General features: G+C 39.9%; 4 protein-coding genes across 6 annotated transcripts; 2 read left to right on the plus strand and 2 right to left on the minus strand.

Annotated features, from left to right (window-relative positions):
* The first annotated feature begins 2,222 nt into the window (after positions 1-2,222).
* On the plus strand, positions 2,223-13,881 carry LOC106935440 (hormonally up-regulated neu tumor-associated kinase homolog). The gene is made up of 11 exons (XM_015015903.1): positions 2,223-2,815; positions 4,444-4,566; positions 4,654-4,823; positions 7,859-7,914; positions 8,002-8,140; positions 8,262-8,389; positions 9,018-9,153; positions 9,650-9,827; positions 10,900-10,983; positions 11,840-12,128; positions 12,445-13,881. The coding sequence occupies exons 1-11, from the start codon at positions 2,579-2,581 to the stop codon at positions 13,200-13,202; spliced, it is 2,298 nt and encodes a 765-aa protein (XP_014871389.1). The 5' UTR covers positions 2,223-2,578; the 3' UTR covers positions 13,203-13,881.
* A 7,613-nt stretch (positions 13,882-21,494) lies between these two features.
* Positions 21,495-34,714, minus strand: selenoi (selenoprotein I). The gene is made up of 10 exons (XM_015015909.1): positions 34,496-34,714; positions 32,054-32,122; positions 30,738-30,846; positions 30,231-30,305; positions 27,885-28,147; positions 27,664-27,772; positions 27,531-27,579; positions 26,397-26,577; positions 26,129-26,308; positions 21,495-25,276 (listed from the first exon to the last, which is right to left on the minus strand). Exons 1-10 carry the CDS (start codon positions 34,550-34,552, stop codon positions 25,211-25,213), a joined length of 1,158 nt encoding a protein of 385 aa, XP_014871395.1. The 5' UTR covers positions 34,553-34,714; the 3' UTR covers positions 21,495-25,210.
* Positions 34,715-34,957: 243 nt separating this feature from the next.
* On the plus strand, positions 34,958-36,063 carry ost4 (oligosaccharyltransferase complex subunit 4 (non-catalytic)). The gene is made up of 3 exons (XM_015015908.1): positions 34,958-35,069; positions 35,659-35,796; positions 35,972-36,063. The coding sequence occupies exon 2, from the start codon at positions 35,660-35,662 to the stop codon at positions 35,771-35,773; it is 114 nt and encodes a 37-aa protein (XP_014871394.1). The 5' UTR covers positions 34,958-35,069; position 35,659; the 3' UTR covers positions 35,774-35,796; positions 35,972-36,063.
* A 1,232-nt stretch (positions 36,064-37,295) lies between these two features.
* Positions 37,296-50,574, minus strand: agbl5 (AGBL carboxypeptidase 5). Of its 3 annotated transcripts, none has more exons than XM_015015905.1 (17): positions 50,466-50,574; positions 48,807-49,094; positions 48,559-48,730; positions 48,276-48,442; positions 47,467-47,644; positions 47,189-47,367; positions 45,736-46,270; positions 45,455-45,624; positions 45,143-45,278; positions 44,751-44,962; positions 44,454-44,659; positions 43,051-43,230; positions 39,134-39,276; positions 38,971-39,023; positions 38,663-38,841; positions 37,550-37,686; positions 37,296-37,448 (listed from the first exon to the last, which is right to left on the minus strand). In XM_015015905.1, exons 2-17 carry the CDS (start codon positions 49,019-49,021, stop codon positions 37,413-37,415), a joined length of 2,898 nt encoding a protein of 965 aa, XP_014871391.1. In that variant the 5' UTR covers positions 49,022-49,094; positions 50,466-50,574; the 3' UTR covers positions 37,296-37,412. The 3 variants fall into 3 exon arrangements, with proteins under 3 accessions (XP_014871391.1, XP_014871390.1, XP_014871392.1); XM_015015904.1 differs by having other exon boundaries at positions 44,454-44,662; positions 50,466-50,573; XM_015015906.1 differs by lacking the exons at positions 37,296-37,448; positions 37,550-37,686; positions 38,663-38,841; positions 38,971-39,023 and having other exon boundaries at positions 39,213-39,276; positions 42,883-43,230; positions 44,454-44,662.
* Positions 50,575-71,325: the final 20,751 nt, after the last annotated feature.

A 71,325-nucleotide genomic window follows, 5' to 3' on the forward strand; every position in this document is an offset into this window, starting at 1 on the left:
TTTGCACGTTTTTTTTTTTATGCTCCCATTTCCGTCTCAACTGCTTCTAAAAACGACACAAGCGCTTCAAAGAACACCCAGACATTTTATTTGGCAATAAATAAATGTTTTTTCGTATCTGGAAAATGACCCTTTTCAAAAGCTTCCCGGTTGTTAAGTCCCAAATCCGCAGACACTGCCACTCACCTGGCAACACCAGTGAAGCCCCGCCCGTCACCTAGCAACCCAAGCGGAGCTCTAGCACATTTAGCCAGCTGATTTTACCACAGTATGTTCTGTACAATGGCTGCTGGAAAAGTTGTTGTGCAGAAACTCCTTGTTGCTTTCTTGTCGGTTGTGCAGGAGGCTCTATTTCTGCCTGTCAAAGATTAACCGTTGTAAAATTCCGAAACTGACCGGACCAAAATGTCATTATCCAAAGAATGATTTTGTGCAAATGTAGCGAACAAGTTTTGCATAGCCCATTCTGACCTGCTCAACGAAGAATAATAGGTCACCTTTAAAGGTTGTGTAAGAGTGTATGTGTGTTTGTGTGTGCGTGTGTGTGTCTGCGTGTGTGTGTGTTCATGTGTGTGTGTTCATGTGTGTGTGTGATTGTATTGGGTTACATGCAGGATACAGGGCTCTGTCCTTCCTTTCATCAGCTGAGCGAGGGAAAAGCGCCCTCCAGCGTGGTGCAATCTGAGCCTCAGGTCCACACAGACATGGGAGCAAAACAGACAACACACTTCAGTACTGAGAGGTTCGGGGTATTATTGGCTCTGGCAAGGGAAGTGTTATTTAGAGAATCAGTGGAGGAGCTGCACAGATCCATAACTCTGGTGGGTTGAGGGGACAACTATTAGCTTGCACTCCACAAATCCTCTAGAAACCTTAACCCTAACTCTACCTTTATGAATGAGTGGCAGTAATAGAGTGTCTGCTGAAAGAAAGCCTGAAGACGAGTAGAGCTGCAGTTTGATTCGCCACTTGGGGTCACAAACACAAACTACTTATTCTTATTACTTATTACTTGTGAAGTACTTTGTCATTTTGTTTTTCTTCTGTTTTTTGTTTTGTTTGTATTTACTCCAGTTCATGTAAAGCACTTTTAAAGGCCTTGTTGCTGAAAATATGCTATATAAATTAAATTACCTTACCTTACAAAACAAAAGGGTGAGGTCCTGACATCATCCTCAGAAATCAAACTAATTAAATTGATAACAGAAATGCATGTTAGAAACCACAAATGACAATACTTACAAATACGTGAGTTAAAATGAATGTTTGCTGTTGTTGCTGCCTGTGTTAAGCAGAAATGTTAACTATTGTAGGGGACACAGCATGCATGTGGTCAGAAAACCACCAGGAGACTGGTGGCCAGGTTAAGCTTATTAAATAAAGATAAAAATGTGACCTGAACCTCTAGAGCCACATAAAGACTGTTACAAAGTCGGCCTTCTATCACCTGAAGAACGTTTCCAGGATCAACGGACTAATGTCTCAGCAAGATCTAGAGAAACTCATTCATGCATTTATCTTTAGTTGCATTGTTAACTGCAACAGTGTCGTCACAGATTCACTGATCCAGAATGCTGCCGTCGGCGTCCTCACTAAAACCAGGAGGACAGGGCACATCACAGCAGTTCTAAAGTCCTTCCACTGGCTCCCAGCAGCTCAAAGAATAGACTTTAAAATGCTGTTTTCAGTTTGTGAATCATAAACCAACAACGATGTGGATACGGACAATAAGTGACGCCTCAGGGCGCCATGCTACAGAGGGCGCCAAAATGATGGCAGAATACTTATTCCTAGTTGGCTTTTATTTTTTATTTTATTTATTTATTTTTTTTACTTTTTGTGCATTAAAATTCCTCAGAGGGTTTTCAGTTAAAAAGTGTCACCAAAAGACACTTTTGAAAGTTTTATTTGTAAAAAAAAAAAAGAAAAGAAAAAAACTTAAAACTGAGGCACCATCTTGCTTCCTCTTCACACTTAAGAAGATCTGCAGTGTATTACGCAAAACCATAACGTTTTTGGTTGCAACATGACAAAAGTATGAAACTGTTTAAGCTAATAATACATTTTAAATCCATCCTTGTGTAAAAAAAAAAAAAAAAAAAAAAGTGGCTTCAGGAAGTAAATGAAGCCGTTACAAATGGTTACTGAGTAACTGTGCGTACCTGTGTGTGTGTGTGTGGGTGTGCGTGTGTGTACTGTGGCAGGGGCAGGGAGGAGGGTGATTAGGGTGTAGAATGTCCATCTCATCACCAGAGCTGACCTGAGAACACACCGGTTAATCATCCACTAACCGGTAGAGAGACACAGGACGGATCCGCCACCTGAAGAAACCAGCAGTTGAGTCAAAGCTGAATAATGTGAGGAAGGATCCACTGGGCAGTTCGGATTTGGGGACCTACACCTGAGCGTGGAACACACACAGATCTGTGTCCGAGGCCTGAAACTCCTGAAACTCCTCCTGTCCTTCGGGGTTTGTTTGTTTTCCTTGGTGATATGCACCCTCTGCAAGAGCCGTTCTGCTTGTGGACCCAACCATGGCTGTGAGAGGGAGCCGCGCGGGGGCCCGGCCTCGCCTGGGATGCCAGCTGCAGCAGTGAAGCCCACTCTGGAGGAGATAGTCCCAGAAGGAGGGGGGGTTGGCGAGTCCCGGCGGGAAGCCTCGGGGCTGCCCCTACCCTCCCTGACGTTCACCAGGGAGCTGCTGAGGAGCTTCCCTCACACCAAGCGGGTCGGGTCCTACCTGATCGGAAAGATGATCAACAAAGGCTCCTTTGCCAAGGTGATGGAGGGGCTGCATATCGGCACCGGCGAGAAGGTGGGTGCTTTCCTAGTGGTGTGGAAGCTGCACACTCTGGCAGGGTGGCACCCTGTCTAATGAAAGATCTCACACACTTTAAAATGATGATTACATGGTATCAACCAGAGTCTGGTGGCAGATAATTACACACAGAAGAGTCTGAAGGGAGTCAGTGGCCTGTTATTATAGCCTTGTAATGTTTGCAGAAATGTGTCAGATCCATCAACACCTGGCTATTTTATGAACAACTGCTCAATCAGCAGAGTTAATAGATCTGTGCTGTACTTCTACAGCATGTATATTGTTACAATAACATTATATTAGTACAAAAACATTAACTAAAGAACTGATTTACCATCTGTTTTTTATAAAATGTTGCGATAAGAGAACAGAAACAAAGATTTTAGCCGAGTTTCCTTTGTCAATATTCCGCTAATGTGAAAAAAAAACAACACAATTTTGCAATTGCCATGTTTCCATTACATAAGAAACACAATTACAATCACTCATGAATACATTTGTTCACGCGATACACCGTTTAAAAAAACACGCTGCGCTTTCTTCCACTTCCTGTTGTCTTCTTTGTCTTTTCCTCCAGCAGCAACATCCGGTTGTTGATCACGGGATTGGCCGACAAAAAGAGCTTTTGCATTGGTGAAATAGACTCATTCTGATACCAACTCAAAGTTGGGCAATAGCTTTGTAGTGAAATCCGTGTGCATATGTCTTGTAATTTCAGTTTGCGCAATTTTAAGGCCAAAGCATGTTAAAATAATCTAAATACCCATTCTCCTTGCAGTTTAATGCCAACACTGAGTGAACGCAAAGACATGTAGATTTTAAGGTTGGTTTATGTACTTCTTATTCTGTAGTGTTATTTATTATTGTGCTTTATCATCAACCTGCCAATGGGGCTTAGAGATGGAAATTCTCATGTATTTACATGTTAATGTTCATTCATACAAATTGTCCCGCTTTTAAAAATCAATTTGAGCTTGAAATTGAGCAATTTTGCATGTGCTAATTTTGCTCTTCTTGTAGTCTTGCAAAAGTAGCAATGCTCCTTGAATATAACCACAGACTTGAATTAGTTTTATGTGGATTACATGTGATAACCAGACACAACATAATGCCTAAATGTAACATTGCCAAAATTTTTCAGACTTTATTGACAAATAAAATCCTAGTGTCATTATTATGACACTTTTAATAACAATGACACTTTTAAAGACATTCATAAAGACTCCTTCATGTTCATGACAGGTGTTATGTCATGTTTATGACAGTGTCATGTGAGTCTTATGCACACCCCTTCAAATAAGGTATTATCAATTTTTTAAAAATCAAATTCCCTGCAATTTTTTTTTTTTTTTTTGTGTACATTTCAGAGGCCTTTGGATATCAAAATGTAATCTTGGTTGCATCTTAGAAACTGCTTATATTGCCAAGACATTAACAAAACCATCTCTTTTAAATCTGAAGAGTAACAAAAAGTTGCATGTTCTACTTTGGAGGATTAATTGTGTCCTCACTCACTTTTTTGGCTCACTTTTCACCCAATAACTCATATAAACTTTGAAAGATAAGGGACTATGAATGCAACTGTGTTGAAAGTCTTGTCTAACTGTTTGCCATCATGTGTGCAGGTGGCCATTAAGGTGATAGACAAGAAAAAAGCACGCCAAGACTCCTACGTCCTGAAAAACATGAAAAGGGAACCTCGAATCCATCAAATGGTCCGACACCCTCACATTGTGGTTCTTCTGGAGGTAAAAGGAACAAACGCTCCTAAAAACAACACCTTCTTGTTAATAAGTGTGTGAACGTTAATGTACCGTGTAAATCCTGCGTGTCAGACCCTGGAGACGGAGAATAGTTACTACATGGCCATGGAGCTGTGTGCGGGAGGAGACCTGATGGACAGGATCTGCGACCGGAGGAGGCTGGGAGAGAGGGAGGTGCGGCGCTACACCCGCCAGATCCTCTCCGCGGTGGAGCACCTGCACAGACACGGCATTGTGCACAGGTCACTACACACACACACACACACCCGCACCCACACACACTAGGAGAAACACAAAGTGTCTGACATCCAGTCTGCTTTTAAAGAGGCAGTATTATGTAAAATGTACTTTTTTTTAGCTTTACATCATGTTATAAAGTGATTTCCTTACCAAAAACATACCTGGAGTTTGGCTTTAATCCTTTTGTGCATGTTTGAGAAATCCTTTAATCTTCCATGGCAACCATTCAGCTGTGCAGAACGCCTGGATGGACTTAGCTCTGCCTTCGAGAAAGAAGCTGCTCCTCCAAGCTTCCGGGCATCTGCATTTTAAAGCAGGCCTCCCCTGTGACTGACTCTATGAGCTCCTTCAGACTAGCCAGCAACAACTAGCAAACACCTGGTGGAACTGTGCATCTACTTTTCAGTGAAATTCTTTTAAAAACTTTGTTAAAGGGTTAATAGACGTTGTGAACTTCCTGAACGTGGAACTGCAGAAAGAGCCGGAGTTTCTTAAAGAGACAGATGCCCAATTTCAAGGCCTTAAATTACAAAGTTAAATTACTTTTAAGTCATATTTGACTCATACGGCATTTTCATAACAACTGAAGGCAACATAGTTGCCTTCAGTTAGCTGCCTGATTGTGCTTTAAAATGGCATGCTGTGTCTGGAAAACACACAATACTGCCTCTTTAACACAACTTATTCAGGTTAAAAACATTAGTCATATACAATAAAAAGAAAATCATAAAAATTTCCATATAAACTAACATCACAAGTATTTTTCACATTATTTTCATTCAAATTAAAAATATATCTTAATGATTTACACAACCCATTGGAAAAATTAAGTTGAATATCATTGAAAAGCCCATTTATTTTAGAACCTTTATGACAAAGTGAATCCCATTGTGCAGATTTCTATTGCATGTAGTGTAAATTAATACAGTATATTAATGCACATCATATAGATTGTCAAACATGGCGGAGGTAGTCTCATGGTCTTGGACTACTTTGTTGCTTCCAGTTTTGGACAAAGTTTTGGTTTGATGGAGCCATAAAGTGCTGAAGGTGAATGTTGAGCCTTTGTAGCAGAAACAAAATGGTTTTGGAGTGACCTAGTCAAAGTCTGGATATAAATCTGATCAAGATCTAATTGAGAGGTCGAGAGAAATGGTAAAATATTTCTGTCCTTTTAATTTGGAACAGAGGTAAATCATGGGGAAGGAAAACAAATTCTCCCCTTCCCTTAATTTGACTGGTTTTAACTATGAGTCCCGTGATAAACTATGGGATCAATCTGCTAACTTATGTACATAACTTAACTACAATGTCACTGTGAAAATGTGATATTTTACTTAAGGTTATCATAAAGACAAGATCACAGTGGAACAAACCTGTTAAGCCATATTTGTCAGAAAACACACTTACACACACACATCGTAGTAGTTTGCAGGGCATTAACAGCCTTCAGAGTAAGACATGGAGTCGGTGTCAGGTAACCATTACTCTCACACTTTCACATCCACACACACATTTTGCTTCAGTTTGGATCCTTGGCTCTTCTCAAGGTGGGAATGTGATTACCAGGCGGTGACTTCATCATCCTGATCCGGCGCCATGATTCACACATCATCACAACATCATGAACTTCCTCTCTAATGAAGTCCCCGAACGACATCGCTTTCAACTCCTGAACAGCACCTCTCCCTGTCAAACCCACCCACGCATCCACACACACACATGCACACGCACACACACACGCACACACACTCTCTTTCTCGACACTACAGTGCTGTAGAGATGATCACACTGGAAATGGAGGGAAATTTTGCACTTAAACACACCTCCTGCCACCCACATTCAATAAGTTCACCACATACATTTTTCTGCTTTACGACATTGTGCGATTTCGCTCCTTCTCCTTCTTGCTGGTTTTCTTTCTCTCTTTTTTTCTCTCTTTCTTCCTCTTATTCTCTTTGAACCTCCCTCGGGCTGCTCAAGCAAGGATTTCTGGATTTTTGAGTGTCTGCTGCTTAGATGAAGGCAGATGAAAGAAACATGGCAGATTCCCAGGCTACAGTTTATGGGGTCTCTCTCACTCCTAACCGCAGATTTTCATTTAGCCAGTAGTTTTATAGCTCGAAGCCTTGCCTGATGGCGACGAGGCTGGGGTACAATGAGGGGAGTAATACAACTTTTTATCAACTAGATGCAGAGACCGTTCTCTGCTGATGGTTGAAAATAAATCCAGAACATCAGCTGGTTAGCCCGACTTGAAAATCGCTCAGTTTGGAGGGTTTTTTAAAAAGCGATTTAACGGTTTGAGCAAACTAATTTCCTAAATTACCAAATGGGAAAATAGACCTGAGTTCTACCCAAGACCCAAATTTAGCAGCTTAGCTTTCTTGCTGCTGCTGCTAACAGTCCTATTCAACCAGATCTCTATAAATACACAGATAAAGTTGAGTAAGGCCAAACCAGTGTCGTCAGACTGGTTCCTTTAGCAGAAAATACTGACGGAAAACTCCAGAATTTTACAGCTAAACCAATCAGAATTTAGTGGCTGATTTCCAATCTTCTAAAGTTTAACATGTCGACACAGATCCTAACCGATTCCAGTTCAGAAATGTAGCATAAGAAACAGGAACAGTGTATTAGTAATGTTTCAAACAAAGGCAAAAACATTGTAGAGACTGTTGCTAGCATCATGTCTTAGCAATTTGAGCAGCTTAGCACAACCAGTACTACCACACCAGGACTCACCATGTGTGTTCCCAAGAAAAGTGGACTCCTGAGAGAAGACAGAGGAGCTGAATTTATTTTAACAGATTGTCTGATATTACACAGTCAAGACACAGTGACAGTTTTAGAAATGGATTTCTATAAACATCATAAGCTTTAAGCTGAAAATTGTCTCATCATAAACCATTTTTTCCTTGCGTCTTCCCAACAAAATTATGGACAAACCGTTTAAAAAAATACAATAATATATAAATGTATTCTTTTGATTCCTTAAAAAAAAGGTGTGTTTTTTTTTCTTCTTCTTCTTTTCTAGAGATTTAAAGATTGAAAACTTCCTCCTGGACGAGCATAATAACATAAAAATTGTAGGTATGTTGAAACGTGTTCACGTCCCACATCCAGAAATTGAACTATCTTTGTTTACTGCATCGCTGCATAAATACCGATTCCCCACAGACTTTGGCCTGAGCAACACTCTGAAGTCAGACTCTTTATCCCTGGAGCTCCTCAACACGCAGTGCGGAAGTCCTGCCTACGCCGCGCCTGAGCTGCTAGCTCACAAGAAGTACGACTCCAAAGTGGACGTCTGGTCCATGTACGTGACAAATTCTCACTGTGTTTGTCCCAACCGTGTCAAAACCAGCTCACTTTTCCTTCTGCTGTCATAGAAACACTAATATTATCTCGTATTTTTGTTTCGCCTTGCTGTCGTACAGAGGCGTGAGCATGTTTGCGATGCTAACGGGAACCCTGCCCTTCACTGTCGAACCTTTCAACATCAAGCAGCTGCACCAGAAGATGGTCAATAAGGACATTAGCAACGTCCCTGGTGACATCAGCAAAGGTCAGAGCATTACTGCCTTCTGAAATAATAATTGTTTCTGATATTAATTAAAATCAAATTAAGCCATTCTTTTTATGCTCTTCATTCAATATTACATAAGTTTGACTTCTACACCTGCAGTGCTTTATTAGTTTGCTGTAATTATTTTTGTCTTCATTTTTATTAAACAAATTCTATGACCAAAGTTTTTTTTTGTTTGTTTTTTTTCACTCATTGTATAACATTTAAGCTCATGATATTCCTCTTTGAGTGATGGAGTTCAGCATGGCTCGCATCTTTTATTGTGACGAGATCAAATCAGTGGCGTTGTAGAGGTAAACACAGGAAGACCAGACATGTAATTTACTTTTTAAACCTAATCTTGTTCATTTTTTTTCTTAGCTGACTGAAATTTCTAAGTACTGTATAATTTGATTAAAGCAATAAGTCTTTGCTCTCTTTCTCTTGAACTATTGAAAAGTAATAATTACTATTAGAGTTTTCTCTTTATAACTGAGCAAGTTATTTTGTTAAATTGCATGGTTACCCTTCTGCTGCTTCTCATCCAGAACAACAACAACAAAAAAAATTTAAAAATACTTTTTGATATTTAATCAAAGGTTCTGATTTGACTTCGCTCATGCTGCAGACGCCGTGTCATTCATGATGCTTCTTCTGGAGCCAGACCCAGATAAGAGACCCAGCGTCAGAGAGGCGATGGAAGAGAGATGGATCAGCGAGGGATATGCCAAGAAACCGCTATACACACTCTCACATAAAAACAGGTAGTCGTACCACACGGCATCAGTTACCCTTAGAGTTGACTTAAACCTAACTGCGAAGTGTTTCACTCCTTTTCTAAATGTGACCGAGAAAAGGGAAAACACGAGTTCTCTCTTTTAGCTCTGGAAATGTTTTGCAGCAGTGTTTGGATGTGGGCAGAGGAACCAATAAGAAGAACTGAATGTATTCCAACAAATTGAACTTTTAAAAAAAAAAAATTTATGGTCTGCATTGTGACAGCTCTGAATATTATAGCATGACTAAAACCCTTTTGTCACTTTACGCATTGTGGAAATGCAATCATGTATGGCTGCGGCTGGGAATAATCCGTTCTCTCTGCCCCACTTGAGTAACAGAAGCCTTCCAGTTCTGGTCTGCGCTCAACCAACATCCTCCAGTGACATGTCCTTCCTTACCAGTCCCAGTGGACCCATGGCTGCTCTCTCTCCTTTGTTTTTCAGGACGGTTTTCAACCCTTCTACGCTCTTATTTTCCCAGGTTGTGTCCAGAAGACCTTAACTCATCTGTGCTGGCTCACATGACAGAGACACTGGGTTATTCCCTCTCTGAAGTCATCAAAACGGTCACCAGCAACAGACCCTCTGCTGTCATGGCCTCCTATCACCTGCTGCTCAACAAGTTCAACAGGAGTCACAAGGGGGCCAAGGCTAGCAAGGTTAATGCTTCGCAACACATGGACACAAAAACACACCGGCGTGTGGACATGTCATGAAAATTTAGCTGAGTTAACCTACCAAAGACTTTTCATCATGAGAGATTTTAGGGATTTTGTTATGGTGTTTTTTTGTTTTGTTTTGTTTTGTTTAGATGATGGTGAAATTAGGGAACACAATTGCTTCTTGATGTTCTATTATTGTTCATAGACTGATCAGGTTCAGAACGTTTTTAAACATTATTCTGAAAGATTAAAACGGTCCATACAACCAACCCGTAACACGGCATTCCGGGGTCGCCTTCACTTATATGCCCATGGCTAGCTGGCTAGCTTGTCGTCGTCTTAGCTGTCGCACCAGTATGGCGCAGTGTTGTGCGGGCCATGAAATGGCACGCTAAACCACACAGGCCCATGCCGTACCGCTCAGCGGAAACAAGGTAAAAGAGCTGGATAGGGTCGTACTGTACGTTCTGTCACAGGCTGTGGGACAGTCAGGTGGTTCCAGCTGAATGGATGGGTGCACAGTGAGAACAAATTACTCATGGTAAGGGAGAGACACTCTAGATTCGTTTTACTGGGCTTGGCCCCAGGTTTGTCTCCATGGTTCATAGAGGAAGAGAGTCTAAATGAATCATTTAATGATTCAACAAACCAAACTAACCAGACCTCGTTGCCATGAATTCCCTGTTCCTGCCACCCCGTCCTGCTGGCTGCTGATTGCTCCCACCTGTTCTGCTGACTGTATAAACTCCTGCTCTGCACTCACTCAGTGTGAGATCGTCTGTTGTCATCCCAGCCTTTGAGCGCTTCATATCCTTGTTGTGCATGACCCTTTCTGATGACACCCTGGGCAACTGCCTACATGGCCCATACTGAAATCTACCACTGGGAAAACACTGTTTCTATTGGTAAATACTTTGACTTCACTCCCTTGGGTAATTTGAACAATTATCTATCTGGTGTTGGATAAACGGTTTGGGTCAATGAACTTAGGCCTGTTGCATAGAATGATATATCCTATCTAAATTGAAGATTTGTTGACATTTCCGATGCCTTTTGTTTGACTTTGCAGAAGCTCGAGAACAACGGCAGGACACCTCCAAGCAAAACGACATGGAGAAACAGAAGCAACACTGAAACCAAGACTCAGCAAAAGGTGAAGCTGGTATCAGAGCTGTCCCTGTGGGGTGTTGGGGTAAATACATCTAAGCAAATTGTTTGTCAGGAGACATTTCAAAAGACGACATTACCTTCCCTCTAAATAACTTGATATTGTGGTTGAAAGATGAAAATTAAAGAACTAGAGTAGAAACTGAAAAAAAACCCGTCAGAACAGATAAAAAAAGAAAAAAAAACAAGCAACAAAATTTGCACTCAAGAAGGTCCACTTAACACCTTTAAAGTCACATAAGTGAAGAATAATAAGTTTAAAAAAACATACTTGTCACATGCATTAAAAAACACTCAAAATATTAAGTCACACTGAGTTTAAAAGCCTGATATAGCCTGCAGATAAAAACCGTTTTTCAGGCTGTTTGTCCTTGTTTTCTGTAACGACTACCAGAAGGCAGAAGTGAGAACAAGTTGTGCTGTGGGTGAGTTTCAGTCCCAGATGAAGTTTTTAGCTCCGTTTGTGACCCGGGTGATGTAGATGTCCTGCAGTGAGTGAAGAGAGGTTCCGCAGATGATATGTGCTGTTTTTAATGACATGCTGGAGAGCTTTCCTGTCCTGAACAGTGCTGTTCCCAAACCACTGATAGAGTTCGCCAGTTTGTGAGGTTGTGTACTAATGACCAGTTGTGGTAGAAATGTTGTTCAGATGGGCTAACTAAGCCTGCCTCTTAACATCTTTATTTAGGCTAAATTATGACCATCACACGGTCACAATTCCATGTCTCGCAATTTGATTGAAATCTGAGCAGTACATGTGTTTGCGTTGTCTACTCGTTTGTTTCCCTTCTTCATTGACTTCTGACCACAGAGTTTGACAATCAACTCCTTCCCATTGGCAGAACTCACCAAAAATGGAGAAAAGCTTGAAGCAGTTCAACAAGTCGCCGAAGGTCCAGCAGACAAGCAGAAGTCAGAACAAGAGGAAGACCACGGATTTGCACAGGAAGGGCCACCGTGAGGATGACGAGAACTGTCCACCCTCTCCCGCTCTGCCCCACCTTCCCCGCTCTACTTCACCCCCTTCGCCCTCTGACCCTCCTTCCCCCGAACCTCTGTCCGCAGAAGACGGGACGACTGATGAGGAGGTGACCATTTCTATCAACACCAGGGATACGTTGTTTCCTGAAGGTAAAGAGTTCTGTGAAAGTATTCAAACCCGTTTAGCTTTTTACTAACATATTTTAGGGTATCTTGTTAGGATTTGGTCATTATTGTGAGGTGGCAGTGACATTCTGCATGGTTTTCATCGACGTATATTAGAACTTGAAAAGTGTGTTGACATAGATCTTTCCTAACTTGTTCTAGAAAGCACAATAGGTCACCTTTAGAATATCAACAAAATATGCCAAATGGTTGTGACATGACATGAGAATATTTTAGGGCTGTGAATCCTTTTGCTAGACACTGTACTCAGTGGCCTTCTGTGTGTGCATGTCTGTTCCAGTGTCGGTGTTTGGAGACAGGGAACTCGTCCACGCTTCCCCTCCGAAAAGCTCAACATCGCAGCTCTGTGACTCCGCTCCCTGCCATGTCCCCTTACCAGCCGAGCCAACCAGAGAAAGTGTCGCGTCCAGACCGATCCGACACTCCCACCCGCTCAGGACAACGCAGTCGGACGGCGCGGCGGACCCAGGGTCGGACTGCTTCCGGGACAAGTGCCACCAGGACAACTCCCACTGCCTCAGCGTCAACGAGCGGCTGGAGAAGCTGCAGGCGTTTTACTCTGCCGAGAAAAATACCGTCTCTCCGGGAATCCTCCTGGAGACCGGACCCATACTCTCCGTGGACAGAGGGCAGCCGGGTTCCACCAAGACCGCACAGGCGTCCCCCTCCGCTCTCCTGCCTCGTCTGCGCAACGTCGGGCCTAAAGACGGTCGAGGCAGGAAGGAGACGTGGACGGGCCTGAGTCGGCCTGGACCACCTAGGCTTCTGGTGAATGGGTCGAAACCACCGGTTTTCCCTTCGCAGAGACAACACACGTTGATCATAAAGAGCCTCAGGCAGGAGAGGGGAAGGAGGAAAGAGCTCGCCTCGGCGGGGGAAGGTGAACCGGCGGGAGAAGGGACTGACGGCGACAAGAGGAACTCTGTTCAGTTGCGTTCTGAACAACGGCGGGTGGCGGACCTGAACCTGCCGCTGCTTCCTGTGGCACTGCAGGGGAAAGACGTCAGGAAGAACCAGCTTCATAGCATGGACTACTGAGACTCAGTCCGGCTGGAGCGGCAGAGTCATGGACAGTTCAAGGAGAGCTGGTGGAAGTCAAAACAGTAGTGAATAGCAGTACAGTCAGAGACAACTGCAACAAACTACCATAAATGGCAGCTATAGAAGTGTACAGCCTTAAAGCTATGTTCTTGTTATACTGTTCTATTCATGCCACACTCAGAGGAGCCCATCCTAGATAAACACCATTCCGTTTGTTTGTCTTCAGCTGCAGTGCCAAAAATACTTCAGCTCATACCTCAACTGCTGCGTTCAGTCTCTAAAAGACCGGGTTCGATTTAAATCATGGGAAACGTCTCCAGCGTTTCCATTCCCTCTTCCCATCAGACTGCAGTTCAGAGTTTGTTCTGACCTTTTGGTTTCCTTTCACAGAATCAGAAGATAAGAAAGTAGATGACAAAAGAAAAATAAAGAATGTAAAGTCGCCTAAAACATTTCCTATCAGAATGGCATCATCCACCCACTTTCTGAAGCTGTTCTAACCATTTCAGGGGAAGGTGTCCATCTCCAGGGGTCAAAGGGTGAGTTTCCACAGCCACCTCAGTATCTCCGTTTTCTTTTAAAGGGGCAGTGTTATTTGTTTCCCAGCCACATAGAATAGTTTTACAGCACAATCAAGTAACTGCTACCTTCAGTTGTCATAAAAATCTTGCATATATGAAATATGACTTAATGGCTTGAAATTGAGCCTGTGTCGCTTTAAGAATGTCCTCCTCTTTCCAACGCTCCACCTTCAGGAAGTCATCACAAAAAAAAATAAAAACACAACTTAATTGATTTCAAGCCACTACATTTGTCACAATTATGCGAATATAACATATGATTTGCAAAAATGGTAATTAAATAAGTAAGTAAACTTGTTAGTTTTGAGAAAGCTTGGAGTTTTATTTTTCATAAATCTTTCATGTTAGCAGTTTGGTGCTCAGTTTGAGCATTTCTCAGTTTTCATATTATTATTATTATTATTATTATTTGTTTATTTATTTTATTAAACCTTTATTTAACAAGATAAAATCCCACTGAGATTGATATCTCTTTCACTTGGGTGACCTGGTCAAGAAAGGCAGCAGCACAAATCATGACAAGACAAGTAAACAGAAATAACAAAAATACACATTATAAATATATAAACAACAATCTGAGAACGAAAGGCAGTAGTTGTGACAATTCTAATAAAAAAAACAATGTAAATTTAAAACTTAAAAATACTGTTGACATGACATCCATTCTCTTTATTTTAATTATTCGATTTTACAAAAAAGCGTTCAGTGAAACAACTTCAGATGTGTGTTATGTGACGTAACATAAAAACAGGCATGTTGCTCCCCTTAAATCTCATTTCAGTAACCCCCCCCGCCCCCTCCCTTCAAGTGGAGCTCTATGGATCATCAATATTTAGACACAAAGATGAGAAAGAATCTGGTAGCGGCTTTGTGGCAGTCATCACATCGGCTGAATAATTCACCTTCTGTTACATGACACCATGTTTTCAGTTGTGTGTGTGTGTGTGTTTTGGTGAGGCGCTTGCCCGATGAGAACAGATTGAACCCACTCAGGTGGATATATCTCCCACTCCAGTTTCCACTTCAGCTACTTAACACTGATATGAACCGCTAAGCTCTGATACTATATCAGACATGAACACAAGCCATATAGCACAATGCTATCAGTAAGCATGTCATGATAAGTAGCTCTCTAAAGGGTATGAGGCAGCCATTTTTAATTAAAGTACACTTAAAGAGAAGTCAGCCTCTATCTGCTGCTAGCATCTTGCATTTACTAAATGTATTTAGTTTGTAATCTGGAGATGTCGGCCGGTGTTAATGACCCTTCCTCTGTGCCTCCGTCCTGCAATCGAGAACTAAGATTAGCCTTAATCTGAACTGAACATACATGAAAGAAAAAAAAAAAGGTTTGGAAAATCAATTAATAATGCAGGTTGCGCATAAAGATCTGTCCACGACTGCTAGAACATTGTGTGCATGCTACACTGATTATTGTTCTCCCCGGACGTGATATGCTTTCAACACTGACTTATCAACCTTTTAAAGTGTGTCAGTGGGTTGACCTGCTGCCCTGATGCTAGCTAGGCCTAAGATGTTGCTTCAGTTAGTTTAATATTTCTATGAACACGTAGAAAAGTAATAATCATCTTGCTCATGCTGTCCTAATCCATTTCAGTCGTTCTGACAGGACGGTAGGGAAATGGTGTCAAATTGAGATGAAATTTTACTATGAAAATTTCAAGATGTACCTCTCCTCCGTGACAGGAACCACTGTCACCCAGACAGGAGTAATCAGATATAGGAAGCAGATAGATTGGTACATTTAGAAAATGACGTCAAACTAACAAAAAAGTCATGGGTTCTCCCAACAAATGTTGTCATTTTTTTAGATGATATTCTACATATAATCCTCACCTGTACCGTTTATCTTCAAGCAACCTCAGTTTTGGAGCTTTAGGTGGAGACACTTCAACAGGATTAATGGTGTTCCACTTTGTCAAACACAGACAAAGGCTGTTACTAAAGTTACTAAATTGTGTTTGCTCTGTCACGTTAACATGCCCGGACTCGTCTACTGGTAACTGATTGGTTTCATGTTAGATTAGCTTGGTTTTAGTTATAACTCATTACTTATTAGAACAAGCCCAGAAAAACTTCGAGGTAGAAGTTCAGCTGTTTTGTTGAGTTTGGTAAAAGATCCTGTTGTTTAATCAAATATGCCCCACAAAGAGTAGTAAAGTGTATTCAGATATAAAGTTATGTTATTTTTGTGGTAAATGTACCATAAACTGGTACTCCAATTCCCCATCTTAACTAGTGAACTATAATTGCCTTCAATTTGAGTCTTTGTTATTCTTTTAGGACCTTTCTTGCCATAACAACTAACCCTCTGAAGAAAGATATGCCTTATGGATCAACAACTTTGAAGTTAGGACCAATGTTGGAATTGAGTTTATCTTCAGGTTAGTGGTGTATTGGTTCAGGTTAATGTTATGGGTACAGGCTACACATAAACACGATCAGTAAAATGAAAGGAAGTTAATACTACGTCCCAATAAAGATAGACATACAAACTTGTGTATGTGTGTGCTGGGTCATATGTTGTTGGTCCGAGAGTGTTGGCCTCTGTCATCATCAGCTTAATCCTTGTGTTGACGGCCGTTGAGAGACGTCCTCTGTCTACACTCACCTGGAACATATGCAGGGTTAAAGGGTGATTCAACATGGCACATGCCCTCATCATCACCCTTCACATCTAATGAGATTAGCCCATTGTCTCAGTGATATAAAAGTATTCACACCCACTAAACCCTGCTAGTGAGGCTCTGGCAGTAGGGTTGCCATTGGCATTTTGCAGCTTCCATCCATTGTCTTTACACCCTTGTCCCTCAGTGGGGTCAGGAGGGTTGCTGGTGCCTATCTCCAGCTAACATTCCAGGCGAGAGGTGGGGTACACCCTGGACAGGTCGCCAGTTTGTTGCAGGGCAGCACAGAGACACACATCCATACACACACACACACACACGTAGGGGCAATTTGGAGAGGCCAATTAACCTGACAGTCATGTTTTTGGACTGTGGGAGGAAACTGGAGTACCCAGAGAAAACCCATNCATGNACAGGGAGAACATGCAAACTCCATGCAGAAAGACCGGGGCCAGGAATTGAACCCAGAACCTTCTTGCTGCAAGGTAACAGCGCTACCAACTGCGCCACTGTGCAGCCCATTTTGCAGCTTCTAACAGGTTTTCTTCCACTGTCAGCCTGCTTTAAAAACAGCTTTCCCACATCATGATATTCCCACCACCATGTTTCGCTGTGGGGATGTTGTAATCAAGGCAATGTACAGTGCTGGTTTTTCTTCACACAGATGACCTTACTGATTGGATATCTTCTGAAAGCAGAGCATTTTATTCAAGGTTGTCATAGCAGTCGCTTTTCAGATTCTTTGCATTAAAGTTTGCAAAGCATGAGTTATTATCCTTCCACTACACAATTATGTGCTACTTTGTGTTGGTTTAACACAAATAAAGATCTGACCATGTTTTCCAGGCAATGTAAGCACAGATATATATTAACAGAAGGAAGATTTTATTTTTGTAGCACACAGTCTGGTGGTCATCTGAAGGTTACATGAGCAGCGGCAGAATGAAACTGAAGCTGTTACTCTATTAGCACTCCAATAGTCTTGGGTGTCTCTGGGAATAATCGCCATGCCCATCGCATCGTTTGCATGGGCATGTGTCTGTGTGGCCAAGCGTGTGTTGGCGAGTGTCTGGTTTCTAATGATGGTCATCCATAATTGAGTTCGGCCTCACAGCGTGGGGTGGGATGGCATTTAACTGGGCTTCGGCGGGACGGTGCGTTTGCGTCAGGGGGGTCAGCGGCGCACAAAACGTTCGGCAGCACTGGACAGTAACCCGAGCCCAGCGCTGTTTAATAGATGCCACGTCTGATTAACTGTCAGTTCAGGATCAACACCAGCCAATTCATTAAAAAGACGGCCTGACCAAGGGTGGGACGCAAGCGCTTGAAGCCCAACACATGACTGCTCAAAGCACTCAACTGGGTGGTGAGCAAAAAGAAAAGCAAGCTGGCAGAGAACAAAGGTGTGTATCTTCCTTTAAACCACCAAACACAGCAGAGTTTATAACATACAGCACAGACTGGACTTTGGTGTCTAAATAAGACAAAACTAACTTATAAGGGACTTTCCAGAAAGATATAGGAGCTTGTTATAACATGGGAAAAGTGTCTTTCTATGAGTGAAATAATCAGACACATTTTTGTAAATGTTAAGGAATTACTTACTTAATACGAGCTTATATGTGTTGGTAAAAAATGACTTGTTAGTTAGTTTTGTTTTAATTCAAGTGTACTAAGACATTTGCATTACAAACTACACCAGAAACACTTGGTGTAGTTTGTAGTTGGTAGGATTTTGTTTTTGTTGTGAAGAAAAAGTGAGAGAGTCAGTGGACATCAATTCTCAAGTCTTTCCAATAGATTTAGATCTAGACTTTGACTAGACCATTCTAACCTAAACTGTATAAGATATGCTTTCTTTTGCATCTTCTAATAAGTTCCAGAACAGTCCTGTATTCAACGCCTTGAGCCTTCCTGTCCACTCTGACCAGCTTTCCTGTCCCTGCAGAAGAAAAGCACATCCTTTTACCACCACAGTGTCATTTTGATGAATTCTGGTTTCGGCTGACCAAAGCATCTTCTTCCACACGTTGATAATGTTCCCCAAATGGCCTGTAGCAAACTTCAAATGGGACTTTACCATGTTTTTCTTGCTACTTCTCCATTAAGGCCACGTTTGTGGAGAGGAGAAAAAGTTGTCCTTCTGGAAAATCTCCTTTACTCTGGAACTCTCTGCTGCTATCAGCTATTGGCAGCTTCTCTGACAAATACTGTCTATGCCTTGATGGGGTTGCAATTGTGCTACACATGCTCTACTTTTAATCATCATGTAACTTAACTCTCCTTTAAACATCTCCACAACCTGCTGTGCTTCTTGATCTTGATCATGCTGTTTGTTTCCTAATGCCAGAATATGGATGGATGGACTTTGTGTGAGAGGAAGTCTAAGGATTATGGATACTCCTTAGACGCAATGACGCATTAGCCCCTTCTCTGAAAATCAATCCAACACACACACACACACACACACACACACACAGGAACCTCCTGGCTTGATCACAACTTTTGGTTTGGATGAATCCGCTAACAAACGAAGCATTTCTGAATGCTAATAATAAAAACCCTAACCCTTATTTACAGCAAACCTGCAAGTCATCTGCCGCCAGTTTCTCTTCATTGTTCTTCGGGATGACTCCAACTCTCTCCTCTCTATCTGAATCGTATTCAACTTCACATCGACTTTCTCTGCTGGCCTTTCATATCTTCCCAGTGAGGCTGATTTAAACGTTTCTGTATGAGGACAATAAAAAGAAAAAAAGGGGGGAAAAAATTGGGATTGGGGAGGGAGGGAGAATAAATGTTTGCTGCCAGACAAGCTTGCAGGCACAAATACATATCAATTACTAATGAAGTCTGTAAAAGAGAGCAGAGCCACATGAGTCAGAGGTGTTAAGTTCAGCACATGTTGTTCATACTGTGAAGAAGATTGTAAAAATGCCAACGGCTGCATTATCTGTGAAACTCGTTCCGTGGAGGGGAAACGGTGCTGAAAAGACTTTAATGGTTTCCACTTTAAAGCGCTCGGCTTCAGTTATCAAAAATCTGCTGATCTGAAGCGCCATCTGCTGGACGTTCTCATAAGTGCAGGTTTTATTTTCAATTAGCAATATGACTTTTTTTTTCTTGTTTTACGCATTATAACATCCTGATTATCACGTATAATTTCTGCAGTATATCTAGTTTTGTTTTTATTTTCGTCAGTGTTTTTAGTAGTCTGTAGTAAAATATGAAGTTAACAAAAGAAAAATAAAAAAATGCAGATATATTTGGATCCTTCCTAATGTCATCAATGACAAACTTCAAGTAGAGACTAAAGTCCTGAATGATGATGAGACTGATTAAAAAATGTGGGGAAAAACAATGACTGTAATACAATGCCATCGAAAGGTTGGATCAAAATGCTGTTCATAAGCAACTTTTGCTAGCAACCTAGGTATTATACGGTGATAATTGTTGGATTTTCCAGCATTATGAAGCACTGTACGGTAAAAAGAAAAAAAGAAGAAAAAAAAGTGCTAAATAATGGCTCAAAAATCAGACAATTTTGACTTGATGCCAGGAAATCTACGTAAGAGCTGAACTGTAGTGACTCACTCCAAAAAGCAGTAAGAAAAGCATGCGTCATCATCAACCGTGAATCCATTTTTCACATAAAAACCCTTCAGTATTATTTCAGTTGTTCCTCATAAAACCATGTTTTTATGTTTGTTGTGACAAAAGTTTATGACGCCACACAAACTTTTGACCTTGACCCCGTGTTAGTTTTCTACAAAATAGCATTAGGGTAATACAATCAGCTGAGGTCTTATCTTACACTGAGGACAACTCCCTGCAGCAGTAGAGTCCAAACCTTTTGTCACATGGGCCAAAATCATAAAGTCAAAAGGACTGGATGTTTTCCCTCTCCTTACTCAACCGTAAAATAACTATTGAATACTTTAACTAAACAAAAAAAAAAGTAGATTTGTTGCTGGAAAGGGATGTGTAAATTATCATAGATCTAAATTTTTAAAAGGGTTTTGCATGTTTGTCTTATTGAAATAAATTTCACAATTTTTCTAGGCATCAGTTGGGAAAAAAATATCAGGATTTAGGTCTTTCTTGGAAAATGCTTGCTGTATTTAGAAATGTTTAATAAATAAATTAAAAGCAGGTTTGAGTGCACAACAACTTGCTTATTTTAAGTTAAAGTCACTGGATTACAATGGGAAATGCAAAAAATAAAAATCTGGTTATTTAAAGGGAGTCTGAACACTGAAATGGATTTTGGGTGCCTACATGTGGAATTGGTGTTGTTGCTAGCATTTTCTTTTGTAAGAATATTTGATTTTGTGTATAATAATTTCGTTATTAAAAATATTAAGTCTCCATCTACATCAAACACCTGTGCTGAGGGGACAAATTTGATTCATTCTTGAATTATAGCCAGGGGACCACACACAATCAGTTCAGAAGCTGCAAATGGCCCCCGGGCCACACTTTGAACACCCCTACACTGTGGTGTTCCCCACGGAGAAGTATATAAATTTCAATATACAGTTTCCTATTAAAATGTAACTAAATAATGGCTATATTTCAAAATAGATGCACATTTAATTTTTTTTCCAGTATTTTGATGGATGCCTCTCTGTCTTCTTTCAGAAACAAACTGAATATGAATATAGTAATTTTGGACTTAACTGTAAATTTGATACATCCTCACCGTGGTATAATCAGACTGCACCGAGCAAAGTAAACAAGCTTATAGCAACTAGCTCACTGCAGCCCTCTGCTGCCCACATGTGGAGGCAAAAGGAAATACAAGTGGTCTAGAGGTGCAGTTCTATCTGAGAAGAATAGATCAAAAATGTTTTTAATAAAAACGATCTTTTATTTGTGTTTGAGCAATCCCATCCTTCACTGGTTAACTACACCACCAAAAAAAAAAAAAAAGTCACAATGACAATTTGCTTGAGCTGCAGTACACAACAGCCCAGGCAGGGATGAGACTTTTTTTTTTCTTTTTTCAAGCAAAACAAAGCAAAGCTTACATAAAGGAACATTAGAGCAAGGACTGTAACTGCAAGAAAATTTCATTTTTGTTTTATTGAATGGCACAGTTGTTCTCTCCCAGGTGATCCCTCACTGCATCCAAGCAGTGTTTGTAGTGTTCATACAAAGCAGGAATTCCCACCATTTCCCCCCCAGAAAATTCCACAGGAGGGAAAAAAAAAAAAAAAAAAAAATGGATTTAATCCAATCAGTTGGTAACTCAGAAAAATAATAATAATGAAACATTCAAACAAACCAAAACAAAGTACATAAACAGTGTTAAGTGCTGCAGTGTAGACAGCTTTGTGGATTGCAGTGCTGATTGGCATTGAGTCCAAGTCACAGGAGAAAATCTGCCTACCGTTAAACACTTGGTTTTAAAAATAAAATTAAATAATAAAACAGGTATTTGCACACACACTCAAACATACAATCGTACTTCCTGAATAGACATGTAGACACGGAGCTGTACAGAGCCGACAGTGCATTTACCCATTACATCACGACGGCCGTTAGCGTCCCCACAGCGGGGGTTTGTTAAAGGACTACAGATTTCCCACAATACAGTGCAGCAGCTCTGTAAACCAAAACGAGCTGCTTGGCGTTGCTTAGTAACCGTTTAGTCACCTGCAAACATGAGCTATTAGCTATTTCTCTCGTTCAAAGCAATATTTCCTATGGCGCTTTTCCCTAAACGTGACCACAGACGGCTGTATGGGAACGGCTCGGGTTTTTCTTTTTGGAAGGTCACAGTTATTCCGTCAAGCCAAACCTAGCGTTTAAAGTCATTTTTATGATAGCAAACGGCTGGAGTTTTCGGCTGGTATGTGAAGCCCCTCTCTCACCTGCTGCTGCCGCACTTTTGAGGTAAAAAAAAGAAAGCTAAATCGGCAGTTTGCTAATATTTCCGGTCACAAAACCTGCAGCCATGACAAAGATGGCGGTTAAGCAGCTAGCAACAGGCTAGCTACTCGAGATTACCTCTTAAAAAATTTACATGACAATATCTGATTTTTATTGTCCATTTAAAAAACAAAACAAACAAAAAAAACCCAAACAAAAACAAAAAAACCCCAGAACAAATAAAATTAATTGAAATAATCGGTTAAAACCACTAAATTTAGAGTGCGACTCTACTAAATTTCTGTATTGTATCAAAATCTAAAAAAGGTTTATATATAATGGCATAATAATTTTTTTATATTATAACAGTAGATGCCTGAGCAGTTAGTAGATGAAGGGACATGTTTGCTTTTCTGTTTTAAATAAAACAATCATGTTATATACTTTTGTTTATAACTTTTAACTGTATGAATCATGCAATATTTGCTCCCAGATTTAAAAGAGAAATGTATAACATGACTCAATTTCTATTTTAAACTCCACAAAAGAGCAAAAATGATTTCTATATGACACAATGTACTGATTACTAATGTCAAAACAGTGTAATATACATTTATTTATAATTTCTTGGATTCTGATACACAGATCTGAGCTGAAAATTTTTAATAAAACCGCCTCTAAATTTAGCTGTAGTTTTCAAGTGCTAATTTCACAAAATATTCCTTTTCTTATCTGCTTTTCATGGAAAAATGCAGATAAAACAAGATGCAAGCAGCTGGTTAATTAGTAAGGCTACCTGTTCAGGTAGCTACTTCCCAACATCCAAATCTGTACATCTTACACGTGCACAGCAACAGGTGGGGGAAGGGCCATTCTTTATACAACTGGAGAAAATTCTAACCGTTCCGGCATGTTGGGAAAAGAAAATAACTTTACATATGGGATGACGGAAGGACATTTTAAAAACCCGGCATCCCGGTACCCAGCCTACACTCAGTATAGATAAACAGAACCGTGGATGGGTATTTGTATTCAGCTGCATTAATCACAAGTATTGGGACAACATTAATAATATTCTAATTTTGTGATTCTAACTGATTCTGACACAGACACACATTAAACGATGCTACGTTGCTGACTTTTCAGCCCGTCAGAGACAAGTTGCATGTACAGATGCACCGATCGATCACACAGCAATAGGAACTGGGACGATTCTTCCCTAACTGGATTCGATCCGATTTTTTTTTTCTCCACCTGTCCTTTAAGCGCATCAAAGCTATGAAATGCCAACAGTTTCAGGTAATAAACATAAACTTTGAGACAAATTAGAGAAATGAAAGGAAAATGCCACTGAGCATTCCTTCATGCTCCGTTAAATTCGAAACTACTATCTCTATTAGAGAACCTGTGGAAGACATTTCTGCTTTATTCCTTAGAAGAAAGCGTAGCAATCAAACCTCCAAGAAAAAAAAGAAAAAATATATATATTAAAAAAAAAAAAATCGGTATCGGCCAGGGAAGCCCCGACTGGTGCATCTTCAGTTGTGAGAAATGTCCGCCTCAACAAACTTAAACCGTGTTTTGTGAAAAAGTCAAACATAAAAACCCCGCCAACTTGGAGACAAAAAGACGGGTGGCGTTTAACATCCTGAAAAACAACAAAAGCGACGCTAGCTCTACGCCACATTGTACAAAAAGAAATGAAAAGAAAACCCAAGACAACCAGCGGCGTTCAGAGGTTTTGCGCTGTCCTGTGCGGAGGCTTGGTCCCTCAGAGTGAGTCCGCTCCGCTGGCGGTTTTTGGACACACTCTTCATTCAAGCGCTGCGCAACATAACAACTACCGCAGAGAGAAGCTTAGCCAAAACGGATTAAAAAAAAATAACATGAAATGTAAAAAAAAATGAAATAAAGAAGAAGTAGAAGAACGAATCAGCGTGAAAACACGACACCTCAGAGGGAAGGGAGAGCTGGTACTCGAGTAAAAACTAAGAAAGGGTTAGTAGAGGTCAACCTGATTTGAGTCTCGCCCCAGTTAGTCAATAATTAGTTAGAAGGGAAATGTTTACACTTTTTTAGGCTTCGTTACAGAAATTTCACCCCAAACAATGTTTTTAGAATATATACAAGAAGTTATTAACATTTACCACAGATGAGTCACTGGAAGATTAAAAAAAAAAAAAAAAGGGGGGGGGGGGGGGGGGAATTGACCAAACGTTTAAATTCTGGACAAAACAGGAGCTACAGTTTCCCAGTGTTCCCAGGTTTGATCAACAACACTCCGTCAGACATTCCTGTTCAGACATTTAAACTGAAATGGTGTTTTCCCAGGGCATTACTATACATTCATAATACTATGTGGTTTCAGAGATTACCCATATAATCTGTGTTTAGCTCACATGTCCAACTTTGCGAGCCGAACCGATGGAGCAGACTGTTAAAGGTCTTGACTCGGAAAACTAGCTTCAGTCTAATTATTGAGGTTTGGACGAAGAGATCCTGAATGCTCCTGGTAATGACGGGGGGCCCCCCGGTAAAGTCTCGTGGCTCCTGCGGGCTTCCGTCCACCGTGACGGAAGCGCATTTCCGTAGGAAACAATAGCACCTCATTGGCTCGACAAAGTCGGCCAATCACCAGTGACAAAAGCCAGAGGCCCCGGGGCCCAACCCCGTCGCCGTGACCAGACTCTGATTGGTTCGCTTTGGGAATGTGCGTTCGAGTGTGACTGTGTTTGTCGTGTGTGTGTGTTAGAGGAGGCCCACTGTCCGTTTCACTTGCAGCGTCCTTTTTGTGGAGGGGGCAGGGGGCTCTGTTTCCGCGGTGAGGGTGAAGTGTCGTTAGGTGGAACAGAGGAGCAGCTTAGACCTCTGCCGCCGTCAGGCCGATTCGTTCCTCCTCATGTCAGTCCCGGCTGGGCTTCTTCAGTGAGAAGGCAAAGATGCTAAAATGGTCGCTGAGCTGCTTCACCTGCCGATGACAACAACAAACGTCAAACTCCAAATTCAAAATATTGCAAAGCTGCAACACTGCTAAACCTTACCAAAGGTTTTGATCATGTTTTTAGTGGAAATATTAGAAATAAGACAAAGAGGCACTACATTGATGGAAAAAATACTAGTTAATCTGCCAGTAGAACAGCACATTTTAACTTATCATATTCAGTGTTTCCCCCAGTGTATTATAAGCCTTGCGGGCCACCAGGCTTTACTTGTGCCCCCACCAGGCTAAGCATTGCTTATTAAATTTTTTTTTTTTAATGTTTCCATTTTTTAAGACTTTATAGTTGGTGTTCAGGTATCAATCTTCCAATCTTTTAATAACACATAATTATCAAGTGATATTTTCAAATTTACTGTCAACTTTAAACACTTTTTAACTCAAAAAACATGATGGGCCGCTGAATGAATGACTGCCATGGCACCCCGAGCATCGGGCTTAGCAGGTTTTCTGGGGAAATCCATGATTTGCAAAAAATATCTTATTCCACTGGCATCAATATTATGGAATTATGGACTTAACACAAGCTCCTGTTTGGTCAAACGGACGAAGACTTCAACAGATTTCAGCCGAGCTAAGATGGAAATCTTGGATTTCACCCATTTACAAGTTAAGAATGTCTTTGTTCTTTTTTGTTATGTCCGTGTGGACCATGAGTCAGATGAATAAATCAATCCATCATAATTTAATTCAGAGCAAAAACATTGATTGGTCACTCCAAACCCGATGCCAGACTTCTTTCATCTCAACAATAAATAACGAAATAACGTTGCATTTTTATCTAATCCGCACTTGTAATGCAGTAAGTGTGTGAGTTCTTACCACCGATACACCGTAGTGTATGTGTGTGAGGATGACCGCGGCTGTCCATAAGTAAAGCAGCAGCGTCTCGTTGGTGAAGACCCCCGTGACGGCTCCGCCCACCACCACCGTCATCGGCAGCAGCAGCCAGGTCAGCGGCTCGCAGCGGGTGTTACTCATTTGACACACGATCAGCTTACACTGGAAAACAGACACATAAAATTATGATTAAACACAGAAATTTGATGGAAAAACAGAAAAACAAAAAAAGCTTACGCCTGGTACTCACTGTGACATTGGCGAACGCCGTCCCCACCATGAGGCAGTAGATCCTGGGCTGCAGGTCCACGATCTTGGACGGGGAGAAGATGACCCAGGCAGTGGACAAGACGAAGAGGAGGACAGGGGACAGGAAAGGCAGGAAGGCTTCGTACAGGCTGCTGTGCTTCAGAGTGTTGCTCCTGTAAGCCCTGAAACATCCGCAAGGCCAAGACGTCGTCACGTTGTAGCAAGGCAACCGCAGAATTCAGAGGTTTCATTTGAGAGCAAGAAATAGCGAACAACTGGGAGACGGAAGATTTCGCTTCTTTCTTGTTTTTAACAAATGAAACCTGAAAAGTGTGGAGTGCATTTGGATTCAGCCTCCTGAGTCAACACTTTGCTGAACCACATTTTGATGCAATTACCAATGCAAGCCAATAGGGGGCAGGTTTCTATCAGCTTTTGACAGCTCGACAGGAAAGTTCTGACAATTCTTTGCAAATCTCGGTCTTGCCACAGATTATCATGTGGATTGAGGTCTAGACTTTGACTAGGGCAATCCAGCACATGACTGTACTCTGGTATAAACCATTCTACTTGAGCTCTGGCTGTATATTTAAGGGTCTTTTCCAGCCTCTGACAGGTTTTTGTTCAGGACTGCATTTATGCTGCGTTCCAGTTATACTCTGAACTGGGAAATTCCGACTTCCCAGTTGGAAAAAAATATCAACTGGGAAAGTAGGAGCAACTCTGACTAAGGTTGTGTTCAAAAGCTTCCTGATCCATTTTATTTATGGTTTTGGCTATATGTGGTTTTTATGTCCCTTCTACCCACTCTTTTTGGTTATTGTGTTTTATTTTGCATATTTAAAATGTTTTCCTGTTCCAGTGTGAAGAGTACTGCAGAAAATGAAAGTATGATTAATCTTTAAGAAGGCAATTGTGCATTATTATGCTGTTGTCAACAAAATATTTGAAAATGGTCACAAAATAAAAATATTATCGTTTATCGCAATGCTTTCTGGGACAATTCCAGCAAAATTTATCGTGACAGTGTTGATTACCTAAAAATCTCAATAAAATATGACGAAGTTCATGGTTGGAATGTGAGAAAGTGTGAAAAAGTTCAAGCAGCATGAATAATTTTGCATTAAATACTCACTTCAAGACGTTGTAGAGGCTCATGGGTAACGTCACAGTAAACGAACAGCCTGGAAACCAGCAGAAGTTCGTGTTAAAAGCAGCCGGAGCAAAAACACAAACAAAACATTTTAAAGCTACCAATCAGAGCCCACCTATGATCATGAAGGTGAAGAGGTCCCTGTAGAGAAGGTTAAAGATCACTGGCTGGTACCAGGTCTCCACTCCCACCATAGCAGTCACCAAGTAAACAAGGGAGATCGTCTAGAAGGAGACGGGACAAAAAGAATAATAATCTTTTGTGAGCCCAACATACTGAATCCATAATCTCTACATATGTGTGTGTGTGTGTGTGTGTGTGTTTGGGGGTCCTCACCACTTGGCTGATGTCGTAGCCCCAGGGCAAAAACAAGATGCCCGTGTTGTATTTCTCCCAGTGGGACAGGATGAAGGAGAACAGCACCACCCACAGGATGAAGTAGAGCGTGACCACGCCCACGCCGCTCTCCCCGCGCCCGAATATGGAGTACACGGTGGCCACGAAGAAGATGCACGCCCAGCTGTCCAGGCCGTGGTCGAACAGCTCCCCCAGTGGCGTTGAGGAGTTGGTGCGGCGGGCCTGTTTCCCGTCGACGCCGTCTGGTGAAAAAGGAAAGAGAAACGTTATGCATTTACAGACAAGTGATACAAAGAGGCGCAGATGTGTGACACCTCCGACCGGATAAAGCTGCTGCCCACTCCAAATAAATTCTTTAGAGTGACACACATTCCTACGTCCCACTGCTGCTGCAGCACATATGGACTTCCACCCAAGAGTCCCCTGGAAATGGGTTAATATGATTTATGGAGCAAACCTCCGGACAAAGAGGTGCTTATGGAGAAACAGTTGACTGGGTTTCCCTTTAACTTAACAGCCACATGATTATTAAGGCGGCGTCTTTGGGAATTAAACTCGAGAAGTTGTGACTGAAGTCAAAAGGACTAACTTGTTTCAAGTGTCATGTTTTGCAGAGCGGAATGGAAAAAACAAAAAACATTCTATGAATTACATATATATATATATATATATATATATATATATATAAAGAAAGTTGAATTTGTGGTGGATTTTCTATAACCCAAACATGTAACAGTCTCAAACAAGCTAAATAATACACAGGCTTACACAGAAACTACATCCTTTTTTGTTGCCTTCACAATTCATAATTTTGCATAGATATTTAATCAACCCTTCAATTAGAATTGAGTTAAAATGGTTGGCTTTGTGTCATTGACCTGTCTTTTAAAGTTGCAGTATGTAACGTTTACAAAATAAATTTTTTTTTTTTAACATATTTTATAAAACGGTTACCATATTGTGACAGTGTAATATGAGAGATTATCTGTGAAAAAGTACATAAATAAATCAAATCGAGCTCCTCTATCACCTCCCTGTGGTCTTACTGTCATCTGAAAAATGCAAAAACAACCAATCAGAGGCAGGAGGTCGGTCTTAGCATTGCTCAATATGCTAATGGCAGAGAAACAACAACAAAAAAACCTGTTTATCTAACCTTATTGGTAGCCATGCTAACTAGCCTTAGCATTCATGGCAGGCTGTGCTGTTGTGTGCCAGCTGTAGAGAGCAAGCACGTACACAAGCTTGACTGACAGCGCAAAGACTCTCCAGCTGGGTCTGATTGGTTGGTTTTGACCGAGCGGTATATTGCAGATGCCAATAGGAGCTCTGGGAGAAGACAGAGATTTTCTGTCTCTGACAGTTTTGACAAATATGTAAAAAAAACAAAACATTTCTTAATATTTTTTTTAATAAAAGCTTAAACAGTCCACAATTTCTTTCTTTGGTTAAAGTTGAAGCTAATTAAAGAAACATTCCAGAAGCTGGTTTATCCAGATCAAAACCAGTTCTAATGTCTTTCAAGATCTCACTGTCAATTGTGAAACAGCCCCAAGGGATGCTAATCGCTGCCATGTCTGATGGGTGATACTGTATTCTTAAATCTGAAAGCCTCACCTTGAATCCTTCACGTATTTGTATCTGATTGTGTCCAGATAAGTCAATCTGCGTCTCATCTGGACATGAACATTTCATCCAGAAGGAGTTTAGCCTGTCATAGGCAGATATTTGTGTTGTGTATATTTTTGACTCTGTGCGGATTAAATGAACCCAAAATAAAGTAAAACTTGTGTGACTGAATCTAGCTCTTAAAAAATGGCTGAAGCTGTATGTTTATACTGGTCCAAACCCATCACAGAAAATCCAAAATAATGAGATTCACGCTCAAGAACAGTGGATGCAAAGTTCTCACTGACACCATCAGTAAAATGTTTTAAAAATATGTTTAAAAAAATTGTCAAAATATTATTTTACCAAAAAATTGACAAACTAATATCAATTTTTGAGCATTTTCCAGGACTAGGAATTGCAATTCTCAACATGATCGATTTCTTTCTGCACTTCTAATGTTACCCGACTGCTGTGTGTTACAAACTGCCTGCTCTTCCTCACATGACCGGTTTCCATGCGCCTGCGTTACGTGTGACCCCTCGCTCTCAGCACTGCTGAGTGCCTCCTAGACTCCGAGTCAAAAATAATAAACTGACCACCAAACAGATTTTTGAGAAACGCTCCCCACCTCTGATCTTCTCAGAAAGTCAGAGAGAGGAGGGGAGGGGAAAAAAACAAAAAAAAACTCCAGAGGTCTATGAGGTCAGAACTCACCAAGAGTGTAGGCTAAGAAGTTGAAGATCCCAGCAGCCACCCACACCCAGCTAGGCACATGCTGGTTTCCTGCAGCTGAGACATGAGTGACGTTAGCACACGACCCAAACATTTACAGTCAGAAACACACAAAATATCTGGTTTCTACTTTTCTAATTGAACATAAATCCATTTAAGATACAGTGATTTTTTTTTTTTGAGGTCAAAGTGTCTGTGGTAAGATGACACACCAAAACACAGAATGTCAACACAGACTGTGTTAGCCTTTATTTCTGCATTACAGATACGCACCAATGTGGCAACACTGATAACATTATCTGTGTGTGTGTGTGTGTGTGTGTGTGAAAGATTTAATAAGTTAAAAATTGTCCTGAGCAACACGCATCGATCCTGTTTCCATAAGTGACGCACTTTGGCCCCACATAAACAAAGACGGAGCTGCTCCCAGCGGCTATGGTTGTGTGTCAAGGTAAAATACGCCCAGCGGGAACGAAGTGATGGACCTACAAGAGGCAGTGAAGTCAAAGTCGTAGAAGGCCAACATGAGGAAGTTCAGCACGAGGAACATGAAACCAGTGAATGTGATGAGGTTCGGAGCCAGCCATGTTGGTAAAAACTGTTGGAAGAGAAAGAGAAACGCAGATGATGCAGTTTGATCCATTAGAAATGAAGCACAAAAATGAAAAGAGAATGTAAAACACATTTCTGTGCATAGATGAAGCAAAGTACTTAAAAAAATTATTGTAATCAGGTCAGAGAGATTAATCTGAGTTACATTTTACTCTTATTTATTAAAACTCTTTATAAATGTGTTGCCTCATTTTTTTTTCCACTACAAGAAAGCTGAGAGTCCAAACTTTTTGGCATGGGGGCCAAAAATGGTAAAGTTCCTCAAAATGTTTTGTAATTTTCTTTTTAATCACGATTGCAAAATCTTTTTTTAAAAATTATTTTTACCTCCAAAATAAACAAACAAAAACAATACTTTAATATAATAAGCAAATCTGTCAGATTCCCTTTCGAATGAATAATACTTTTCTTCAATCTGGATGATTTTGGGTCAGAAAAAATACTTTATTTTCTGCATTGCCGGCTGGATATGGAAAATGCCTCTACCTTACCATTTACGGGCGATGATGTCACAAGGTGAAGCTTTTATTTTGTCGGTAAAAGGCGATGATTGGAAAGGTTTTTCAATTTTTTCAAGAGCATGTAACAAAACTACTTTATGTAATACAATGAATCGCAATGTTTTGTGGAAACGCAGCAAAGTCTGGTGAGACATTTTTCCAAAAACGCCACTCTCCAGAGAAAGTGGGACTAATTGGAGGTCGAAGACTTCCAACGTGTTGCTACCAATGGTATGTTAATATTAAAGCATTTTAGGCTTATCGTCTTGTTTTTACTGGGAATGAAATCCGTCCTAAACGCCCCGTCTGCCCCAGTCGCGGCTCTCTGGGTGCAGCTTTAGGTGCGCAGCCTCGGTAACTCGAGCCGGAAGCCTTATAGCTTTCACCCCGCTGCGCAATCAGCCGTCAGTAGACAACCTTTGGATCGTGTTTTGATATCACTTTATCAGATTTGCTTACTCATTATTATCGTTTTTGCGAAGATATGCAGCTATAAATGGCAGAAAATATGTGAGCAATGAAAGGGTTGTAAAGATAAAAAAAAGATGAATCTACTTTCCAAATCAAATTAAAAATCGGTATTTTTTATTTTTTAGTCAGGCATATTTTGGGACGCTCTATCGAAGTCTCCCGCTGTCGCCGACGGCTGGAAACTTCATTAATGATGGAGCGCTCCACAGGTCTCACTCTTACCTTCACTAAAAAGTTCCAGAAAGGATGCATAACGTAGACGGACAGGGGATTCGTGTCCACGGCGCTGTACTGCGAAAAACAAACAAACAAACAAACAAACAAAAAAATCCCGTCATTTTTTTATTTACACCTATTAGAATTCACACTCATTTTCTATGTCATTTAATTCCACGTGTTTCGTGTTTACAGGCTCATCGAGTGAGTCTTGAGACCAAAACAAACCCGGCTCCAGTGTCTGTAACTTTATCTTGGCAAGACAAACACGCGTAAGAGATCCAGTGTAGCCGGACCCAGTGGCAGCTGTCAGGAGTACAAGCTGTCCACCGCTCGTCACGTCACCATTTTGGTAAACTGGGGCCCTTTCCTGTGGATTTTTAATCTATCTTTCCAATCTGTATCCCTTAAAGGAGGAGCAGGATCTTCATTTCCACTTTATTTAAAATAAATATTTCACTGGAGCCACAGCCGTGTTTACTGTCAGTAAAGCAGCAAGACAATGCAGCCACACCCCACTAATGTTACCCCATAATGTTACTACAATACAGCTGTATCAGTGCTGTGTTTTTCTTCTTCCTGTTAGTGAGAATTTCTACACTTTAATCACACTGTAAGACTTTTCTAACACTTTGCACTCTTATCTCCAAAAGAGGAAGAAAACTGCACACCAACCACAGCAGCACAGTGCACACACACACACTCATCTGTACGCCTTGGTAAATTATTTGAAAATCGATTCTCGTTATAAACAAGACGTCTGAAGGAGCTAAAATATAAATGATTTCAGCAGAGGCTGCAATAAAGTGGCGGGTAAAAAGAGGTTTTAAACCTCGTGGTTTAAAATAAAAACATTAAAATTTTCCCATCGTGTTGTTCTGCCTGTTGAAAGGCTTTATAAAAAGATACAAGGAGGTGTGGAGTGACCCCCACCTGTTTCTGAATACTAGTGAGAAGCAGGCTACAAATGACTCATGAATTACAGATCTAGTTTCTACACACACACACACACACACACACACACACAAAAAATCAAGCCAATTTGTTTCTGTCATTAAAGTATCATGTTTAATTTATCGTCAAGCATGTAAATATAAGAAGGAGAAAATTTAAATTTTTTTTTGTGTTTGTTTTTATTTAAAACTCAAGTTTTTGTGGGCCACATTCCACTCTACAATTCAAAGTCTGGACACCCCTCACTGAAGATGTTTTAGGTCCTTTTCAGACATTAAATATCTACATTTAACATTACATCAATTAAGACAAACAACTGCTTATCCCTGCTTGAGGTCTATTTGTTCAAACTAGAATAGTAACAATAAAAATAATCCAGAAAACATTAAACGGACAGCCATAATCAATGCATTGTTTTTATAAGAAGCACTAGGAATATCGAGTCATTTTTCTGTTTTATATAGATGCACCACTCGGATGATATTATGTGTATGTGTGTGTGTGTGTGTGTGTGTGTTTTATATAAATTTCTGCAACTGTGTTGATTTTTACGCAAGTTTATAACAAAAACTGAATGCCTACTTGGAACACAGTGATGTAGCAAGTGGAGGAAGGCAATGAAAAGACAATTATTAGCAAAACGCCTCTCATGACTAACAAGAAATACAAAAACACAACTAAGAAAATGAAAGTGGAGCTTGCAATGAAATTGTAGGAGCTAACCAACTATAAATATAGCTCATACTTTACATCAAATCATATTTTCTCTTCTTATTTTTTGAGACAAACTGCATAATCAATAAATTTGGGACACATTCACTTCTAGTCCAAACTGGAAGTAAGAAATATCTGAACTGTGATATTTCTGCTTAGGAACTAACTAAATAGAAATATCACAACGACAATCAAAGGAAATTGGTTGTTTTTTTGATATTTTTCAACCTATTAAGTTAAAACAAAATGTAAGACAGCCCCCGGCTTTATGCTAGTGTACAATTACCATCCCTCCCTCTGCTTCACTAGCGTATTATGACAGATATACTACAACAACAAATACCAAATGAGCCTTCCATACAAACCAAACCTCTCTGGAAACTTTGAAAAGAGCTTTTTGTCAAATCGGATGGAGAAAGAATGGCTAGCCATTAGCTTCTGCACCTTTGTAAAGCAGGAGGCTGCATGCCACTACACTTCCGGTCAATATAAAAAGGATGTTTAACACGCCTTAATGCTCAGTGGCGATAAAGGGTAAGCCACAAACAATAATTATAAGCAGTAGGGATATTCTATAAAATTAATAAAAGTTAGAATCGACAACTAAACAAAAAACATTTTTATCATGAGACGAATGAAGATACATACATCCCGATTACATTTAGTTGATAAAAAGCTTTATCAAGGCGAAAGACCAAACTAACATCCGGCAAATGTGTAATTCCCCAGCATCAGCGAACAGGATCGTGACAGCTATCAGCCCAGCATTTTCTGTCTTACCTTATATCTGTCGAACCCCGCCAGCTGCTCCTTTGTGACATATTCGTAAAGAGCCATAGCGGTACAGTTATGCTCAGTATCTCTTCCTCTGGAGGTGCAAATCCTTCACGCTAGCTGCCGATTCGGAGTACCATCTAGCTTAGCCGCTGTCTTTCACGCCGGCTGAGGTGATGTCAAGTCGAACCACCGGAGCCACTCCTTCTCCAACGAGCACTCCCAGCTCGTGGAGCTCAATACCGCCCCCTTCAGATCTGGATGATAAGTTTTTAAAAACGGCAAGAAAAGTGAATAAAATGTGTTTCTTGAATAATACGTACCAGATACATCATATTTGTAGTAATAATAATATACATATATAGATATATATATTTGAAAACTTCTGAGACAAGGTTTTCAAATTTGTACATTTGTGTCGAAAGTGCGATCCATAACATGAATTTCTATGGCACAAGAGAAATAAATGTGACGTGGCTTTAGGTTGCATCCCCGGAAGAAGGCAGATTTATTTGCGTATGCCGAGAGGAGCTGGAGTGTCACTTGCGATTAAAAAAAGAAACCTAATTTAAAGAATAAGGTAACGACTACAGTGGATACATTTCATTTTATATTGGTTATACTTGTTTGCACCTACGTTTCTTCATTCAATTAGTTGCACTAGTTAGCCTACAAGCTAAGCTAACATTAGCACTGAGATTTCTATCTTTAAATGATTCAAGCTAATTTGATCATTAAGAGATGTTCTATTTAAAATATTATTTAAATTAAGTTGCGTTTTAGGATGCAGATGTGTTTTTGGATGCAGCACGAACGCTTCACCAACTTAAAGCATGGCGTGCTACAAAATGTTAAGCTTCTAAATAGTCATATCTCTTGGTCGCTTGAATAGAACCGAAGTTAGCTAAAACGGTACCATCACAACAATGTAATTTATTATAAGAGATCACTATCGCTATCTATCGCTCCAAAACCATACCCATATTTTTCTTTAAGCAATTTTAACACCTTTAACTGTTCACTTATGTAACAGCATGACATATGTACATGTGGTTAAATTAAACGATGGTTTTTAAATGAATGTAAATGCATTACAAAGTGAAGTAATGCAGCGATCAAACCTGCGCTAAATCCATGGCCTGAGCTGACTTGCCGTTTCTTTTCTCCAGGATGGTGACTGACGTCCAGCTGGCCATCTTTGCCAACATGCTTGGCGTGTCGTTATTCTTGCTGGTTGTGCTCTACCATTATGTTGCTGTGAATAACCCCAAGAAGCAGGAGTAGGTTTCACTACAATGACCCGGGAAGTGAGTGTATTTCTATTTAACTTTTTCTGGAGGACCTTTTTTTGGGGTGTAAGACACACTTTCAGCATGATGTCACCTGATTTAAGTGTTGTTTTTTTCTTTAATTCCATAAAGTGCATGATTTGAGGGAAGAGTGCAATGAAATCTCTTAACACATTGTTTTTCTTCTCCTCAGGTGAGATAGTTGGAGTCCTAATCTTCCCCTGAAGAAGATGAAGTTCTGTTGCATGATGCTTTTTTATTTCTATTAAAAATGTCTGAATTCAATTAGTCATGATCCGTCTTTTTCCACACCTCTTTTCTTAAATATTCAGCTTTATTTCAAATAGTTAAAACACTAACCCTCATATGAACAAGGGCCACCAGAGGGGAAAATTAACAGAAATATCAGGGCTAAAATATGAAACCATGTTGAACTTTAAGTTTCAAGTGATTTATTTGATTATACATGGAAAATAAAATTCCTTAAGTTAAAGCAGATAGAGCTACAATTTGGCAGCTATAACTGAGTCTAGGAACTTAGAGGACTATATGTTTAGAGATCCTTACACATACAGATGTTTAAGAGTGTAATCTTATCGAATTCAAAAAGCAAAATTAGTGTAGATTTATTACATGCTACAACACTTTCCTTTCACTCAACTTTCCATTGGTTTATGCATGCTGCACTGCATACAGCTAGCCAGATTCTGAAGCAATAGCCTGTTGTGGCTTTGCTGCAACATGATTGTTTTCAGGACAAAAAGAAAAAAACTGAAGTTTTCCACGTTCTTCATGACTAACACTTTATTAAAATAATTTCTCTTGCCCTTATAATAAAATTTCCAAAGAAACTTCAACTTATTTCATTTGCGATAAGCTGCAATAAGCAACATGACATTCATGTGTATATGGAACACAACAGTGAGAAACTCTGGAGATGATATGTATATAAAAGTCACACGACCCAATGTTTATTAAAAGGATCATTGCTACAAAACAAGTTCACACAAGGGAAATATCATTTTACAAACACAACAAAACACACATTGCTCAATACAGTCCATTTCATAACAGTTGTCGATTTCATTCATGTTTTAAAGAATGATGCTTAAAAAGGTGCTGTTGTGCTCAGTTTTGAAAGAAAAAAAGAAATCAGCCATACAAGTTAAATAAACATGTAGCAATGCATAACTGTACAGGTCAGAGCATATTTAAACTTTGCTGGAAAGACAAAATAAGACAAAATATGAAATACAGTGATGGGATCTGAAGTGTTAAAGGGATCTTTCAAGTTTTTTTTTCTTGACCAGCTTGAAAAAATCTGAAGGGGCATAATTTATGCCACAGATGCTGTTAAGAGTCAGGAGGAAAGGCACTTAATCCTCAGTTGCTCAGTGATTGTAATGCACACTTGTTAATGCTGCTCAGGTACTGGAGAAGGTCAACAAAACAGTTGTATTGCACGTTAAACACTCTAGAAAAAGACGCTCTCACTTCTTAGTCTAAATGCTAGTAACTTTTTTGAAACGGAAATGTAGGCTCACAGTTGGCAAAAAAATAAAAAATACTGTACTTTAATTGCAAGTTGGTGGAGTTTCTGGGCTTCTCCACACAGGGTCACTGTCTCACGTTCATCACCTCTGGCACGGCACAACCGGCCTCTCCTCAGCCTTTACAGGAAAAGACTTGTGAGGTTTTAAATGTATATGCCCTTTTCTTTTCAACTTTTATTTTTATTTTTTTACCTGAATCTTAATATGTAGCTTCTCACCTGTTCTCCAGTTTCAATCATCTCTGCTGTAGTCTCTGTGATAGCTTCTGTTTTGTAGTCTGGACTGTTGTCTCCGTTCTTCACCAGCAGCGTTGCAGAGGCCAGCTGGATGCCGCCGCCATCTTTCTTTGATAAACCTGTACGGCCAGAAAACTAATATTTTCATCTACCATTTGACTAAGGGATTAAAAACATCAATACAAAGTCTTGTAAAGTAACAATAATTAAAACTTTTCACCACATAATATATTTTAGAGTGATTTGTAGGGATTACATGAGGAAATTCATGAAAGTAAAAGGAAGAAAGGGCTTACAGGGGCAGTAGCCCAGGGCCACAAGTTTTGGGGGGCGGCCCCAAAAATATATTTTTATGTGTACTGTGCATGTTCACACTGAAGTTATGGGCTCATTTTGCATGTGGTGTTTTATTAAAATATTGTTGGATTATTAACTGAAAGTAACACTCAAAATAATCTTTTTGGGACCAACATGGAGCCACCTGCCACATGTTTAAACCAGCCATCCATCAATTCATACCTGCAAATATGTAGACCTACTTATTAGTGTTCTGTTCTGCAATTCAAATGAGTAACTTTTTTTTAGTTTTTTTTTTTTTTTAATATGCCACCAAAACTGGCTTAACCCTTAGGAGTCTTGGGTCTAAATGGCCGTTTTGGTATAATTTTGAATTTATCCTATATTTTCACCATAAAAAGTATTTACCTTGCCTTATTTGGCATCATTATTTTCAGCACAACCTCAAATTTATCATTTTACAGTGTTTGTTTCATTTTGACAAAATGCATTATCACAGTGGACCAAAAATCACAAAAAAAACAAAATCCGAGTAGAAAAAAATATTGATATTTTTAACTCCTAAGGGTTAATCAGAGGCCCTTAATCTTCTAAATCTGGCCCTGTTCACCAGCTTTGCACACCCAGAGACTGGAGTTGGGACTGTTTTTTTTTTTTTTGCAAAATATCTCAAGCTCATTCAGACTAAACACTTTTGTAAGACACTTCCATCTTCAGGTTTTGAAATTTACCTTTAGGCAAATGGAAGCAATTTGGATCATTTAAAAAAAAACAAATTCAAAAAGTGGGTATACATGCCTGATATGGTCATATGTCGGTGGATCCCAGGAGGTTTGAACAGCTTAAACACTGTGAGGGAAGTGGACACCTCCTTGACTCCAGACATGGTGGGAGATGTATTAAGGAGTGGGAAAGTAACTTCAGCCGACACCGCTCGACGAATCGGGATGCGGCTTCCATGAGACCGAGGCTCACACCTATGCAGGCGAGAGAGAAATTACTAAAAAAAAAAAAAATAGCATATATAATTTTTTTTTAAAGATGACAAATCTCCACGTAACTTCTTCGTGGCTGAAAATCCCAATTTACAAAAAGGTTGGACTTACTTGCTGAATTTGATGGATGACAGGATGTGTTCAGGCACCACGGCTTTAAATTTCTGTGACAGATCGACACATTAAAATGTCATAAATCGAGTTTGGAACCTCACGCTGCAAGTAGACTTTTTTTTACAGTTCCTCCTCACTTTGAGGGTCTACATAAGCTAACCTCTCTACAGGTGTCTGCTGGGTGATGAGAGCCCGCAAAGCTTCGGCGGCCTCGGCCCGGCCGCCCGGCGCGTGTGTGCAGAGGGATTGTGGGCCAGCTACTTGAACTGGCTCCATAAAGCCTAAAATCTGAGGAGCTGACGCCTGTCAACAACAGGAAGGGACATGAATACATAGACATCTTCTGCACAACACTTTAAAAAAAATGTTCAATCTCTACAGCTATTAGCACTCTAACTCACAGCTAGCTTATTTTATTATTTTACAATAAAAGAGAGATCAGAGGACTCAACACATTTGCTTCGTAGGGAGACTTTTTTTTTATTCCAGAAGTCAAACAGTGAAGCGGTAAAAGACAGCAGCACAGTCAAGAAAGATATTAACCAACCATTACAAGGACAAAGCACACATCTGTTTGGTGAAGGAGGTTAGCACCACATTGAGGAAAACGGCATGATTCTCATAGAGAGTATAAAGCATAAACATCTAAGTAACTAAGCTGCTTTCCTCGCTTCAAATAAAAAGGCGGGCGCACGTTAATGTTGAACCAAGTCAGACAAAGACATCAAAATTCACAGTGAGAGTAGAATAAGACTACAGTATGCTAATCCCGTTCGTTACACGCCGCACCGAACGGCTCTCCCCACTTGGTTGAACACTAGAAAATGGCTACATGAAAATAATCAGCTTAGAGATTTGAAGGGAGCATTAAATGAGACTTTTGTTCGTTCCCCAAACACCAACTTGCTTCTAGTTGTTTGCTTCATTTGCTCTTCAAAAGCTGAAACTTTGCTTCAAGCCATTTACAGATAAGGATTAAAGTTGTTATAATATGTTACCATAATTTATACAGGTTCTGGATTCATTCATTGTAAAGATGTGTAAAAAGCTTTAACATAAATAATTCTTTTATTGCAGTAGTGTAACATTACAAAGAAAAGTGGAGAAAAATACAATTTTTAATTGTGGTAAATATATTCAAGTGAGGAAAAATATCCCAAAATAAGAAACAACTGATTTGACAACAACAAAAAAAATCAAACCGCAGAATTGTTGGGATATTTATGTAACCAAACCAACATTTATATTTTACTTTTTTACATTGATTACAGATTGTAGCTACTCCTGTGTAGTAATTACTTTTTGTGTCTCTGGCTTATTTTTGGTTCAACAAGTCCCCATAGCAACTGCTGGGTATGGTAGAGATCCTGTAATCCTGTTTGTCTTCCGAAGCCCCTGAAAACTGTGTTAAGAGTGCATGGTATCGTGACTGTTTTAAATTAAATGTACCGTATATGAAAAAGTAAAAAAAAAAAAAGTTATTTCTTAAAATGGGATTTTATTTCTCCTCCCGCTGAATAAATAAACCCAAATTAAAAGTCAGATTTTCCTAGAACCTTCATTGTAACATCGTGCGCTGCCCATCCTTTCATTTCACGTTAAGTTGTACCATGAAAACTCTGAAAAGAAGTTACCAGAAATATGAACAGAGCTTTTCAAACACAGTTTACAACAAAGCAAGGCACGCTAGAACTACAGTAGCTCACAGCACAGGGACCAGATGGCAGCTACAGCAAAGCCAGGTCAGAAACTACTTTGATCCAAATCAACCCATCGATGTTTCTGCTAATAAACCCGTCTAATATCACAGATACTCCACCTTGGCACCAACTAAAACACACACCACTTCTAGGTACTAGGAGGACGACACGTAAAACCAAAGTGCAGACGATCACTGTATTTATTCCACAACTGAATAAAGACGTTTATATATATATGTAAATATATATATTTTTGAAAATGGTCATCACTTATGGTGTTTCTAGCTGCTAAAAATATAGAAATGTTATCCAGTGGCGGTGTATGGTGTCCTGTTTACACCAAAAAACATTGAAAAGGCTTGAATAAATAATGACCTATATATTTTATTTACAATACTGACATTTTATAGTAAATATGTGAAACTTGATTTTTTTTCCTTCTTTTTTTTAAATTACTGAATGTTGGCATCCCTTGCTTACTTTCAAGCAACTGTATGATTGCACCACTTATGAGGATTTCAGCCAGTGACGGTCTGGATGAGGATTTTGGCATTAGGCTACTCAGTGAACATCATGTCACGACCCGTTTGGGTCCGACACTGGAATGATACAGCTTTGAGATTAATAGAAAAACAAATAATTACTTAACTGCATACACTTACATATATATATATATATATAGCACATTTTAGCAAATTCAGATAAAATAGAGACTCGAGAGAATCCTAAAGTCTACTATAAACCAATTGCAAATGACTGTTAGGAGGCAGCCTGCACTTGTTTAACATATAAATAAGAACTAAAACACAACAGGAAAAGTTCAGTCTAACAGAAAAATAATAATAATGCTACAGGTGTAAGTGCAACATGGGAACATCTCTGTTCTCTGAGTGGTAATGAGGAACTCCCTTTAAAACCCAACAGAAAGTAAAGAAAATAGAAACTGATAGATTAGCTCTTAAAAATGTAAATTACATTAATTTCTTGTAGCTTATTACTTGTTTATAAAGTGAATATTATCATATTAGAATTTCAACATTTACATTTACTGACAAAGGGACAAAAAGAAAAAAGTTAAGCACCACGACAAGCACCCCAAAGGAATGGTCCAATTTGGACATAATTTGGTACCCATGGAGACCAGGTACAGGTTACATCAAGAATTTAATTAGCAATGAAAGGTTTTAAGAAGTTACATCTTTAAAACGACATAAACTTCCCACCATACCATTCCTACTGTTCCAAATCCTTTTAATGCTATCCATCCTTACTACAAAGTATTTTAGAACACTGCGACAACAGTTACTCTTATTTAGGTAAAGTGCTGGTTTTAAATAGAACAATTGGTAAACTACGTGCAGGAAGCCCAGCTAACCATTCAGCTAACAGCTTGTCACACTCTTAAAAGACAAAAGGAAAAAAAAGATAAACTTTTCTACAATAAGCTAAAGCAACTTCAAGACTACGGTACTACTGAATTGAAATGTTTATGCAATCACCACGGTAGCCAACTACACTTGTCTGTAAGTTGCAACCTGTGGCTCATATTCAAGTACAGCTTATATCTGTGTACATTTTTTTTCTTTTCAAAGTTATATTCAGGTGCCCACAATAGTCTGGAAATTACAGCACTGATGAGCATAATGTTAAAACAATGTCTGACTTAGAAACATGCTGACATGTCAAGTTGATATAAATCAATACAAAAACAACCGCATTTATGGAGAAATTTTTTTAGATATTTATCCTTCAGAAATGGGAAAAAAGTTTTTTTTTTTTCTCAAGGTAATCATATATTTTACCTCCTGTAAACCGAACATGTGATCTTTGCAAAAGAAAGCACTGAAAACACCTCTCACTGTTTTGACCTTCATGTACTCTTGCATCTACCAGTAACGCTCTACACTTTGTGCCAGCTTTTGCTTCTTGAAAGTCAAAGCATCACTGATTTGCATGTGGAGTCAAAACACATCTAAACCAGACCGTTCCTTCAGGGTGTTTAACATTGTTTTTGTCAGTGAGTGTATATGCACTGTTGACATTCCAAAACTTCCACAATGGAATGCAGTCGGCACTGATGTGCCTACAAAACTAGCACCGTCGATGTTTTAGCACGCGGAAACACACACACACACAAAGTTTTTATACGGAACTTGACACCCTTGTTTTATGATTTGCCATTCACACACAGACACACGCTCAGTCTCACTGGGGGTAGGTCAGATTTAGTCCGAGTTCGGCCCCGTCGGGGAGCTGGTGGCAGACGGCAGGCTCTGGAGGAGCAGCGGGCTCAGCTTGGACAGCAAGCCGGGTCGAGGCAAAGCCTGGAGGGAGGGGAGCAAGGTGGACAGGCAGGGGGGCTGAAGGGTGTACAGACCTGTTATATTGACCGGAGTGGGTAGAGGACAAGAACCTGCCGCACACACCGAGGAAGAGGAGGAGGACGACGACGAGGAAGGGGGCGAGCGAGGGTGGCGGGGGGGTTTGTGGCTGTTGCTGGGAGACCGGAGAACAGAACGACTGTGGGAGGGACGTCTCTTCTCCTGAGGCTTAGAATCTGAAGAGAGAGAGAGAGGAAGAGAGAGAGAGACACACGTACACCCGGCTCAGAAACATGCAGGGAACTGTGCTCACACACACACACACAGAGGTAAAATGATTTCCAAGTTTTCTACTTGAGGAAGGGTGAAGGGGGGCCATTGTGGTGATGGAAAAGAAAGAGGGGAGATGAAATCTGGATAATCACAAGAACAGGGTTTCATCAACTCAAATTTAAGGCCTTGTTAAGACAATTATGAGTCAAATTTACCACAACAAAAATTTACAAAAGAAAACTGCATATTCTGTCTTGTAGTAGTGCCAAGGTTTTTTTCACAAAATGGATGTAACATCGTATGGGTTGTCCGGCGTCATCCTGCCGAGTGGCGATAAATTCACACTTTCAAATAACAGACGCAAAAGAAGCTAGCTTGCTAGCTAAAAAGGGGCACATTAACAGCTAGTCAACAGTAGCCTCAACCGCCTAAAGTCAGAACAGAATGACAACGTCTGCGTAGAACTACGATGTTTGCTTTGAGAGAAAAAAACCATAAAGAAAAATAAACTACCTAGATTATACGATATTAAATAGTCCTGCCACAACAAAATTAAAGACTTGATTAATTTATTTAAGGCCAACTTAAATTTGTTTTAAAAAAAAAAAGTAAGACATTTTAAAGCCTTAATTTTAGATAAATGAATTTCAGATTTTTTTAAGGATGCATGGACACCCTGAATAAATATCTTCATTGTGATATTCAAAGATAAAGTTGCCGTTTTGTGTTCTAATTTGTTTGAATGTATGAAATAAAAGTATTTTGTGTAGGTCAGATCAGGGCTATGAACTTAAGAAAGGGACCCTTGAAAATAAGCATGTATGCTGATTTTAAATAAATCTGACTGTAAAGAGAAAAAAAGCAAAATAACTCTTTCTCCAAAGGGAAAAATTAAATATCCTTACCCGCTTACAGAAACCAAAACTACGGAATGCAAATGCAACAATTTTTTTCTAAAACATATTTTCTTTCTCTCAATAATCCTGGATGAAAAAAACAACATAATAACTGCAAAACCAAAAACAACATGAAGGAAAACATTTAAAATGACTCGTTGAATATTAATGTTGAGACTTAAAAATCCACCAAACACATCAACCAGAAATGAGCAGAAAACAAAGGGATGAACACGAGTCGGAGTTTATGAGGTAAAATCCCCTCCAGTGACACGGCGACATCAACTTACCTTTGACAGGTCCGAGTGACCTGTTGCCTCCACGTCCGCTGGCATGTGTGCTGTAGTGGTGTGTGTAAGGCCGGGGCGGCGGGGTGCAGCCAAAGGTGAAGCTCGGAGAGCTTTGGATTTTTGGAGAGGGAGTCTGGCTGCTGCTGCTCTGGCTGTTGTAGCGAACGCGGCCATTCGTGTTTTCTGATGTCGACCCAGACAGAAAGCTGCTGGAGATCGGGACAAACACACAAACCAGTTGGTCCAAACTGTTATCCGGAAGCAGCGACGATAAACAGTCTTATGAAGAGGACTCACTTGTTGAAACTTTTCGGGGGCGACACCTTGCTGCCGTTGTTTTGTACTTTTGGGGGAGCGTGGATTTGAGTGTTGAGGCCTTTAGTGTTGCGGACGTGCTTGAGGATCCAGGCTCGGAGGTTGGTGAGACAGGTGTGCTCGGACAGCACCAGGCGCGGCCACGGGTTGCACTCCGCCATGTCCAGGGCAGAGACGGCCACGGCACGGCCCACCTGGTGCACATCAGCAAGAGTTATGGAAAACCAAACAGCTATGAACAACAGCGCCTTGGAAAAGTTTACCAGGAGTACGTTCTATGTAAAAAAAATAAATAAATAAATAAAAGGAGGCTTCTTTTCAATGGAATACGTTGAAGTTGAATTTATTAATACTTTTGCAATGTTTCTTTCTACCTGCTCAAATATCTCTGGAGTATATTTGGGAGGAAACGATGAGGGTGGAGGCGGGGTCGCCCGGCCGTTGTCGTGGCAGGCGGGTGGCATGGAGTTCATGGTTTTTCCTGTGTTATAGTTGCACTCCAAAGTATAACTGATGGGCACCAAAAAGAGAGCGAAGTGATTAACACCATGTCTGTTAAAAGAAATACATCAGCAGCTTTCTGCTGGTTGATTTCAGCAAGACTTCCATAAAGCTAATTATCACCACTCGACTAAAGTAACGGTGAACATAAAAGTGTTGCACTGATACATTTGAGGAAGAGTAACCTGTGAAGCACTCCTATCGCCTTGTGGACGGCCACACGACCGCTGCCTTCTTTAGACTGACCGTCCCGCTTGTCCCGCGCGTACATATTTTTTTCAGAGAAGTTACAGCCCAAGAAATCAAAGTGGGCCGAGTTGATGGCGATCAGTCTGGGATACAGCATGTTCTCCACCTGGAGAGAAAGAATCAATGAAGGGGAAATAAAGCACAGGCTTATTTGACACAAAATATTCCTTTTTTTTTTTTTGACAAAAATAATACAAATGGACAATGATCCTCCTACCTGCTGGTTCTCGTCAGGCAGGTTATTTCCATACATGAAGCATCCCCGTTTGGAGGCGTGGCCGTGTAAGTCCACGTAATAGGCCACGCCTCCCTCCTGCGGCGGCACAGACTCGCTTTGCTCCACCTCCGGATCGGCTCGGTCCCCGGTTCCGGACACCACCTTCTCCATGGACTCGGCGGAGCAGTTCTGGTCCCCTTTCCCCAACTCTGTAGGGTTCCAGCTGTTCTCCTCCGTCACCATGGGAACCTCGGCCGGAGGGGGAGAGCTCCCACCTTTCTCCGCATTCCGCTGGTTCAAGCTGATCTCCAGTGGCGTCAGGGGAGGGGACTGGTGCTGGTTTGTCGGCTTGTTGTTCAGAGGGGTGGGCTGGGTCTGGAGCGTGCCTATGCTGTGTGCGGTTGGTTTTGTGGTGTGTAAGCGATTGTGTGTGTGGTGGTACAGCAGTAAAGCTTTAGCTGCATAGATGGAAGGGTGGAGTTCAGGGTTGGGGTTCAGGTACTGTCTGTTTAGGTTCACTCCTCTGGAGTCAGTTCTGTGGGGATCGGGGGGAGAGAAAACAACAAAACAAAAAAACATTAGTGCCTTGCAAAAGTATTCACAACCACACACCGTCAAAGTTGATGAGAAATTGATGAAACTAAATAAACAGCAATCCTTGAGACAAAGGCAATGCCCCGAAACAGCCAGCCAGAACTGGTTTCACACCATTTAGATCAAAACATATTTGTTTGTCGAGTGGCCACATCAAAGTTCAGGCTTAAATACAATTAAGAAACTGTGGCGAGACTGAGGTTGCAAATTGTGAAGAATGGGGAATGAAATTCAGTCTCCAGCTGGGCAAAGTTGGTAGAAATTTATCCCAAAGAGTTGGTGATGTTACTAAACACTGCAGAGACACAAAATCTTATTAGGTGTTTTTGATCCAGTTTCTAGTTAAAATATCTTAGCACACTTGAAATAAAGCAAAACTAATATACACATAACTTTGCAGAACGACATAAGAGCTTGTTTTAAGTCAGTAGTTCCTTAATATCAATGGAAAAGTACTGGTTCCATTGGCAGAAAGTTATAGGTGGGCTAATTTGCCAGTGGAACTAGTACTTTTCATCAAAATTAAGGAACTACTGACTAAAAATAAGCCCCAAGATCATGTTGAAAAGGTACTTGTAAGTTAATTTTATCTAAATTCAAGATATTTGCACTAGAAAGCAGACCAAATATTCTTGGTAAGATTCTGTGTTTTTGCAGTGAAGAAAATGGTGGTTCTAGAATGTATTAATTCAGATCAAACTAATCATAGAAGAATGTCAAACTTTTTGTAAAAACCCTTGCAAAATAAAGCACTAGTTTGTGTTGGTCTATCACAAAAAACCCCATTGAGGTTTGTGGTAGTAATGTGGCAAAATGTGAAGAAGTTCCCGGGACACAGATGCATTTGACAAATCATCACCTATAGTGTCCTCGGACCACACCGTCAGGGTTCAGCATGGGAATGAGCTTGAACACGAACATGCTGCGCAGCGTGTGCGCACGCGGGTCGTCTCGCCGCAAAATGAAGTTGAGGAAACCGTTGAACACAAACGAGGACGGCGTTTCTCCGGGGTGCACGCGGCTGCTGAGGAAAAACACCTGCAGGAGCAAACCACCAGGCTGGGATGAGCTCCGCTCCTGTTGCAAGAACACACCAGACCAGAGCTGTGGCGCTCTTATCAAAGCTGAAAATATTACCCTCTTGTCCGGGAAGCGATGCGGTCGCGGGGTGTTGGTGTCAGGAAACAGCTTGGGTAGACGGGTTTCTCTCTCATCCCACATGCCGGCGCAGTTGGTCACAGTGAGGAGGTCCACCCTGTTGCCGTCTAAAGAGTTGCACAGCAATTCCCTGTGATAGTATATAGTGCCCGGTGCGCTGAAAACAAGACAGAAGAACAAAAGAAATTGGTGTCAAACTTTTTTTGGAGCAAAAATGTTAGTTAGTGCTGTTATAATTTTTAAGATATTACAAAAAAAAAAAACTTGCTGATGTCACCAGAGATCAAGCTATCCTCCACCCCCCATATTAACAAAAACAAAATAAGGGCTGCAACTAATGATTATTCTAGTAAACAATTAATTTAATCTATTGATTATTATTGAAAATTGGCACGAAATTGGCACACTGGCAATATCTTGAATTTTTATCTTAAAATGACATTTTTTGGAGTTTGTATATTCCAGTTAATGATTAATTGATTACTAAATTAGTTGACGATTATTTCAATAATTCTATTCATTGTGATTCATCTGACTAATCGTTTCAGCCCTAAACAAAATCGATATTAAATCATTTTGCTCTGTTTGTGCAGCTAAAATTTTTGAAGCTCAAGTTAGCTGTTTTGGCAACAGTTAGCTTGAGCTTGGTGACCTTTGATGACCTCTGGAAACATTTATTAATATCTTTAAAATAACAGCATCACAAACAAAACTTTTTTCTTTGATTCAAAGAAGGCGGAGGTGAGAAGGGGTAGTCGTGGCTTCAGGCGTTGCCTGTTCATCTTCACCTGCTCGGACTGAGCTGAGCAGCGTTGGGGTAGCTCTCGTCCAGCTGCTGCAGCATCTCCTGGCACTCGCTGTACGAGAACGGGTAGCAGAAGGAGAAGTAGGTGGTTGTTCCTCGCACATCCAGCAGCCGGTGAGTGAAAGACAGAATGAACTGGTTGTTTACAGTCTGCGAGGGAGCGAAAGAGAGGCATATTTTTAGCAGGATAATAATAGGCCGACTGCCTCTTTCCTAGATTGTCACACCGACAGCCTCAGAGAATGACGCGGCGGGTGCGCTCATACCTCCACTGTGGGTCTGTCCCGGATTCTCTCCCAGCGGTTCTTGACCGGTGGGGTGCGAACGAGGGGAGCCATGCCCTGGCTGTAAAGCTTCCGCTGATTGTTCATGTTCATCACGTTGATCTTCAGCAGTCTCCCGGGCACAGCACCACGCACGCTGAAGTAAAACCACGATCTGGAAACGTCATAAACGTCAAGACAGCAAGTCGCCACACGACAACGACGACGCATTTTTATTGACGATAGCTCACCTGTTTCCATTCTCATACTCTGTGCCAGCACAGTCTGGCTGGGTCCACACGTTGAACTCATAGTCGGGGGTGAGGTGCAGCCCTGAGGGGGAACTTCCAACTTGGGCTCCATCAGACACAGGGCTTGAGTTGCCCTTCTCTACTTTCTCCACTCGGGCCAGGTTCCCAGAGTCAAACTTGGAGCTAAACACGATGTTCCCAAAGCGGACCTCCATGCCTATGAAGACAGTTCTCTTTCTGCACTCAGGCTAATTATTAAGTGCCAGTCAGATATCTGACACCGATAACCTATAAAAAAAAAAAAATAAATAAATAAAATAAATAAAAAACTGGGTGCAAAACATGCCACGTTTCCTAAATTTCACAACAATTCAACTTAAGATTCTTAACAGTATTTCTGTGACTGAATGCTCCTCCTGCTAAATTATTCGAATGAATGTTACAAATGTGGTTGATTATGCTATTAAAAAAAAAAACAACAAAAAGCACACACACCAGTGCAAGATAATTTGAGGCAAGGGCTGGGCGATTATTTGAAAATTGAATCAAATTTTCTCTTTTTGAGGATTTAATTTCTTTTTCCACCAGTGCACTCTTTTTGGGTTTCCAGAGTGATGTTAACCCACCCAAAAACTGCCTTCTTGTTTCACAAGAATGTTTTACGGGTTCTGTTTGTTTTGACTTTGAATTCAGGTCAACTCACAAAAGAAATTATATAAATAAAACCAGTTTTTTAAAGATATTTTCTGTCATTTGCTGTAAATTTATGACATGCAACAATGTTTTGTGCTACATAAAAACAATTTCACCCTAGTGGTGGGCATTATCGTGTTCCCTAATCACACTAGTTTCTGTTAGTAGCATGAGTAGCTGTGACACAAAGCAAAATTTAATTTTGAAGCTTTCACATGGCCTCCATATTCTCCACATCTCAATTTAAAAGAGTAATTGCGAGATGGGAGAGACAAACAAGTCCAATTAGTATTCAGAGAATCTGCTATTGGGCATTGGTTTCAGTTCAAACATTCTCAAACTCCAATCGTTAAGTGCGTTTCATAAGAGAAGTGGAAATTACACTACACGCTAAAATATTCAACAGAATATAGTAAAGCACTCCAGTCAGTCGGCACGTAACAGCGCCGCTCCGCGGCCGCTCAGAGAACTACAGCAGTGTCTAGAACAAACTGGGTGCAGCCTATTCTTTAAAGACGCGCACAAAACGTTTGCTTTCTCTTCAGCAATGGTTGCTTTGTTTTCAACTCTAACAACCCGAATGCAACTGTGTACATGACGATACAGTCACGGACGGCCTTGTTAGGTTTAGGATTAACAACATTAACAGCTGACTGACCCAGCAGAGAGTAAAAGGGGCGTCAAGCAACAGCTTTTAAAACACAAACGACGTGCCGTCCACGTTATCTAAACAACTGTGTGAGCTTGCAACACAATAACGTTCCGAGCAGCAGTCGCCGTTAATGATATATTTCAGCTAGCAGGATTTCTCGAAGCTACCGAGGCTAACCTAGCAACCAAACTAGCAGCGACTGCTCGGGAAACATACACCATTTTCGCATAAATTGTTCCTTTCTGACCGCGCATTTTCACCACAATTATTCTCCAACGGATTCCATATGTGAATAAACAACGTGTTAGTCTCACCAGGCTATTTTCGGTCGATGTCCATTTTTGTTGTCACCGTCCGTTCTAACCCTCAATACATCATTATCTGTGCTGCGTTCAGGTTTCTCCGGAGAAACTACAGCCTGCCTCGAATTTTCTGTATCGCTGGAGGCTGGAGACCTGATTGCCTAAAACGCTGCGTCTCTCCCAAAAAAACCCCAAAACAAAACAAATAAAAAAAACCTAATAAAATGCAGACATTGGAAAAATAAACACGCAATCGATATAAACGATTAATAAACCCGTAAATAAATTAAACGAGCGGACTCAAAAGTTTCAGTTCCCTTTAACTGAGGGTTAAAAATAAAGGATCTTTTTGTGATTTAGGTGCCATGTGATTTATCTTATATTGTGTGCTTAAGCTCGTAAACAAACACACTCGTTTCATTCAAGCCCAATATGAGAATAACGTACAATAATAGTAAAAACAAATAAACACTGTAATCTGACATTTTTACTAGTTACCTGCAGGACTCAGTTTTCAAATTTGAAAAGTACTTATAAGGTATCAGAATAATTTGATTTTATAATTATTTAGTTTCGCTGATTAGTCGATTAAAAAACATTTAAAGAATGATCTTATGATGGTGTGTTTTATATTTAAAGGTAAATTAACAGAAACACTGCCACCTAGTGCCCACAAATAGCCAATGCGTCTTCATCCACCTTTATACTAAATCAGGGGTCTTCAAAAATCCCAAAATTACACAGAAGAAAATGTATATATCCTATTTTTGCTAAAGTGTTTTAATTTTAAAAACAAGAAAAAACACAGAAATAAAATAATAACCTTTTTTAATGACAACACTTCACCTAGAATAGATATTTATCAAACATTACATCCGTTTAGTTAATCCATGAACTTTCTGAACTGCTGACAAGTTTTCTGCTCCTCTATTAAGGCTATTAAGAAGTCTAGTGACAAGCAGGCGATGTTAGCGGTTAGAAAAGGTTAAATAGAAACATGTTAGTCAAGTCAAGATTTATTTATATAGCACATCTATAACAACCTCTGCTGACCAAAGTGCTTCTCAACAATCACAACAACACAGGTAGATCAAAAATAAAAGAAAAAAAAAAAAGTTTTATAAAAATAATAAGTCAATTATGGAATTGTCAGAAAATACCAAAAGCTAATAATATGAATGAAAACCAATACATACCTATTTCTATCATCTACTTTTCTGATCACCTGCACCATCCAGTAAGAAAAACGTGCTACAGTTCCTCTGATCTGCTTCATAACTCATAATAACACCCTTGTAAACTGGTTTTATTAGAGACTAAGAGAGGAAAATGATCCTTGATGCAACTCTAAATCTTTATCTGTTTGGTAAAGGATCTGTTGCTGCATGTGACTTCCATTTCATGCAAATCACATATTTGATTTACCTTGGCTTACTGCTTGTTGTTGGGATGTAAAACAGTCTTTCAGAACTTTTTCTAGGATTTGGTAATTTATTCAGCACTCAGGCTTGCAGCAATTCAAAAGGAGATTGTCTTTTGTTTGCAGCTGTAATGAATTTAGATTTGTACCCATTTTTGTTTAATTCTGGATGTAAATGAACGTGACAATCAGATGTTCAATTTGACATCAGTTTGCTCAGGTAATGTAAGTAAGAAGTCTGTCAGTTCTTGTCTGGATTCTTGTAGGATCGACTCAGACTGTTTCTTTGTTGCATATTAAATATATTTTTTTATTAATTTGCAGACACAAATATGGAATATGGTTTCATTTCTGTTCTGAAGTGTGTTGTTAAAGGTTTGGCTAATATTTCAGCTTCCCTCTAAAGTCTTCAGATTTAATCCGGTCGTATTGTTTTGTGTTTTAGAAAATCACTTTATACTTTCTTCTGATCTCTGTTTACTTCTTTGGTTGATTTAAGATATAAATCAACCAACTCAAGCTGAATTTTCTTTGATCTGCACTTGTTGGTGATCAATGGCTGAATAACTGAAAAATCTATATATATTCAATTATTCATTAAATACATCAAAGCTAAAACTTCCCACCATTTTCAGCTGATTTATCCATCAACCATCACTGTGCATTTATTCAACTTTCTTACTTAAATACAAATCAAATAATGGTTTGAAGTTGAGATAATTCTTTAAAAAAAGATTCATTAGAGAAAAAATACTTTTAGTGAACAGAAGTTATTTCCTGTGTTTTTTTTCCTCTCTCACATTTGCAGGTGTTACATTATGCTGGAGGCCTCTTGGGCTGATGAGAAGAAGCAGCTTGAAATATGAGTGATAACCACTTTCAATAGTTTAATCAGCGTATTATTAGACAGCTTAATAAATTATTTCCTAAACTAATACTCCTTTTGGAGTATTAGTTTAGGAATACTCCTAAACTACTCCTTTTGGACTAATTCTCTTCGGTTTAATATGTGATTTTCACCCACCGCACTGAGTTCACCTTTCTGAAAAAGGGAGTTTTAATTACTTTGCCAGGAATACAGTCCCATGGGGTCAAAGGTCAATTATGCCCATCTTCGTGGCTGTAATTCATCAGGTTACCTACAGTATTTGGCATGTGACCCTGCCTGCTTCAGAAATAAACACAGAACAATGTGGGTGATGGGTAATTTCTTCAAATATGCTTTTCTAAAACCATATTTGAAGAAATTACTAATTGTCACTATGTCTTGTAGTGTTTTTTTAAATCAATTTAATAACTAAATTCAGAAATCCCATTTCTGCTCTATGTTTGTAATTTTTGTCTTTTACATCATGGTTGAAACCAGTTCTTGGTATGAATAGGACATACGACCATTTATGTCCAGTGCATGAAAACAACAAGACAAAAAACTAACTCAAACACGATGATGTTTGCCATTACATTAAGAATTCTGATGTCATGTTGATGATGCTCTACTTTTGGGGATTTCATAAATGTTCTTGCACATCTGAAGAAGATCTAATGTTACCATGTGCAAGAAATGACTAAAATGGAAACCTCCCTCTTGCAAATTTATTTGAAGATACTTTGAGCTTCTTTTAGCTTATTTCTTATTGTCTTCCTCTTTTCTTTTATTTACGTGAAAGACTGACTGCAAAAGCCAGAGAGATTAGCTCCTTGTCCTAAATTACCAGAATTTAGGACAGAATTATTCTATAATAGAATAACTCTATTCTATTGTAGAATAATAGAATATTCTCTTCTATTATTTAGAAGAGAATAAAAGCTACTTTCAGTAGTTGTGAAGTTCTGTTTCTTAACACTCTGGTTTAATTTTTTGCAATCTGTACTTAGTACAGGCTTCAAACTGTTTTCTGGACATTTTGGAAAGAAGTTTCATACAGGTTTTTTCATTTTGATTAGCGTAATCTCTACATGTTTTCCCCCTTCAGTTACTACAGGAATCTGCGTCTGATTCCTAGTTTTCTCCCTCCATAAGGTCTTCACAGCAGAATCTCTTTCCTAATCCGGAGATCACGTAATAAACTCAACGTTGGTAATGACCCAGCCTCTTGAAAATCGTCCACAGGCGTCCAGCTAGGTCAAAAGACTTGATGATCCTGAGCGGGGGGTTGTGGGGGTTGGTCATTGGGAAAGGTTTCCAGTCCATCGCAGAACTGAAAGACCTTGCTGTCCCCTTCTGAAGGCTTCAACTACTAAACAGAAATGTACTGGCTGTCACTAACATTCCTTAAGAGTCCTTAGTCCTTGTGACTTCAGGTATGCTGAAACTTCTTGAACTGTATTAACTTCCTTTAAACGTTTAATGTTTACCTGAAAGGTCTCACCTTCAGTCTAACTAATCGATGTTCCTTGAATCCTGAGCGAACCCACTCCTCTTCTGAGATGTACCTTATTCCCCTTAGATCACAAACAGAAATTTTTCTGTTCCTCTGCAGGAAGGTATTCTCCCACCTTGTTTTGTCTTCCTCACAGACAACACACATGACATTCCCTGAAGGTTTGTGGCTTCATTGGGACAAATATGATATTTCCACCACAAGAGGGCAATGAAGCCTTTCTGCTCAGTCATACTGGTATTTGGTCCAAACACACATTGTTCAAGGACTTGTCACTTTGGTGACAGTGAGAAACTGGTGTGGTTTAGAGGTGCTGGAGAACCTTTATGTTCATGGATCCTTTTTACAAATACATTCTGGTCTTGGAAGTAGGAAAAATGGGTTGATTTAAATTGGTTCTAACAATTTTTATCTGCTGTTAAATGTTAACGCTAAATGATGACATAATCTTAGTATTTTTCACTGCTTTTTTTTGCTTTTTATAACTGATATGTTATAATTATTAATGTTTTTAGTTTTGTTTTTGTGCAGCACGTTGTGATCTGTCCTCAAAAGAGCAGTATAAATAAAATTTCTTTAAAGAATAAGCGCATCATTGTTCTTTGATTTTCCTGGAAGCATGTTGATGATGCTAATTGTTTGCTGAACTCTTTGAGCCTTTTTGCTGTATGCAGTTTTTGTTTTCATGAGCTTTTTTCTCTAGCTTTCTGAAATTAATTCCAGCCTGAACTCAAATACCACTGGGATCCCCACACTTTTAAAACAACAGTTGGAATTTCATTAATAAAAACTATTTTTGTCATTATTTTTTGGGGTTGAAGCTATGTAAATTTAACAACCAAAATAAACAAACTCACTAGCAAAATACTTGCTAATTATTAAGATCATGTACCGTCTCATGTTTGTCCTCTCAGGTTAAAAAGAAGCAAAAAAAGAAAAAAGAAAAAAAGAAAATCAAGTTGTGATTAAGGCACTACAAAAGTAATAAAATGTTGATGTTTATTTTTTTAAGGTGACTTGTTTCTGACAAACACCGCTGAAATGTGCCATTCATTGGGGTTAAGAGGCTAAACTAGTAAGGAAGATTCACCTTAGCGTTAGCGCTGTTGCTAAGCTAGCTAAAGCTTGATACAAATTTAAATCCTTGCTCCAAAATGACACACTGGTTTATTATCACACAACCCTTGTAAAAATTTCAGCCTTCCTGTTTTCTGAACAAGAGAGATTAGCTAACATTTGATTGAAACAACATGAGTAATTCTTATCAAAATAAGACAAAGTAAAGTGGCTAACGTTGGTATAATTTAACCACTAGTGACTTTTGCCCTTACACACTATTATGTTTAAATAATTTATTCTAATGATTAATAATTAATATGCTCAAAAATGAATTTTTAAAGGGTATTAGTAATACCCTAGAAAGATAGCATAACAGAATTAATGGGTCTGGATTAAGATTAGCCGCGTCATGGATTCTGCCACATTTAATCATAAGCAAGAAGTTTTGATCATTTACAAAAATAAGCATCAAACTTCATGCATATGATTTGATTGCGTATTGATTCTGCCCTCATTGTAGGATTCTCCTGAATGTTTTTCTGTACTGTGTCATTTGATGTATTGTAGTTCAATTATTATTTACAGCTACATTTTTTTACACTCAAATTGTTGCAATTTACATTTAAATGATGGACAACATTAAAGCATTTATTCCCTGATTTGTCATCTTCAACTGTAATCATTCCAAAAAAAAAAAAATACAAAAACAGTTTTGCTGTTTGGATAACCAAACCAAGCTGGCTATTGTTCTCTTTATTGTGCCTTATGAATGCGCAATATGTTTCATTAGGAGGAGATTTGTGCCAGACGAGACTCCCTGATACCCCGCCATAGGGAGCAGCCTCATAACATGGCCTAGTTAAAGGGTTCCTGTTGTTTGCATCCCAAGTTGGTCAAAATTTCCCAAGATGAGGCTTGTAAGCGTGTGTATGTTGTTGCTAAGGAACTGTTCCTCCTGCATCCCCCAGTAGGGGGGTTTCTTTATGAATATCATTACATAGCCCCATTCAGAGGAGACGAGACACCTTTATCCCTAGCAGAACATGTATATCAGTGTTTTCACTCCTAGTTTTAGGGGCAGAGTCTGAGTATTCGCTGACAAATTCAGCTGCAATCCAAAGAAACAGCTCAGAGGAGATGTCTCAGTGCTTAGTGAGACTTTCTTAAAAGTTTTAATTTTGATCTAAACGCTACTGATTCCAGATCATAACCAGCTGATGTCTTACAGTACAGGCTCACTCATATTTGCCTCCGATTAATCATGGAAGACATTAGGACTTCATCCAGAGGTGTATCCACAGGAGGGCCAGTCTGGGCCATGGGGCACCCCTAAAGTTGTGGCCCCTCTTCCTCCTGGCGTGTGTTCTCTGTGTGGGGCGGGGGCTCCGGGCGTGGCCTCCTGTCGTCCTGCTGGGCCTCCATCTGCTGTGGAGGTGCTTAGGTCCTCCGATTGATGGCAAGACAATGAGTTTATGACACGTGTAGCGGTGAGTGACAGAGGGTCCCATCCCAGCCGGGCCTCCATGACGACTACGACGACTAACCTCCCATTTGTAGTCGGCTCTGTGCCAGGGCTAATGGGAGGAGTGATCCTCCTGCAGTCGAATGGGACTTGTAGTTTACAGCTGGCTGGTAATTTAGGACAAGGAGTTAATCTCTCTGGCTTCTGTCCTGAGAGTCATTGTGAAGGAAGCAGTACATAGAGCAGCCTTTCAGTGTTCTGCTCAGATTGAAAACAATGATGAACAGTGAAACCCACCATCAGTGTAAACCAGCGCTAATAGTTGCTCCGCTGCCAGAGAGTCTATTGTTCCCCTTTTCAGGGATGAATCATGAAGCCTTGTAAGCCGGTTTCTGAAGCATCCCAGTTGACCCAGCAGGACTGCCTTCACACACCTGTCAACACGCTGTTTCCCTCCACTTTGGTGGGCCAGGGTTAAAAAGAAATCGCTTCCTTCATCTCCTGCTTCTCTTCTCCTTGCTGAAAACAGGGATGATAAAAGCTGGAGTTTCACATCTGAGCGACTGCAACAATGCTGCCGCACCTTCAAAGGGGAAGATGGCACATTGAGAGATGACAGGCTGTTGATGTGAAAGTGTTGTCTTCTTCCTGGGTGAGATCAGAGGAGGCCCGGCAGACGCTCAGCAGTCTGATCTGACCAGTGTGGCGGGAGAGAATCGTCATTCCCTTTCACCACACGTGTGTGTCTATCAGTTTGTCCTTGCTGAGATTTATCACAATGCAAGTGCAAAAGAGTCAAGCTGTTTTCCTCAAAAGCGAATGTAATGCTAAACGAACTCTTAGAATTTAACTAATCTGGTGTAACAGTTTGCATGTGTTAGCATGGATGTTACTTCTATTTATTTCTGAGTAGAAATTGTGTAACAACTGATATACAACAGCAGTAGCTCAGCTGATTTCTCCCTCCTGAAAGGTGGAGGGGGACATCTGGCTAGACCAGATGTAGTTTCTATAAAAAGTAATAAATAAAAGCAAACTAATTAATAAATCCACTTTGCTCTATTAATTTATCCCAGTTTATATGGCTACATGTTAAAAAAAGAGCTGCTTTAGGATTAAGAAAGAAAGCATTAGGTAAAAAAAAAATGCACTTTTGAAATCAGATTAAACAATGTGGCATGTAAATTGTTTCCATGACAACCTGATACAGAAGTTCAGCTCTGCTTGCTAACAACCTTGGCATTAGCGCAGTGAGTTGCTAAGCTAGCTAATGCTGCAACCTAAATTCTTGTTCCCACACTTTCTCAACCACAACCCTTATGACACTTCATAACCTTTACTAAGTTTTATATTGATTGAAAATATGAATAATTTTAACATATCAGCCACACTGTTCTCTGCACACAAGTGACATGAGCTAAACGTTTTCAAAATGTTTCAGTGGGTAGCTAATGTTGATAGAATTTAACTACTGAACATTACATTTATAAAGTAACTTGCTTGATCAAAATGGAAGTAATAGGAATAACCTAATGCCGAATACCTTTTAAAATTAGTGTTTTATCTTTGCATAGAGGATTTCAGAGGAAGAATATTTAGCTCCTTCTTTCAGAAATCCAACACTGATGAATATAATGCTTAGAGCCTTGACTGGGTTAATAATTTTATATTTCAGAAGCCAAAATCTAACAGTGATTTACATATTTGCTACTTCCACAGTAACAGCTTTTTCAGGGAGACAAAAACGGGTTTGGATCCAGCATCTTCAGCCTTTTTCTCTGACGAGCTTTTGGAAACGTTCTCTGTCCCCTTTATGTTCATTGCTTACTGTTTGTAAGTAAAAAGTCAGAACAATTCATCCATCCATTTTCTTACACCCTTGTCCCAAGTGGGGTCAGGAGGGGTGCTGGTGCCTATCTCCAGCTAACGTTTCGGGTGAGAGGCGGGGTCACCCTGGACAGGTCGCCAGTCCATCGCAGTCGTAGCATTTCAAATTACCATAATTCACTGTCTATGTCTTTTATTTCCTCTTTAAAAAAAAAAAAAAATTAACATCTTGATTTTTTTCTGTTAGTGTGCAAATGGAAACGTGACCAAGTTTTAGAAGTTTATGTTAGACGATGTCTCTGGGCAAATCTGAACAATAGATTTCCAGTTTCCAAAATAAAAATGCTCTCCATTTTCAAGACAAAGATATCTATGATTTTGTATGCATAATTCTGTCTTGGTTTTTATTCGCAAACATTTTTTCTCATATAAATGTACATGAAATACATTCAGACTCTATTTTAAAAGATATCTGCAAAAAATTATTCTACCAAGTTAACATGATGGCAGTCAGTAACAGGTGTCCGAACTAATTTCTAAATCAGCCACAGCCCATCAGCTTAGCAAATAACAAAAGCTTAAAGCGGTAAAGCTAAGCCAGCAAAAGATTAAAAAATGAAAATTCTTTGAGAAATGAGCACACTAATTAACTGCAGGTGTGTCTCATATAGCACAAATGATGTAACACTGATGATTTTGGACAGAAATGACCAAATACTCAAACTGAGATTACATCTACTGGCTAAAGGTCGACATTTTATATGATGTGCCATGGTTTCTGTTGTCTTAAAATCACATTTCTGATCCTGTCGTACAATACAAACAAAATTAAAGGAGGAAGACATGTAAAACGGAGGATGCACCTAATTTGTAGGCATCCTAAAGGATGTAATTGAGGCCTACGGACACCATAAGCAGGACATGGAGGAGCACCTGTTCCTGCATGGCACCCTGCCATTGATCTCTGTCTGCCTGCTGTGGAGGCTAGCTACCCACTGATGAGGAATTAGAAAGTCATTAAGGAACACAAATAGCAGGATGGCACTGCCGAAACCAAACTCCCCACTACATTTGCATCTTCATTGATAGAAGGAGACAAAGATGCAAATTATTGATTGGATTTGTTTCAAATCCAGAAAATTATTTTTTGTATAAAACCTTTTTCCCAATAAAAGTGAACTCTGAGACATCATTATTAATAACATATCTTATCTTATTCTAGTATTACGTTAAGAAAAAAAAAAAAAAAAAAGGAAGGACAATGTTCAACATTTTGATAATGTTCCATGCCTCATTTATGTCATGTTGAAAGTGCAGTAGTGCTCCCGGGTGCCATCTGTTTGGTGCTCACTCATAACTTCCCCCAAATACAACTAGTTGAGGGAACCTAATTAAAAGCTTCAAATAATGTTGCAAAAAGTCTCCACAGCTGGCTGGGTGGGACATTGCTGACTCCAGAAGTTCAGCAGAGGGACAGGAGCCCCTGGTTTCAGGTGACAGATTAAAAATATGCAACTCTAATGTCTCTCCAGTATTTCACCCAAACGCTGAAATATTAGATAAACGTGTCTTTGGACAATTTTCAGTCTGACTATAAGAATGAGGCCCTCCCTATATATTTTAGTAGCGTGTGTTCATTCAATGTGCAAAGGACCACTTGTGGAAAACCCATGAATAAAAAGTACCTCACTTTGCAGATTTACTCAGCTCTGTGTTGCATCCTGGTTTGTGACATCAATTTCCACTTCAGAAACATGCTCAACAAAGTTAACCCAAGAAAATTCTTGCACACAGTTCCCAGACGAAGATTAGAAGCTTAGTCGCTGATTAAAGTTTATAGCTTGATATCTAAAAATAAGAGCAAATATCACATCTACAATGCTGAATGCCTTTGCACGGCAGTTTGTCCATCGATCTTTATTGACAATTATTATAGTATCAGCCTTTGCATTGACATGTCTTGTGCTGAAACCTATGGTCCAGATCTTGATCTGGCTGTAAACGGAAGTTATAGACACAGGCATTTGCTTAAAAACTGTCTTTATAAACTATATGATTCTGCTCTTGCTAATATCGAGATTTGTGTGAACTGTCTTCCTCCACGACAACAGAAACTTAGAATGAGGCTGTCCCGAAGTGAAACGAAACCCGTTCCTAACTTTTTTCAAATAGAACCTGTTAGAATCCAGCTCGAGCAACAACCCCAGGGTTTCCCTCAGTGTGCTATAAGCCTGGTGGGCCACCAGGCTAAGCATTGCTTATTTATTTAAGTCTTTTTAAAATGTTTGCATTTTTTCACACTTTATAGTTGGTGATCGGGTATTAATCTTCCAATCTTTCAATAATACATAATTATCAAGTGATATTATCAAATGTCCTGTCAAATGTCCTGTGATTTTTTTAGCTCAAAATCACGATGGACCGCTGGATGAATGACTGCCCTAGAGGCCCAATCACCGGGCTTAGCAAGTTTTCTAGGGGAAACCTTGAACTCTGATCTTGTATCTGAACTATTTTGGTAGTAAACCCTTCATCTGCCAATGTATCCACTGTCTTCTGGTTACCCTAGATTTAGTCATTGGAGCAACAGGTCCAAGAGGTCCAGATGACTCCAAAGGATCCCAAAGTTTTCCTAGACCAGATGGAACATATAGTTCTTCCAGGACATGTGGGTCTACACTGGGGTCTTTAAATCTAAAACCTCCAAAAGAAGCAATCAGAACACATCCTTAACCAAAAGCCCGAACCACTTCATATGACTCTTTTCAATGTGGAGGATAAACAGCTTTACTTTGAGCTTCTTATGGATGATGGAGCTCCTTGATATCCCTAAGACTGAACTCCAGAGGAAGTTAATCTGAGCCAGCTGCGGTCGGGCAATCAGTGTTGACCATTTATTAAGGTTGTAACATAGATGATAAAGAGCTCTCTCTTTATCATCTATGATAAAGAGAGATAAAGAGCTCTCTCTTTACCACAACAGATCAGAGTAGCCCTTGTTTAGCCTCAGACGAGATCACGATGTAGCAGGATCTCCTGCTACAGGAGATCAGAGTTGACTTATTCAGTCAACTCTGAACCTCCACTTAACCAGACTTCATTTTTCTGGTCGAGAACCTTGGCCTTAGACTTAGAAGAGCTGACTTTCACCTCACACGCTTCAGGCTCAGTTGAGAACCACTCCAGCCCATACAGAAGGTCACTGTTTTAAGATGCCTGAGCGAACGTCATTTACAGAAAGCCAAGATGAGACCCTGACCTTCCAAGACCAGACGCCCTCCTCTTCCCTGCTCTGCCTTGAGATCCTGTCCGTGAATACTACAAACTGGACTGGTGACAAGAGGAAACACAGAGGGAGTCCAACCTGTTAATGGGGGAAAAAAAAGCTCACCTCTGTGCCAATCTGTGCCGAGACTGAGTATACAGCTCTTGGAAGGTTCAACAGATTTCTCTGCTTTTGAATCCCAGACAGAAGTGGCCAGGAACATAATTTATTCAGTCGACAGAGAAATATGACATACTAAGCAGCTACGACAGAACAGAGCCGATAACTCTGTTCTGAGCTATCTGAACAGAGCTATCTGGGCTTCTACTCATTTTGTAAGTACACATTTCTCATTTTTCCATACTGATATTAGCATTAGTATATTTCCCAATTAATTTCTGATCTATTACAAAAGTCCATTATTCATTTTCTATAGATATAAGAATAAAGGGAAGAAGGAAAAGCAAAGAAAATAAGGAAGGAAGGAAAATGGAAGGAAGAAAGGAGGGAAAAACGGAAATAGAAAAGAAAAAAAGAAACAGAAAAAGAAGTAAGTAAAGAAGTAAGAGTGAAAAAAGGATAAAAAAGAAAACACTCTATTTCCTTTTTCCATCCTTGACCAGACTTGCAAAAAAAAAAAAAAAGCCCTAAATTAAATTCAAAATGTTTCCTATACTTTGTACTTTACTCCTCCACTTCTCTCCATAGTTGCTTGCTACTCTCACAGGTTCTCGAACGCTCAAAGCTCCTGCATCACACCCTGATTATGAAGGAGACCAACCACAGTTTTCTTGTAAGTTAGAGCCGACGTTACGATTCCAAAACCTCGTAAGGATCCCATGTCCGGTAACTTCGGCAGAGCGTGTCGGATTGCTGCGTGATAAATGTCCGTTTCGCCGAAGCCCTCCGATGCGTCAAGAGCATTACAACCCATTTCAGGCCACAGTGCTCAAGAGGTCGCGGCGTATGGGGTGGAGGAATCTGACAGATGCAATGAACATGGCTTTAACTCCTATCTTTTAAACTCCGCATGCATAACGCACTGTACAACCGAGAGCTACCCCAAGGCTCAGTGAGCGTGTGAGTCATTGACATACCAGGGAGTCGACTGCACAGTCAATTACACATCTACCTTTCATGGGACAGCAGCACAAGGCAGGCAATGAGTTCATCCATGCATTCAACCTACAGCAGCCGCGCTTTCACCAGAGGTGAAATCCATATGCAGACCAGGGAGACAAGAGGATATTAGGCTAGTTTTTTTTTTTTTTTTTTTTTTTTTTGGGGGGAAAAAAGGTTAATAACAGTCCTTTCCTGTGTCATATTTGACATGACCAGTCATCGCAGTAATTACAATCATTACACTCCAAAGGATGTCTAGTTATCCCTCTTAAACACAGGCCACACAAAAGAAATCAATTATTCAATCAGAGCTCTCCCATTCATCCCTGCCTGAGTTCACTTAATTTTGGGCCTGGGTGAATCTGCCGCAAATAAACCCCACGACTGCCGAAGAAAAGACGAACAGGCCCCTAATTTGTACGCTTTCAGACGGTCAATCACGTTTCAAAGGAATGCAAGCTTATTCTGACAATCAGGGAGACATGAATGGGAATGGGTTTCATCTGCTGCTTTACATAAGTTATCTGGTGATAAAGAGGGCAGACGAGGAGAGGGAGGGGTGAGCTCTCTGACGAGAACTACAAGCCTGTGGCCCCCCCCTCCAGCACCCTCAACCCCCGCCACCAATCCTACGCTTACCCACCCTCCCATCCTCTCTCGTCTTTCTCTCATCCCCCTTTCACCTCATCTCTCACCCATCCTCCGCTCCTCGTCTCGCCCGTGCCCACTAGGATTGGCAGCATGTAATTTAAAAGCATGGGCACAAAGACCAAATGCCAAGCCCATAATGGAAGCTGGTTGTGTTAGGATTTAAATGGGCTTCTCTTCTCAGGGCTCAGGGCCTGTAATTAAGATCACTGGGACAAAGGAGAGGAGACAGTTCGACAATGCAGTCGGGACCTGGTTGAAGAAGAGGGGTGTGAAAAATATCAACTCCTTGCACCAAAAATGGAAGACATACATATATAGAATATATATATATATATATATATTTAAAAATGGACTCCTTAGTAGTGACAAAACGAGAGCAAAGTTATTAAGGTGAAAGATGAAGAAATATCTCTCTTTCTACTACCTTGAGTGACAATCCGATGGGTGAAGAGGGGTTCATGGGGTCCATTCCTGAAAGGGATAGTTCAGGATTTTTGAAGTAAGGTTATGTTAAGGTGTCAAGCAGTTCATGTCTTACCTGCAGTAGATAACTCTCTTGACTTTTTCTTTGTAAAATGTCTAAATAGCCAACAACTGAAAGTGTTGTGAAGGTTGGAAGTTCATAATAAAGCTTTTACTTAAACCGTTGTGACTTTTGAGTTATTCTGAGACAGTCGAAATGTCTTGTAGATGTTCATTCTTCAGAACAAGTGGTTGGATGGTTTGTAAATAGTTTTTTAGGTAGGTTACAAAATTTAGACTTCAGACATATTCCAAGTCCATGAAGGCATTCCACAAGGTACAGTTCTTGGTCCATTCTTGTTTTTGATATTAATAGCCTTGGACTTAGCATTCCAGCCTCAGCTTTCCACTACATCCTGTGCAAGACTTTTTTAAGTGGTGGAGGGCAAAAAATAAGCAGTATATTTCGCATGACTTCAGCAAAAGCAAGGTCAATTCTGTGAAAATAAAAGTAAGTCTGATGGGTCAACAATAAAGATTTTCTGGTTACTTTTTAATATTTAGGACATTTAATTGTACTGATCAGATCCGTTGAAAAATATGAAGGTTTTAACAGAGAATGTCTTTTACTTCTTTTCAAAACAGAACTTGATGGAACTTTTAGCCTGTTTTCTAACATAGAAATTTAAACGGTATCATGTCGGATAGTTTATCTCATGGGACATTAAGATTTATCATTACTAATGGTTTAATTAACTGAACCATAGATACTTTCCAAGGGGTTCAAGTAAATCTCCTCCTTACCTTTGACCCCATTTGAAGTTGAAACAAGGAATCATGTTAGCATTCTGCACATTTTGAAAATGGTGCTTCCAAGAGCAACAACTGAACTTGGACAGAAAAAATGCATTTAAAAAAATTCTGTTAGTGTTTTAGCACTTTATTCCTGAAACAATCTTCAATTTGAAATTCATTTGAAAGACATCAAAGACCTCTGAGTCTGTGCTAACTGTATACAAGTGTGTCTTTCTGGGTACAATTTGTATGAAATTTGTGGCTCAGCAGTTTTTCTGCTGCGTTGTGAGGCAGATCTATTGTCAAAATGGGACAAACCTGGTTATATGAAAGAAATAAATGAATGACTGAACAAACTTATGTCCGATTTAGTCTATCTGAATTTATGGTAATTGAAAGGACTTGGAGAGTTATCTAGCACGGGTAGGACATTTGCTGCTTGAAACCGTTCAATATATTCTTGGATTAAAAAAAAAAAAACGGAACTGTCCCTTTAAGATGACGATAAGGAAACGTAGCTGAAATTAGTCTCAAGGATCCACCACAGAAGATGCACGCCTTTGATTCCTTATGGAGTCTGTCACGTTACAAAGAGCAGCTGAACTTCAGAGAGACTTACTATCACCGAGCACCGACTCCATCAGCGTTCCTGTAGGGCAATTTGATCAATCTGAGTGATGAAAAGACTATGGAGAGGCCTTCATACCCGGATAGAGGGCTGGAAGTCTCGTCCTCCAACATCCATACTCCCGCCATCACTCTTACGAGCGTTTTTTTTTTTTTTCCGCCTTCTTTTTTTGGTTCCCGAGGACACACTCTAAGCGCCTGGTGCTCTGGGTGGTTGTGTGTTCAGACCTTTTTCCGTTTAATTAGATTTGTTAAAACAATTTTTGGAGTGCTTTATTCGGTAAAAGCTCTCAGGGGTTAATATCCGCAGAACACTTCTGTTCGGCTTCTTTTCACCAATGGAGCATAAATTATTTAAATTATTCAGAATTGTGCGACCTTTTATCTCACCCCCTTTGAAGGCAGCAAATTAAAAATGCAAATGGGCTAACTAATTAATATGCAAATTCATTCATTCCCAGTTAACAATTAGCAATTAAACCTGCAGTGTCTAGAAAGAGCACTGACAAAATTAGCAACTTTTTTTTCCCCATTTAAAAAATAGCCTATACGCAAAAAAAAGGAAAAAAAAAAGAAAAAGAGAGATGACTTTTGCAGACAACCACCTGTCTTGAAGCAAACTAAATTAATCAGAGACGGCGCAATGTGAGAGTTGTCATTTCGCAAACAGAAATGTATTGGCTTTTCTTTTCTTTGTATATTTCATGACTCAATCAAACGTTAATTGAAACATGAAAGTCGAAGAGAGATTCTCCAAGAGTGTGAGGCGTTTTTGTCTTCTTGAAAAAGCAGAAAAAGCAGCACATAAAAGCCGGCAGATAGAGAGTTTTCCTCATTACATAACACAGATTTAATAGCTCGACGTTTTATTTTATTGCTATGGCAAAATATCCGGGGAAGAAAAAAAAAAAAAAAAAAAAAAGGTACGGCAGCAGCAGAACCATAAAACACAGAGAGCTGTCAGACGGCTTCCTATTTCCTTCAACGCGTTCAGCTGCAATCACGCCGCTATCTACCATATTACACCTTATGATACCTAATGTTACAAAGCCGACATCAATCATGCACGCCGGGCCCCCGAATGTCTCTCCAGTGTGTGAATTTAACCAGATCCAGATCCTTTGAAGTGATAGCTGGAAGGTGCAGGGGCCGGGGAGGCGGCGAATGCACCTCCTTGTAAAGGTTATCTGTGATACACAGACCCGGGGGCAGCCTGCCTCCGTGCACGTCGATGCCATTCAGCCAGGAACGTACACAGGTGATGCGTGTGCAGAGATCACTGTCAGCTGCTAGGCTGTGTATGACAATGGAGGTCAGTCAGTCATTCATTCTGGCAGAGGTGGGGGGGGGGAACAAGAAGTAGTGGAGAGAGTTGAAGACGAGAGATTTTTTTTCTCTCTCTTTTTGATTAACCCTTCAGTGAGTAAAAAAAAAAAAAGACCTTTTGAGTTCATTTTCCTGAAATATCTTTATAATGAACACTTAATATCATTTCATTATACAGCTACTAATTAAAAAACGTTTAGCGTATGTTACGTCATTTTAATTTTTTATTTCCAGTGAGATTACAGTCATTTGGACTACGGCTTCAAACGTTCGGAAGCGGTTCAAGAATTCATTTCTGGTCAAATTTAATGAAAACCTTTGGTTCTGATCAACAGTTAGAGTCAGGACTATGTATTTTCTGAACCACAGTGTGTATGTCTCACCCCTTTCAGAGATAAAGACATTGTCTTCATGTTTGACCTCAGAAAATATTTCGTCATAGGATTGATGCATGTCAACAACATACTTCCACGTTTAATTTATGACTAATGTGTGAAATATTATGTATTAATATGTGGCAACTAATACTCTTCCTGGAGATTGAAAGTTGAGATTGTTCTATTGCTGTTATGAAATTTGTTTTTAATTTGTTAGAAAGTGAAATTCCAGATCTTACATATAATTTCCTTAAAGGGGCGGTATCATGTAAAATCGCCTTTTTGACCTTTACATCATGTTGTAATGAGATTCCCTCATTAAGATATAAATGGATTTTTGCTTTGATTCTTTCATGCGTGTTTGAGAAATCCTTTAATCTCTTGTGGCAAACATTCAGCTGCTGAAAACGCTTAGGGGAACTTAGCTCCGCCTTCAAGGACAAAGCCCCTCCTATGATGATGAAGCTCCTCTTCAGAGCTGCAGTTTCCAAGCTTCAGAGCGTTCAGCTTACGGAGCAGCACTCCTGCCCAGCCTCCCCACTCATCTCCTTCAGACTAGCCAGCAGCAATTAGCAAACACCTGGTGGAACTGCTAAGCTCATTATAGGAACAATGGGAAAAATGTTTTTAAAGGGTTAACAGAGGAGTGACGTTGTGATGACTTCCTCAAGGCGGAGTTTTTAAAGAGACAAGGGCCCAAATTCAAGGCGTTAAATTATGAAGTCAAATTGACTTTTTAATCTTATTTCATATCTGTAGCATTAACATAGTTAATTAAAGAATACAGTGGCACATAATGCTGCCCCTTTAAAACAACCATGTAAATATGCCAGATTTAGCCACATGGGCTAATTTTTATCTGAGGATCCCAGGCAGGTTGATGGTAACAAATAAAACAAACAAACAACAAAAAACAATTGACACACGCACATGTATGAGCGCACATGTAATTTACATATCATTTACAGTAAATTACAAAAAATGTTAATAGTTGTCATCCCAGTTTGTGTTGGGATCAAGATTCAGCATTTCCAATGTTTAACTGCGTCGGGATTGATTACTTTACTTTTGCCATGGTGTGAAAATCTGGTTTTAGTTTTTGTTTGCTTTTTTTCACATTTAGGCATCAACTGACCACCTTGGAATTAAAATGCCATGCAATATGAGCACTCCTGATAGATATTAACTGAATTAATCAAAAAGTAGGTCATGCTGTCAGTTTCACCTTTCAGTTTTAACTAGAATATGGCATCACTGGGTGAGTGAATCAAAGAAAATCTTGAGTCTCTCACCCCAAAAGAGTGAGAATTTGCAGACCTGATTATGCAAGTTCTACTTGCAAACATGTTCTTCAGTGTTTGAATCCATAAAAAAAGAAGAAAAGTACAGCATATTGTATCTTTAACCACAGGAAACCTTATATGCAATTAGAACACGCTCAACCGGGGTGTGACGTCATCCCCCTATCCGAGCTTCCGAGACAAATCGGTCACACCATTATAATCACTGTCAGCTCCACTTCGCCCGTCAGCCGGCGACATCCACCTTGAAGCTCGGTCAGCTCCATCATCACCTTTTGACAAATGCTCCGTGATTGCTGGGGCCCTTAAACATGATTCTTGTGTTTCATTAACTTGCACTAAGTGCCCACGTCCCCCGACGCTCGCATGCTATATTGCCCAAAGAAGGCTCATATATTATTTATTGCAGTTTAATATTGTTTTTGAATATTTGTAGTGCCTTTAGGCCTGGCTTGAAGACGCATTTTGCGCTTTTAATTTCTCCTTGGAATTGATTTTCTTTTCTTTTTTCTTTTTTTGGTTTGAGCGTTGATTAAAAGCGTTTTCTTGAGTAAAATATCTGAACAATCATGGCGACATTATCCATATTACCGCTCTTCCCCTCCAACATCTTCGAGACAATTTATATTTAAGGCAAACTGCTTAATCAGATCATTTCCTGTTTATGTCCTGCAAACTAGAGACAGTTCCGTATATACACCTTGCTGACCGTTATGCCACTGACGCCCTGCGGCTCTAATTCACTTGCCGGTTCTCATATACATGCTGCTAATATACTAGCTGCCGCATAATTGCTGCACTCCCCACAAGACACTCCACATGCATCTCTTTATCCGCTCATTCGTGGAATAAATAGAACTAAAACACAAGAAATGCAGCAAAGAGCCTCTTTCAAGCAAATGGGCTGGGGGTGGGGTAGATAATTAATTCTGAGATTAATGTACTGTAGCAGTGGTGTGTTATTAAAACGCTATTTTTAAATTACAGCTCAGAAAGCACCCCCTTGGGATTAAGAGTGTTAGCCACTGATCTCTGCTTAAGTTATGGATGGAAAAGGAGGGGGGTTATATTTAACATGCCCAGGTCCCATCTTATGGCTCATGCTGTGGGCTGACACTGGAAATCTTTTTTGGTGTTTTTTTTTCTTCTTCTTCTTCTTCTTCTTCTTCTTCTTCTTCTTCTTCTTCTTCTTCTTTTGCTTCAGAGACTCAATAAAAAGCCTAAAGTGCCTTTATCAGTGCAGCTGGAACTTGTGCTTTCCGCTAAGTATTTAGAGTGTTTGATAGGCGAGGGCCACTGCCGCCTCTTACAAGTGGCATTTGATTAATGGAGCATGCTGTCTCTATTGTAAAACAATTGTTGGCGGAACAAGGGAATGTTGGGAAGTTGTTGTGAGGTAAGATGGAAGGTCTTTTGGTGATTTACCATTTCAAAACGGTGCAAAGCTCAGTGCAGGACACAGTGTGGCTTGAAGACCAAAGTCGTCTTTAAGAGGTCGTCTTACTTTTCTGGGTTTAGAAATGACTTCTTGGCTGCAACGCGACTGCGTTAAAGAGACTTCCAACTTTTAAAAGGTCAAATTTCAAGCATTCACCAGGGAAAGATCAGGGTTGTCAAAATGGCGTTAAATCTCAGAAAACTGCACTCAACAATAGAAGTTGAGTTCTATTGTCAGAACTCCAAAATAGCCACATTGACTATTTTGAATTAAAACTTTGTAGGACCGCCTTCTGCGTCAAACACTTTTGCTTCCTGCTGAACCAAAGTATTGACATGGTCTGATACTGTCACCTCCATGTTTCACTGTCACCTCTCCTATTTGACATTTGTCTTAACAGGATTGCACATCTACCATAATTGGATTGAACTGCAACACACAGGATTGTTGGCTAAGAAATTCAGTCTTCCACTCAAGTGACCATAGCCACTTCTTCCATATGTTAGCTGTGTCTTCTCCTTGGCCTTCAACAGTGGCATTTTTCTTGCCTGTCGTCCGCAAACATCCGATTTAGTGCTTTGGCGAAGCATTGTATTTATGCCTTTATATGCCATTTTCTGTTTCTAAATGAAGTTAGCGTGCACCTGTTTGATAAATCAGATGAATGTGAAAGGGAGCATAAGGTTGAAGCAGATGGATTCAATATTTTTGCTCCACAATCACATGCTGGAGCAGCACTGAACCACCAAAGCTGAAGTTTTGCCAAGCTGTCAAATTAAACTTAGACTGTAAGTTTAATATATGTGGAGAATGCCTAACTACTTGTACACATTCAAATCACTTTTTTCCCCTAGGTGTAATTTCTAAGAAATATAGGGACTAATTTAAGGATAAAACATAGATGTTTAAAGCTTGTTTTGAAGGTTTTCTGAAGAAGAAATACCTGAAACACTTTGTTGACCAATTTTAATATGAAAGTCTTCTTAAATTTTGTTAAATTTACACATTATTTCACCTTATGAAACAAATAAAACTGTGCTTTAGTGTTCAGCTTCATTAAAGTGTGAGATTGGCTATAGGTCCCAACTACTGCTGTTCTATAATGTAATGCTTTATAAAGTGAAGAGCTGTCACAATGCTGAAGTTACGCAGATAACTTATGATGGAGTTAAAGTGGCTCCTGCCAAAGTTTTTACGCTGTTGGTCTAATTTGCCTGTTTGTCAGCAGCGCTTCTTTAAATATTATGGGTAAAGTTGCATCATCAACATTTTACCAGATGTGAGGCAGGGCCTGAAGTGATTAAAATTTGGTCTCAACCAGAAGCCAGTTCTGGATTCGGGGAGTGTTTTCTTACTCTT

This window comes from Poecilia latipinna, unplaced genomic scaffold (assembly GCF_001443285.1).
Source record: "Poecilia latipinna isolate Pla-1442-1.1 unplaced genomic scaffold, P_latipinna-1.0 Scaffold1965, whole genome shotgun sequence".
In the NCBI taxonomy this organism is placed as follows: domain Eukaryota; kingdom Metazoa; phylum Chordata; class Actinopteri; order Cyprinodontiformes; family Poeciliidae; genus Poecilia; species Poecilia latipinna.

Excerpts from the sequence above, each read along its gene's own strand:
- LOC106935440 (XM_015015903.1), top strand. The coding sequence starts at position 2,579 with ATGCCAGCTGCAGCAGTGAAGCCCACTCTGGAGGAGATAGTCCCAGAA. Across the intron at positions 4,824-7,858 it reads AGACACGGCATTGTGCACAG|AGATTTAAAGATTGAAAACT; the intron begins GTCACTACACAC and ends CTTCTTTTCTAG. Across the intron at positions 7,915-8,001 it reads TAATAACATAAAAATTGTAG|ACTTTGGCCTGAGCAACACT; the intron begins GTATGTTGAAAC and ends GATTCCCCACAG.
- selenoi (XM_015015909.1), bottom strand. The coding sequence starts at position 34,552 with ATGGCTCTTTACGAATATGTCACAAAGGAGCAGCTGGCGGGGTTCGAC. Across the intron at positions 30,306-30,737 it reads CTTTGACTTCACTGCCTCTT|CTGCAGGAAACCAGCATGTG; the intron begins GTAGGTCCATCA and ends CTCATGTCTCAG. Across the intron at positions 27,580-27,663 it reads CTTCACCTTCATGATCATAG|GCTGTTCGTTTACTGTGACG; the intron begins GTGGGCTCTGAT and ends GCTGGTTTCCAG.
- ost4 (XM_015015908.1), top strand. The coding sequence starts at position 35,660 with ATGGTGACTGACGTCCAGCTGGCCATCTTTGCCAACATGCTTGGCGTG.
- agbl5 (XM_015015904.1), bottom strand. The coding sequence starts at position 49,021 with ATGGAGGTCCGCTTTGGGAACATCGTGTTTAGCTCCAAGTTTGACTCT. Across the intron at positions 47,368-47,466 it reads ATCGCTTCCCGGACAAGAGG|GTGTTTTTCCTCAGCAGCCG; the intron begins GTAATATTTTCA and ends TTGCTCCTGCAG. Across the intron at positions 46,271-47,188 it reads GTGGTCCGAGGACACTATAG|AACTGACTCCAGAGGAGTGA; the intron begins GTGATGATTTGT and ends CGATCCCCACAG.